Source organism: Henckelia pumila, unplaced genomic scaffold (assembly GCF_033568475.1).
Source record: "Henckelia pumila isolate YLH828 unplaced genomic scaffold, ASM3356847v2 CTG_461:::fragment_3, whole genome shotgun sequence".
NCBI classification, from domain to species: domain Eukaryota; kingdom Viridiplantae; phylum Streptophyta; class Magnoliopsida; order Lamiales; family Gesneriaceae; genus Henckelia; species Henckelia pumila.
The window spans coordinates 2,096,465-2,167,212 of record NW_027331831.1 but is presented as its reverse complement, the minus strand read 5'-3'; the positions used below and the strand labels follow the sequence as shown (position 1 = coordinate 2,167,212).

The 70,748-nt window shown below is 34.1% G+C and overlaps 7 protein-coding genes across 18 annotated transcripts; 2 read left to right on the top strand and 5 right to left on the bottom strand.

Annotated features, from left to right (window-relative positions):
• Positions 1-3,453: 3,453 nt before the first annotated feature.
• Positions 3,454-6,148, top strand: LOC140872166 (protein NETWORKED 4A). 2 transcript variants are annotated; one of them, XM_073274948.1, is made up of 3 exons: positions 3,454-3,544; positions 4,026-4,123; positions 4,429-6,148. In XM_073274948.1, exons 2-3 carry the CDS (start codon positions 4,033-4,035, stop codon positions 5,958-5,960), a joined length of 1,623 nt encoding a protein of 540 aa, XP_073131049.1. In that variant the 5' UTR covers positions 3,454-3,544; positions 4,026-4,032; the 3' UTR covers positions 5,961-6,148. The 2 variants fall into 2 exon arrangements, with proteins under 2 accessions (XP_073131049.1, XP_073131050.1); XM_073274949.1 differs by having other exon boundaries at positions 3,520-3,596.
• A 14,979-nt stretch (positions 6,149-21,127) lies between these two features.
• On the bottom strand, positions 21,128-26,008 carry LOC140871543 (uncharacterized aarF domain-containing protein kinase At5g05200, chloroplastic). Of its 5 annotated transcripts, none has more exons than XR_012147715.1 (12): positions 25,783-26,008; positions 25,560-25,680; positions 25,248-25,390; positions 24,715-24,828; positions 24,313-24,501; positions 24,044-24,199; positions 23,400-23,665; positions 23,216-23,313; positions 22,685-22,863; positions 22,222-22,338; positions 21,972-22,069; positions 21,401-21,860 (listed from the first exon to the last, which is right to left on the bottom strand). XR_012147715.1 is itself a non-coding variant. In XM_073274087.1 (11 exons), exons 1-11 carry the CDS (start codon positions 25,846-25,848, stop codon positions 21,365-21,367), a joined length of 1,623 nt encoding a protein of 540 aa, XP_073130188.1. In that variant the 5' UTR covers positions 25,849-26,008; the 3' UTR covers positions 21,128-21,364. The 5 variants fall into 5 exon arrangements, 3 of the variants coding, with proteins under 3 accessions (XP_073130188.1, XP_073130189.1, XP_073130191.1); XR_012147714.1 differs by having other exon boundaries at positions 21,402-21,538; positions 21,692-22,069; XM_073274087.1 differs by lacking the exon at positions 21,972-22,069 and having other exon boundaries at positions 21,128-21,538.
• A 355-nt stretch (positions 26,009-26,363) lies between these two features.
• LOC140871262 (uncharacterized) lies at positions 26,364-43,902 on the top strand. 5 transcript variants are annotated; one of them, XM_073273694.1, is made up of 21 exons: positions 26,364-26,504; positions 26,778-26,896; positions 27,325-27,582; positions 27,680-27,886; positions 28,856-28,917; positions 29,768-30,260; positions 32,274-32,474; positions 32,908-33,163; positions 33,662-33,902; positions 34,050-34,219; positions 34,312-34,860; positions 35,277-35,437; positions 37,658-37,886; positions 38,175-38,381; positions 39,173-39,289; positions 39,639-39,881; positions 40,798-40,987; positions 41,485-41,678; positions 41,958-42,109; positions 42,815-43,079; positions 43,303-43,902. In XM_073273694.1, the coding sequence occupies exons 2-21, from the start codon at positions 26,841-26,843 to the stop codon at positions 43,552-43,554; spliced, it is 4,503 nt and encodes a 1,500-aa protein (XP_073129795.1). In that variant the 5' UTR covers positions 26,364-26,504; positions 26,778-26,840; the 3' UTR covers positions 43,555-43,902. The 5 variants fall into 5 exon arrangements, with proteins under 5 accessions (XP_073129795.1, XP_073129793.1, XP_073129792.1 ...); XM_073273692.1 differs by having other exon boundaries at positions 26,778-27,582; positions 34,312-34,635; positions 34,735-34,860; XM_073273693.1 differs by having other exon boundaries at positions 26,371-26,504; positions 27,018-27,582.
• Positions 43,903-44,146: 244 nt separating this feature from the next.
• LOC140871714 (transcription elongation factor TFIIS) lies at positions 44,147-47,809 on the bottom strand. 2 transcript variants are annotated; one of them, XM_073274375.1, is made up of 3 exons: positions 47,728-47,809; positions 47,033-47,207; positions 44,147-45,392 (listed from the first exon to the last, which is right to left on the bottom strand). In XM_073274375.1, exons 2-3 carry the CDS (start codon positions 47,180-47,182, stop codon positions 44,406-44,408), a joined length of 1,137 nt encoding a protein of 378 aa, XP_073130476.1. In that variant the 5' UTR covers positions 47,183-47,207; positions 47,728-47,809; the 3' UTR covers positions 44,147-44,405. The 2 variants fall into 2 exon arrangements, with proteins under 2 accessions (XP_073130476.1, XP_073130475.1); XM_073274374.1 differs by having other exon boundaries at positions 44,149-45,392; positions 47,696-47,809.
• A 1,167-nt stretch (positions 47,810-48,976) lies between these two features.
• On the bottom strand, positions 48,977-53,184 carry LOC140872324 (WRKY transcription factor 55-like). Its single transcript, XM_073275143.1, has 3 exons — positions 52,686-53,184; positions 51,370-51,501; positions 48,977-49,610 (listed from the first exon to the last, which is right to left on the bottom strand). The coding sequence occupies exons 1-3, from the start codon at positions 53,138-53,140 to the stop codon at positions 49,154-49,156; spliced, it is 1,044 nt and encodes a 347-aa protein (XP_073131244.1). The 5' UTR covers positions 53,141-53,184; the 3' UTR covers positions 48,977-49,153.
• Positions 53,185-54,806: 1,622 nt separating this feature from the next.
• Positions 54,807-58,175, bottom strand: LOC140872171 (pentatricopeptide repeat-containing protein At2g40720). Its single transcript, XM_073274954.1, has 2 exons — positions 58,128-58,175; positions 54,807-58,002 (listed from the first exon to the last, which is right to left on the bottom strand). Exon 2 carries the CDS (start codon positions 57,743-57,745, stop codon positions 55,169-55,171), a length of 2,577 nt encoding a protein of 858 aa, XP_073131055.1. The 5' UTR covers positions 57,746-58,002; positions 58,128-58,175; the 3' UTR covers positions 54,807-55,168.
• Positions 58,176-58,275: 100 nt separating this feature from the next.
• LOC140872332 (uncharacterized) lies at positions 58,276-61,605 on the bottom strand. 2 transcript variants are annotated; one of them, XM_073275152.1, is made up of 6 exons: positions 61,350-61,605; positions 61,144-61,254; positions 59,682-60,668; positions 59,219-59,496; positions 58,552-58,649; positions 58,276-58,453 (listed from the first exon to the last, which is right to left on the bottom strand). In XM_073275152.1, exons 2-6 carry the CDS (start codon positions 61,220-61,222, stop codon positions 58,354-58,356), a joined length of 1,542 nt encoding a protein of 513 aa, XP_073131253.1. In that variant the 5' UTR covers positions 61,223-61,254; positions 61,350-61,605; the 3' UTR covers positions 58,276-58,353. The 2 variants fall into 2 exon arrangements, with proteins under 2 accessions (XP_073131253.1, XP_073131254.1); XM_073275153.1 differs by having other exon boundaries at positions 61,462-61,605.
• Between the last annotated feature and the right edge of the window lie 9,143 nt (positions 61,606-70,748).

Sequence of the window (70,748 nt, the reverse complement as noted above, 5' to 3'; positions counted from 1 at the left end):
TTTACAATAAATAAAAATTAATTTAAAAAATAAAATGTACACTTAGTTGAATTTATTATTAAAAATAATTGAACTTAAAATCAATTACTAAAGGATAAATTAAACTTTTTAGTTAAATCATGTACCAATTAAATCATTCTCTTATAGTTCGTGTACCAAATTGACATTTTACATATAGTTCGTATATCAAAATAAATTTTAGTCAATTAATTTTTAAATAAATATGATATTTTAAAATTAATAAATATAACATTAATTCCTATTAAGGGTAAAATTAAACTTTTTATTGGATCATGTACCAATTAAGTCATTTTCAATAGTTCGTCTACCAATATGACATTTTATCAATAGTTCGTGTACCAAAATATATTTTACTTATTTTTTAAATCCAAAATTAATCTATTATTTCGAGGCTGATGTCTCTTGGACCTCTAGTCAGATTTGGCTAATGGTGCACATGAGCCAAGTATGAGTTCAAATTCAAAGTTTCACATAAATTATATGTTTGAGTTGTATTATAAAATGTTTGATTTAAATATTAGTACTTATGGTCGGACCAGAAAATGTAAGTAAATCGAGCTAATCGTGAGCAACTCGATAAAAATTTGACTATAAATCAAGTTGACAAAGCTCAAATGTTTGGAGTATTTTTTCGAGACGAATTAAAATTTCAATTATTCATACATGAGCCACAGGAGACCGTTAGGTTGATTAGCTGTCTCAAAAGGGCAGCTACATGTCTGCATCAAATTGATCCAAATTATGTGTTTTTTTTTGGGCGAGATTTATATAATTCATTTCGAATAAATCACTTAAAATACAACAATAAAAGTTTTGAAATCAGTACTTGTTTTGTTTGGGAAAAAAACTTATATTTCTACAAAATAATGTATAGAAATATTGTTAGAACTTTTTTGTATATATATCTCGTAATAAATCTTTTTTTCTCCCGACTGCACCGCAAAATTGTATTTGGAATTACTTCAATGCTCCATTCGATCACATTTGAATTCAATCAGAAATGAAATCCCACTAAAGTCTAAAACCAAATGTTCCAAATTCAAAACGTTTTTTCAAATTTTTTTTTTGAAAAATTAGTTGTGCGGACATGGAATTGTTTTTTATATATAAAAAAATATATATTCATTTGATGAGAAATTTTGAATATATATTTGGTAACGCTCACATCAAGAAGTTTGCCCTAGTTGGAGCACAGGTGGGTCCTGCAAACGTTTGGTTGCTCTGTTGTCCTGAAGCTACTTTAAATTATGGCGGGCTGTCACTTATCTTTTCCTATGCCTAAAGTGCCCCTAATAATTGTGAAACAAAAGTTGACTAGCACATACATTACATACACATAGGCATCGTTTTGTAGTTATTGTTTTTAATCTATGTATAACTTATCTAATTCAATATCACGTTTTTCTCGACATATTATTTATCCATCTATTAATTATTAATTTTACATCAATCAAATCATCAATAATTTATCTTACATCAATCAAATCATTTAATTTAAATTACTATATTACCCCTTATAAATAATATTATTTATATTTTATATATTTTTAAAAGGATAAAATAGTAATTTAATTTTTTAATATAATATTTAATCAATCAAATCAAATATACTATAATCAATCAATCAAATCCAATAATATAATAACCTATCATTTCTTATTTATTTTTTATTACAATACATTACTTATCCATATATTATTTATCTCATCACTTAAACCAAAAAGTACCATAATGAATATGTTCATTGTATATTGAAAAATCAGATTTAATTAAGAAACTATGTTGTTAGGTTAATTTGCTTGTTTTTTTTCCCTTAAAAAGAAAATTGCAGTAATTGTTTAATACGATACAAAAAATTCTCTTTAATACATTTAAGATACTCTAAAGATGAAAACACACGTGTATTATGAATTTGTGATGACTAAAATAGGAGTAACATTATATTAAATAGTTGAGAAAAACCAATTAAGCATTAGTATATAATAATATCAGGAAAAAATATTGGTTTAATCCTAAATAATTTTGATGTTTTCGGTGTAATCCCAAATCAATTTTGAGACTCAATTTATTACAAAATCTTCACAATATTTTTTTTTCACTCGGTCTTTCCGTCAAGTTGGAGTTCAACCTAACGGAATAAGCACAGAACCTTTTGTGAAAGCTCAAAACAAATGCCCTAACTCTAATCAATTTCTCATCTTTAAATCCCATTTCAAGCATAATTTCATATCTTCGAAGCTGCCCGATCGCTCAATTCAGCAATCCTCCTAAAAAAGTTTGTAAATTTTTAATCGTTGAATCTTTACACTTGAAAGAACTTCACCACTCAATATTTATTATCTTTGATAAGATAACTCTCACATAAAATTATCTCAGTTAGTTCGTCATTACAATATTGAATAATTGTATGGTAATAATGTATTGAAAATTTTTAATTTTTGTTGAGTAATATATAATTCAAACACCATTAAAGTACAAAATGGATTCACATAATTTTTAAGGTTTACATGCTATAAGATCTCACACAATCAATCCTTTAAACTAATTGTCCAACATACTAATGCTTGGCTATTTCATCGAATGAAAATTAAATATTTAGAGAGATTCTTCAAGTATAGCTTGTATCATTATATAATCTCATGAGAAAAAAAATTCATCCTTTTGTAATAATCATCACAACTTTTTAATTTGTATACTAACCATTGGAAAAAATGATCACGGAATATTATTCCAATTTTCGAAAGCCTCTTCGAAGTCGTACAATCATTAATTCCAATAACGATAAAGCTTGTATTTCAAGTATTATCCCGATCAATTACGCTGAAAATAATATTAATCTTTAGTTTGCATTTAAAATAAAAAAGTTACAACCAAATTCGATTGATTTTTCATCTTTTATGCTATAATGTTTAACCGTAAAAAAAAGAAAGAAAGAAAAGGAATTGAAAGCCCACAGGGGTATAGGCGAGTTGGTAAGGCCTGAGGTGACGTGAGAAGAAATTTTTCAGCGTTGCGGGTTCGATCCTCGTGTGGAGCATATTCCCTGCTGAAATATTGTGGGGTATGCTCTGGGGATTGGGCCATGTGCTCCCTCCTTCAGGTTTCTGCCGCTGTGCACATCCCTCGATTTATCCTCCGCATGAGCCAATGAGCCTCTGACTCATGTGAAATGGGGTCTCCTTCGGGGTCAATCTTTTTTTTTTTTTTTTAAAAAAAGGAATTGAAAAATATACATGGAAATTGATGCTTTAATAATTTAAAGCATGATAATAGATAACTTAAATTTCACACTATCGAAAGGGCAAAAGTGGCAAAGGACAATTTGAAACCAAAAAGGCGGGAAACACGCTGCCCCAAATATCCACATTGCTTTGAAATGGATTCACTCACTCTCAATTGTCTTCTCTCTCTCATCCTTTTCTTATTGTTTCCTTTCAATTATTATTACACAAATCCCAACTTTCCCTTCTCTTCCAATCTGCATAATTCATTCTCCATTTCAATTTGCAAGCTCTAGATTCAGGTTTTTGCTGCTTTTCTCCTTTCGCTTTAGGTCCATTGTCCTCCAATTTCAAGTAATTTTTTGCAACATTTTGTTGTATATGACTTGGTTTTGTTGGTTGGCTACTGTGATATCATCCCGATTTATGCTCATGGCTTTCGATTCACATTTTCAATCATAGTTCTTTTTTACCCATCCATGTCAGATTCGTTGATGCTAGGATTTTATAATTTTTGTGATTTTTCGTTGCTGCGTAAACTGGATTTTGGTGCTTAGTTGCTGTACTTCTGTTCAGAATTGTTCTCTCTTGCTTTAATTTGCTGGTTGAAATGTGTTCTTACGGATTCGCGTGTGGAGCTTCACCTATGAGTTTGTTGCATATTTACTTAGAAATAATCGCCAGGAGCCTTCCACCTGCACTAAAATTTTATTTGATGTGATTTTGTGCTTAAAGTTTTAAACTTGGTTTGGTTCTTCCATTTACACATCCTGATTCAAACAGGGTAGATATGGCAAATGAGGTGAAGAAGTCAGATTTGCCGAGGTGGAATTGCAATATTTGCCTGGAGAATTCTGTTTGGCTTGCAGAAAATGTCCACGGTACGCTTTCAAGCAAAGCTTTCATCATCTTTTTAAATTTCCTTTTTTTTAATCAAAAAATATTTTTAATTTTCACTCATTCAGAGGTGGATTCTTCAATCTTCCCAAACATCTGAACTGGGGTGGGGCTTAACATGCAATCCTTGGGATATTTAAAGGCCAATCGGCTAATTTGATTAATGATAAAATTTTAAAGTATTATTTTTTTTTTGCCATGCTTAGCAAAAACTTGTTCTAAAGAAATAATGGGAATGCATCGTGATCATAACTCGTAAGGTAGATTCTAAACGCTTTCCTTGTTGCAGTTGTAGATCAGAGGGTTAGCGAAATGCTATCGTTGACAAAACACGATGAAGATCTTTCCCCGGAGATGACTGACAATCAGTTGAAGCAGCCTGAGTTAATTGCTCATATCAAGGAAATCTCCCTCAGGCACCATTTGCTTGCTGACCGCTATGCAAGTTTAACTGAAATATGGCATGATCACGACCAGTCTGGTTCACATCAATGTGTCTCTTTGATTACACCAGTTAAGGATCAGGGAATGCAAAAATTTGAAGGTCAAGGTGTTTATTCTGATTTGTCTTTAAGCTCTGGTGGTGGAATGTCTGATGTATCTCCAAACAACGGCTCTGAATCTTCATTGTTGTCGTCAGATTCTGATTCAGAATCATTTAACTCATCTCCTAATGAGATTTTGAGTTCTCTTCCTTCTGGCAAAATGATGAAACCAAAATCTGTGAACATGGAAGCTGACCTTTCAAAGAGGCAGGAGGAATATGCAGCAAACAGCAAAGAAGCCAGAGAACACGCAGAATATGAAATGCTACTGAAGCAAATCTCGGAGTATGAGCAAGAGGTAAAGGTCTGTAACCACAAACTTCTATCTTTAGAAGAAGAAATTGTCAAATTGAAGAGCGAACTGCTGAAGAACGAATCGGTCACTGCCATAATGGGTAATTTGGAAGCAGAGCTCCTGTCAGCTAAGAATCAGATTAAGTTATACGAGGCTCAAAGTGAAATGGAAAACACAAAGGCTTTGAAACTTCAAAGCGAAATAACTGATTTGGAAGCCAAATTAGAGTCGAAGAAAAGGCAAGTGATGGACTTGCAGGATGAGGTAACAGAGTATACAGAAGAGTTATTGGAACGTGATCTTGAGATTCAAAAACTTAATGCGGAACTGCATAACACATTTGGAAAATTTTCTATTGAGAAATCCAAACTAGAGTCTCGTATTTCTCACTTGTCTGAACTCCTGACCTTCCATGATGCAAAAACCGAAGAGTTGCAGATGCAATGTACATCTCTATTAGAAGAGATAAAGAAATGCGAAGCTGAGGTAATAGAGAAGGAAAAGCTGCAAGAAGAACAGGAATTCAATAGGCTGGTTGATACTGAGCGTGTGAAGGCTGAGCTATTTAAGAAAAATTTATTCATAGACACATTGGAGAAAGATCTTGATGGGTTGAAACTGAAGTACGACATGCTTATGTCCGTTAAAGATGGGGTCAATGCCAAGTTACATGCACTAAATGTGGACCTAAGTTCTCGCAACAACGAAATTCAACTATTGGAGTCCAGTGTGCATCGCCTCCAATCTGAGAAAGCGAGGCTACATGCAGATTCTGAAACAGCAAACAAGCTAAAATCAGAACTTGAATCAAGAATCGACGAGTTGCAGGAAGAGGTGGGACAGCAGAGAATCTTGATCACAAATGGAGCCGACGAGAAAAGGGAGGCCATAAGGCAGCTGTGCTTTGCAATAGAGCACTACAGATGCGGGTATAAAGAACTCGCAACTGTGTTGATCAGGTGCAGGAGGCCTACAGTTTGAGATCCCCCTCATGAAGTTCAAAAGATCTCAGCCTCAGATAAGCTTCATGCCTGAATGTTGTCTGCTTAGTTATTCTTTCATGTTTTTATTTGTGAATTCTTCTGTGTTGCAATTTACTTATGCCCCCTATTTTGAATATTAATGCTGCCATCGCTTATGAGTTGCATATTTTTGTGAATTAAGACATGTATAACGTTGTGGAAATATTTATATATTAATCTTCTTTTCGTTGAGTTCATACATAGTTGATTCTTTAAACGGTTCAATATCGTCTTTGCCTTATTTGGGACCAAGAGGAATTATGCAGCGATCAAGGATTCTTGTTTCTTGTTCAGTTACCTGTTGGTTCCCCAACACTAACAATTTCCTTCTAGAAATATAATATAATTATGGGCAACTTGTAGATAACTCCCTAAATCAAACATAAGTTTTAATTTACTCCCTATATTTGTCTTTCCGAAAATGCTCTTGTCTTTATTTTAATCATTATTATTTCTTGAATTATCAAATGTGGAATCAGATTCAAAATCTGATTCACTTGATTCATCAAGATAATAAATATTTTCATCGTCGGATGAAAATTCAATTGTTTCCACTGGATAGAATCCAATAGTATATATTTCTTCAAGAAGTTTAACTTTATTTTTCTTTTGGTTTCGTTTTGGACATTCATTTGCATAATGACCTTCTTCATTGCACAACCAACAAGTGCAATTCTTTCCTTTACCTTTTGGGCAAGGTGGTTTTTATTATCAAACTTTTTATAAAATTTTATTTTATAAGGTTTTCTGAAGAAATTCCTTCTAAATTTCTTTTTCTTATAGGGAATAAATTTCCTATTAAAAGATTTATAAGGTTCATTTAATTTATTATGTTTTTGTCGTTTTAAATGTTTGTGACATGTTTGTTTTACAACCGTATTCTTTTACTGTGAATTCCATTTTGTCACAACAAAGTTTATTGTTTTGTTTGTAAGATTTGGATATTTTTTTTATTTAATGTTACTTCATGACATTTCTTTGTTATAACGTCTTTAATAAATTTAATAGCTCCTCCTAGTGTTTTGGCATAAGCACTAGTTAAGAATTCATCTTTACTATTTATTGGTATATTAGGTATTTTATTAAAAATACTTAATTTATAATGCTCTTTTTTATCAGCATCTATTAACTGATAATAGTTTGTTTCATAATCACATATAAATTCTTCTAGATAACATAGATTACATAATTTTATATTATCCAGAATAAAAATTGCTCTATTTTGTTCTATATTTTTGGCTACTAAATTAGCGTCATTATTAGAAACTCCTAAAAATTCTTGGTACAAGACATCAACAAATAGTTCGAAATATCGATGTCCTGTCATTCCTTGTGGTAGATTAGTAATTATTAGGTTTTCAGCCCAAGTTCTTACTGCTCCTACCAGTGTCATTTTTATCATCCCATGAGTTAAAACTTGAATATTCTCACTTTTGTCTAATAATGGTGTTAATTGAATTTGTACTGATAGTTCATTTGCCCAATGATCTATCTTTGATTTTCTTTCTTTGGTTGTTGAACAACCTAAATCTAAGATATTCTGTTTCACAAATCCTGATGTTTTTGATTCTCTAAGAATATCTCTAACATCTTTATAAGATCCAGAGTATTGGTCTCTGTTATATTTAAATTCTTCATCATCTCTTCCACCACTACCTTCTACATTCGTTCGTAGATTTAATCGTGGTCTAGAATCATCTTCAGATTCTGATTCTGAAATATCCATATCTTTGTATTGTTCTGAGTCCTGATGTGAATGATATAATTCTTCTGTAGTTACTCCTATTTGTTCAAAATCAGATGAGTCGGTTTCACTAAACATCTTCATACTTATGTTTGCCATAACTAAGGGGATTTCTATACCATGATTCAATTTTGAATGATGGTTCTTCTTTCATTTTCCTTTTTTCTTTATCTATTGGAAGAACTTCTTTAAGATAGTTTAATATTTCATTACTATGTCTTTCCTGTTTAATTATTAATCTAGTCGTTGCTAAATCAATATATTCTTTGAAATTTTTCTCTAATTCTTGTATTGATAGTTGATCTTATTGATATTATTTTCTAAATCTCCTAGATCTTTTTCTAATTTTAGGACGTCATTGCGATGAGGTTGATTCATTAACAATAGCTTGTTTAATTTTAAGAATATTTTGATTCATGGTTCCAATCTTTTCAAGAATATCTTCATCATTTCTAGCAAATGATAATGATCTTCTTGGTACAGACTGTTTTGTGATTTGGAGGTCATCTGAACTCCATCTTTTATAGGGATTTATTTTTTCAATAAATGCTTTTCGAGGGTGTTCAATTCTTGTAATATTTTCAAACATTCTTTCAACAGAAATAGTTGATTTTGTTGAAATTATTCCTGTTTGAGAATTATTACTTATTGCTAAACCGACAACATAGTTTATATTGATCGGATGGTTTCCTGTTAACATAAGATTATTTCTATAAAAGTAATAATCTAATGTTAAAACGTCATTTATGTTTTTATCAAAAAGAGATATATTGTATTGTGGATAAATACAAAATTTCATCTTTTTGTAACATAAGTTTCCTTCAATTTTTCCAAGGATAGAATCCTCAAAATTACGTATCCTTTTGTCACGAACTGTGATTTCAATTGGTGTATCTATTCCTTCTCGGTAGTGAGCTGATACTATTATTTCGATTCCTCCAATGTGAACATACTTTAGTTCAGATCGTTCTTTTTCACTGGCTTTTGCCATGATGGTATCAATATCTTGAGTTGTTAATAACTTCAGAGTATTAGACCTTGATTCGTTATTTATTTTACAAGATCATTCTTTTGTACGAATCGAATAATAAATTAAATTTTTTCTAGATTAATAAAATTTAAAATCTTGCTTAATATTCCTGGTTGGTCTATTAGATTTGTTTTTGAATTAGAAAACCCTATTTTTTGTATCTCAGCAAACTTATTCTGATTAAATATAATATTCAAATTATACTCTTGGTTCTCTTCAGATTCATCAATCTGACTATTTTGATTTGAAATTGTTACTTCTGTCATTTTAACAGATGATAGAACTTCTTAATTTTCTTAAGGCTATTAAAAGCCTTTTTGTTGAATCTATCTGTTCTAATAAATTATGAAAATCTTCGAAACTATCAATTGAATATTGACAATTTTTAAGATGTTTCAAATTGTTTTCACAATTTTCTATATCAAAATTTATATTTTGAGAATATAAATTAAAGATATTCATTTTTGTATTTTCATACATTTTTCATTTAGTAAAAATTGTTACTTGTTGTGAAAAAGTAAAAATTTATGGTAAAAAGTAAAAACTCAAAACTCAAAATATTCTCAAACTCCACACTTTATAATATTTTTCTCTCAACTCAATTGTATTTTTCATCACAAATGAAGACCTATTTATAGATCCAAATTTGAGATTAGTCCAAAAATAAATACATCATCATCGACATCATCACACACTAATTTTTCACATTTTACAACTCAATATTCAACATTCAACATTCAATATTCAACATAATATTAATAATAATAATATTTTTCAGCACTCCCCCTTGTGATGATGATCGTGATATGATGACTGTCTTCATTACGTGTTTTATACTGCCTCGTTAAAAACCTTACTAGGAAAAACCCAGTGGGATAAAAACCATAGTAAGGGAAAAAGAGTGCAGCCACGTAAACTCCCCCTCATGTTAACATGAGTGATTCTTCACATATTTCGCAGATTGCGCATCCCAATGTTGTATATATGCTTTTTGAATATCGTCGTGGGAAGTGCCTTTGTGAAGAGATTTGATGAGTTCTCACTTGATTGAATATAACAGATATCAATATCTTTATTCTTCTCAAGCTCTTGAGTGTAGGCAAAGAACTTTGGGGGTATATGTTTTGTTCTGTCACTTTTGATGTATCCTTCTTTCATTTGAGTAATACATGCAGCATTGTCTTCATACAACGTCACAGGCTTCTTGTCTACTGATAATCCACAAGAAGTTTGGATATGTTGTGTCATTGATTTTAGCCAAACACATTCACGGCTTGCTTCATGTAGCACAATAATCTCAGCGTGATTTGATGAAGTTGTTACGAGTGTTTGTTTCTGTGAACGCCAAGAAATTGCGGTGCCTCCACGAGTAAATACATATCCGGTTTGGGAACGTGCCTTATGTGGATCAGATAAATATCCAGCATCGGCATAATCAAATATATGTTTAATTCCGTTCCAGTGCCTCTTTGTTGGATATGAACTGAATCTTGCCAATAAATTTACAGCAAAAGATTTATCTGGTCTAGTGCAATTTGCAAGATACATAAGGGCACCAATGACACTTAGATATGGTACTTCTGGACCAAGAATAACTTCATCATCTTCACATGGACGGAATGGATCCTTTTCTATGTTTAATGATCTTACAACCATTGGAGTACTTAATGGATTTGATTTATCCATATTAAAACGTTTAAGGATCTTTTCTGTATAATTTGCCTGGTGAACAAAAATTCCACATTCTTTTTGTTCTATTTGCAAACTCAGACATTACTTGGTTTTTCCAAGATCCTTCATTTCGAATTCTTCCTTCAAGTACATCATAACCTCTTGAATTTCTTTATTCGTTCCAATGATGTTTAAATCATCAACATATACAGCAATAATTACACATCGGGATGTTGTTTTCTTGATGAAAACACAAGGGCATATTTGATCATTTACATATCCCTTTTTCATCAAGTGCTCACTTAGCCGATTATACCACATTCGGCCGGATTGCTTCAACCCATATAATGATCTTTGCAATTTTACAGAATAAAATTCTCTAGGTTTTGAACTTTGTGCCTTAGGCATCTTAAATCCTTCAGGGATCTTCATGTATATATCACTATCAAGTGATCCGTATAAGTAAGCCGTAACAACATTCATCAGACACATTTTCAAATTTTCAGACACTGCCAAACTAATCAAATATCAAAACGTAATTGTATCCATAACAGGAGAATATGTTTCTTCATAATCAATTCCAGGCCTTTGAGAAAAATCTTGTGCAACAAGTCTAGCTTTATATCTTACTATTTCATTTTTCTCATTTCGCTTTCGAATAAAAACCCATTTATATCCAACAGGTTTTACATCTTCAGGTGTGGGGACTATAGGTCCAAAAACATTACGTTTATTTAGCGAATCCAATTCAACCTGGATGACATCTTTCCATTTTGCCCAATCATGACGAGTTTTACATTCACCAAAGGTTTTTGGTTCATGATCCTCGTTTTTATTTATGATGTCACATGCCACATTATAAGAAAATATCTCATCAATATCTTCTATATCTTTTCGCTTCCATATTTTTCCAGTATTAATATAATTGATAGAGATTTCACGATTCTCGTCAGTTTGTGGTTCTGACAGAACATTTTCATCATCAGGTGTTTTTTCTGGAACACCATTTTCTATTTTATGATCATCGTGTTTCTCTATGCCTTTTCTTTTACGAGAATTTTTATCCTTGGAACCGACTGGCCTTCCACGCTTCAAGCGTTTTGTGACATCATGAGTGTCTTCAATTTGTTTCTTTGGAATTTCAATTCGAGCAGGGGCATTTACAGCATGTATATATGATTTTGTTACCCCTTTTGTGTCTGAAAATGCATCTGGCATTTGATTTGCAATTTTTTGCAAGTGCACAATTTGCTGTACATCTTTCTCATATTATTTGGTCCTTGGATCCAAATGTAACAATGATGGTACATACCATGTTATTTCTTTTTCGATGTGTTTCTTTTCTCCCCCTAACATTGGGAAGATTTTTTCATTAAATTGACAATCAGCAAAACGTGCTGTAAACACATCGCCTGTCTGAGGCTCAAGATATTGAATGATTGATGGGCTATCATAACCGATATAAATACCGATTTTTCTTTGAGGACCCATTTTTGATCGTTGAGGTGGTGCAATAGGCACATACACCATACATCCAAAAATTTTCAGATGAGAAATATTTGGTTCTTTACCAAATGAAAGCTGCAATGGGGAGAATTTATGATATGCACTTGGTCTGATGCGAATTAATGCCGCAGCATGTAAAATTGCATGTCCCCATATAGAAATAGGGAGTTTTGTTCTCATAATCATTGGTCTAGCAATCAGTTGTAGACGTTTAATCAATGATTCAGCTAATCCATTATGTGTATGAACATGAGTAACAGGATGTTCAACAGTAATTCCCATTGACATACAATAGTCATTGAAAGTTTGGGAAGTAAATTCTTCAGCATTATCAAGTCTTATTTTCTTGATTGTATAATCGGGAAATTGATTCCGCAATTTTATTATTTGAGCCATTAATCTTGCAAATGCCATATTCCGAGTTGACAATAAGCATACATGTGACCATCTGCTAGAGGCATCGATTAATACCATAAAATATCGAAATGGTCCACATGGTGGATGAATTGGCCCACAAATATCACCCTGAATGCGTTCAAGAAATATGGGTGATTCTGTTTGGATTTTAGCTGGCGATGGTTTTATAATAAGTTTTCCAAGAGAACATGCTTTACATTGAAACTTATTATTCTGAAAGATCTTCTCGTCTTTCAATGGATGACCATGCGTATTTTCAATAATTCTTCGCATCATTATTGAACCAGGATGTCCCAATCGATCATGCCAATTGATTAATATTGAAGAACTATTAACCACCATATTTGATTCGATTGGCCTTATATGTGTATAATGCAATCCAGTAGGGAGCATTGATAATTTTTCAACCACATATTTCTTTCCCGATTTATATGTGGTAAGACACATATATTTCTGATTTCCATCAGTTATCGTCTCAGTATCATATCCATGAGAATATATGTCATTAAAACTCAACAAATTTCTTTTCGATTGTGGTGAATATAAAACATCATTTATCAGAAATTTTGTACCATTTGGTAACAAAAATTGTGCTTTACCACAACCTTCAATCAAGTCTACAGGACCTGGTATTGTATTCATAATTGTTTTTGTTGGTTTTATTTCCAAGAAATATCTTTCATCTCGCAGAATAGTGTGCGTTGTACCACTATCCGGTATGCAAATTTCCATGATATTATTTCCATGTTTGCTCATAGCATTTTCCATATCAAACTTCACAAAAATGCAATAAAGAAAAATTAAGTACAATACAAATGCAAAATATAACATGCTTTATAATACAAGAATGCATAAAAATACAAATTTGTTACAATCTAATCCCACCAATCTTTTAATCAATGTCTTCGAAATCATTCAAAAAATCTGCAGCATTGAAACTAGTTGAACCAATTAAATGGTCACTATTTTCAACAAAATTGGTCTCTTTTCCTTTCCCCTTTGTCGATTCTTTATAGAGCTTACATAGGTGCTCAGGGGTTCGACAAATATGTGATCAATGTCCTGGAGTGCCACATCTATAACAAACACTCTCAGATCTTTTTGAGTGATTTTTATTTTCACTCGTATTTTCATGCTGCCTTTTTAGTGGGTGGTTCGTGACGTTCTTTTGAGATGAGTTATTGAAATAACTATCTCGATTATTTTCATATCCACGGCCACGACCACGACCGCGATAATTTTTACGTCCACGTCCACGTCCACGCCCACGCCCACTTCCTCGACCTCGTCCACGACCAAATTCTGGTCTATGTCTTTGATTTTGGTTTTCATTTTTCATTACGACATTTGCTTTAGGAAATGCCGTTGATCCAGTGGGTCGAGATTGATGATTTCTTATTAACAATTCGTTGTTCTTTTCCGCTACAAGAAGACATGCAATGAGTTCAGAATATCTCGTAAAACCACGCACTCTATACTGTTGCTGTAGAGTTATATTTGATGCGTGAAAACTGGAAAACGTTTTCTCAAGCATTTCCATCTCTGTGACTTCAAATCCACAGAATTTTAATTGCGAGACTATTCGATACATCGCAGAATTATAATCACTGACTTTTTTAAAGTCTTGGATTCTCAACGAATTCCATTCATCACGGGCGGTCGGAAGTATCACTTCCCTTATATGCTCAAATCTTTCTTTCAACCCTTTCCATAAAATCATTGGGTCTTTTTCTGTGAGATACTCACATTTCAACCCTTCATCAAGATGTCGGCGTAAGAAAATCATTGCCTTTGCTTTATCTTGTGAGGTTGATATATTAATTTCTTTTATGATATCACTTAGACCCAATCACTCAAGATGCATCTCTACATCGAGAATTCATGGCAAATAATTCTTTCCAGTGATATCGAGCGCAACGAATTCAATCTTTGTCAAATTTGACATGGTGGTACTAGAAAAATAACAATGCATTTTATTAGTTAATTTCTATTAGTATGATAATACAAAATAATGGAAGGACGAAAATTACAAGTGCGTATATAAATAGATAAAAAATCTGTGGTGGAAAATCGCCGGTGAGTACAAAACTCGTGAGCATGATGATCATAGTCGTTATGAAAAATAGCCTTAGAAAGGTCAAAAACTCCATCTTCTTCTTTTTCGAAAAAAAATCGAGGAGTAAATATTTTGAGAGAAAGAGTGAATTTGGTGTGATTGAAAATGAGTTTGAGTGAACATATTTATAGGGCAAAAATTTAGCCGTTTGTGACCGTTGGGGGTAAAGAAAAATCGAGTATGTGTTGAATAAAAATTTGTGATAATGATGCAATGCATATAATGATAATCATAATTAAATAATTATGTATATCATATCACATTATTATAAGGTCAGTGTCGTAGACAGCCTTTTATATAATGTTGTGAAATTATACCAATATAGTTAGTATAAAGTCAGGTATAGTATATCATATCACATTATTATAAGATTGGTGTCGTAGACAATCTTTTATATAATAACATGAGATTATAAAAATATGGTTAGTATATAAATACACAATAATATATATCATATCACGTTATTATAAGGTCAGTGTCATAGACAACCTTTTATATAATAACATGAAATTATATATTAATATAGTTAATATATATACATAATAAATATATATCACGTTATTGTTTAAAAACCTTAGAGGCTTTTATACTTGTCGTATCCCTTACCGGGAGTGTGGGATGTCGTCTTAACATCCTCCCAGGATTTATAACAAGTTTTGAAAAAAAAACTTATTTTTTCATAACATGATATTATATATTAATATATACACAATAAAAATATATAAACAGTAAAATAAAAATTCTTACTTGTTGAATATTTTTGACTTCTTCTTGTATTTTGGAGCGTCGGAAAATATAGAGAACCTTCGAGTGATCGTGCTGATAACGTGTTGTGAAAAAGTAAAAATTTATGGTAAAAAGTAAAAACTCCAAAACTCAAAATATTCTCAAACTCCACACTTTATAATATTTTTCTCTCAACTCAATTGTATTTTTCATCACAAATGAAGACCTATTTATAGATCCACATTTGAGATTAGTTCAAAAATAAATACATCATCATCTACATCATCACACACTAATTTTCCACATTTTACAACTCAATATTCAACATTCAACATTCAATATTCAACATAATATTAATAATAATAATATTTTTCAACATTACTTTTATTATTTTGTTTTTGTTGATCGGATTTCGATAACAAAGTTTGTTTTTATTCATAACATATTGTTATGTCTTCAATTTCATCGTTTTCAGAAATTTGAATTATCATTTTTCAGTTGCTTGAAAAATGCTATTTTTTATGATTTTTGAAATAAAAGGTTTGGAGATCTTTTATTTTATTCCATAATTGATCTATTTGACGTAAATCTTTTAGTAAGATTATTTTATCAAATAAATTTTTAATCTCAATATCTAAAGTTAATCCAGGCATTAATAATCTGCTTTATTTAACCGCTTTGATACCAGGTTGCGGAATTCTTCAAATTCTTATGAATTTTCTCATTCATGGCTTTACAGATCTGATTCATTTATAACAGATAAATGTTTTCAGATTAGTTTGGTTCCATTCATAGGTTATAATTACAAATTTTAGTTGATAAATTGATTCGAATAAGGTTAAATCAGAAGTATTTAAATGATATTTATGAAATGTATCATATTCATGATCATCTTCTATTTCAAACCAGTTTTTTATTATCAATCTTCCATTTTTTATAAAGGATGATGACATGATTAATGTATTTTGACTATTTCTTTAAATTAAGGGCTGCAGGAGATTTAGGAAGGTTACCTTGTTTGAATGAATCTTGGTTTTGAGCAGAGGCCAAATCCTTGCTTTTCCTTAACGATTACTTGATCAACTGGTACTTGCTCTATGGATCTCCAGGTTTACTCTAACCATGAATCTTCAATGGTTGGTTTCCAACGTTATCCTCCTTACGCCCTGCTTGTTTAGTTATTAGCCATAAGACTTATTTTTGTTTCTGATTTTATGTTTCTTAGTTTCTGATAGTTTTCATACGTCTTGTATGAACCAGATTGTAAGAAACTTGAGAAAAGAGAGATACTCAAACTTCACTTATCCATTTACAACACAAACATCTCCTTTTATAGACGTGGAGAAACGCATACAGTAGGAAAAATAAAGGAAGAGGGGGACCATACTACATAATGGAAAACAACTCATTTTACATCTGAGTGGATGCCTTTCACATGTGGTGTGGTCCACGATTTCATTTGTTTTTACATTGTGTCACTTTCTGAATCACTGGTACATTTGGATCATTTCTTTGTTGGTTTGTCTTCTTTGACAGCTGGTTTGTCCTCTTTGACAGATGCTTCTTCTATCTGAATGGGTTGGCAATGTCCACATTTGTGAGTGGAAATCATTGTTCTTAGTCTTTGACATAACATTTGTTGGGTTTCTCGGGTCATGTCAACTCTTGCTTCATAGATTGGAGCTTCGAATTGAGCTAACATGACTTGTTCTTTCTTTTGGATTGTCTCCTTGTGTCCAGTGGTTAATAAAATTTTACTGGTTGCAAAATTTATTTTAACCTTTGAGTTTCCATCAATCTTTCCCGTCTTTGATATCATGTCAATCAATGTCTTTATTCTTATCTCAGAAAGTGTTGAGATATCCATTACTGGTTTCTCTTCATTTGATCCTTCAAATAAAAACTTGTCTTTATTTTTTCGACATTGAATGTATATCATCGGCTGATAGAATTTGTCATTTTTCCAATCTGGAAGGGTTGAATGAATACTTAATGTTAACACTGGTTCGTCCTTGAAGACTGTTTTCTTGAACTGGATAATACTATTTCTCAGTTGATATGGAAATAGTTCTATCTCTTGATTGTTGGGATTGACTTCTAATCCGCTTAATAATCCATTTGAAAAGAATCTTGCGACTTCATGCGCTGGAGCACCTTGTAGTGTTCTTGCTCTTGATATGCTCTGTGTGTCACAAGTTTGTAGCCAAGATCCTGAAGATGGTTTGACTATTCTCAAATAGTTTAGTGTTTCAAAGAATTCAGTTTTGAATTTTTCTGGAAAATTTGTTTTTTTTTCAAAAATTGGTTTTTGTGGTCGCAGATTGACCATCTTTCTTTCTCTTGTTTCAAGGGCGCTTTTAAACGTCCTTTCTTCTTTTTTATTTTTCTCGGTGTTGGCTGTGACCACCGGTTCTTTCTTCTTTTCTTTTTCTTTTTCTTTTCCTTTTTCTTTGTTATCAGTGTTGGCTGTGACCACTGATTGTTTTTCATTCATCTCCATTATTTTGTCAAATGGAGTTGCTAACTTGATTGGTGTTCTTGGTGAGGATGATGATGACGAGGTTGTCATCTTTTCTTTTATCCTCTGAATTTTTCCATTTATATTCTTTTTCCTTTGTTGAAGAATCTGAATTTCTTCATCTATGTCAATCAATTGTTCTTTTAATTGATCTAATTGCTCCATCCTGCACAAGAAACATATATATATATATATATATATATATATATATATAAAATGGTTAGAAATTTAACTCTTTATCGTGAGTAATTCGGATAGTTTTATTATGCGTATCATTGCATTTATGAATTCTTTTGCAAGAATTAAACCAATCTTCATGAGATTGATTATTTTACTCATAGAGTAATTCATGTTTCTGAATATAAATCTCATTTCATCAATTTATATTCCCCATGCTTTCTAAGGCATGTTCGGATGACTTGAAGTCATAAAATAATTCATGTTTTTGAATATAAATCTCATTTCATCAATTTATATTCCCCATGCTTTCTAAGGCATGTTCGGATGACTCTCAGTCATTTTCTGGATCACTTAGGATCTCTTTTGTTATTCTGGTACTACGGATAGTATAATTTGGATGAAGTTCTCTAGTTAATGCGTCGGGTAATGAATTGTCCGTTCCTTTGACATGCTGGATCTCGAACTGATAATGGTTCAATTCCAATTGCCATCTAATTAACCTTGCTGCATTTCTCCCTGCATTTCTTGATATTTTTCTTGTCTTGAAATATGTTAAATTCATATTATCCGTTCTTACTAAAAACGGTTTAGAAATAAGATAAATCTCATAATTTCTAATTGTATATATTAAAGCTAATAATTCTTTTTCATTTGAATGATAATTTAGTTGTGCACCTTGAAAAGTTTCTGATGTATAATTACATAATTTTTCATTATTCCTAGTAGATGTTTTAGTAAGTTCTTCTAAATTTCTTTCTCCTGTATAAGCTTTTAAACATGCTCCCCAGTATTCATCTGAGGCGTCTGTTTCGATTATTATTATGTCTTTATTTGAAGGAAAATATAATTCGGGAAGATTACTAATTATCTTCTTTTTAATAGTGTCAATATAATTAGTATCTTCTTTAGACTATTTCCACTTATAGTCTTGTTTAAGTTTTGTCTGAAGAGGTTTTCTGATTTCTGCAAGTTTCTTAATGTAATTTCCAGAATAAGTTAATAATCCTAAAAATCTTCTTAATTGATCTTTATCCTTGATTTCACTAGGAAAATCGTGAATTTTCTTAAGTATATGCTGTTGTAAACAATATTTTCCATCTTCTATTTGTAATCCTAAATAATTTATTTTTGTTTTAAACAATTGTGCTTTCTTTTTAGAAAGTATAATTCCATCTTTATGACAAATATCTAATACTGTCATAAGGTCTTTATAATGTTGATAATGTTGATCTAGTGTTTTTGAATAAATTAATATGTCATCTATATAAACACAACAAAAATCTACATATGATTTAAAAGATTCATCCATATATCTTTGAAAGATACCTGATGCTTGTTTAAGTCCGAAATGTAATACAATCCATTGATACTGTCCTTTTGGACAACTGAATGATGTAAGTAATTGTGTTTGTGGTTCTAGCTGAATTTGCCAGAATCCTGATTTACAATCTAAACTGGAAAAATATTTCATTCCTCCTATATAAGATAGTAAATCATTCTTGTTTGGGATGTAATATCCATCCATAATTGTTGCATTATTCATTTTTCGATAATCAATTACCATTCTTTTCTTATCAGTGTCTTTCTTACTGACATAAAAGGCTGGTGAAGAGTGTGGACTCTTGCTTGGGATGATTATCTTAAATTTTAGTAATTCTTGAACCTCTTTTTCGAATATTTTTACATCATCCATGTTGTATCTTCTTGGTGCTTCACGGATTGTGATATTAGGGTCTTTAAGTTTTATTGAAGCAATGAATTGTTTTTTTTTCTTAATTTTGTCCTGAGGATTTTCAGAACAAATATCATGAAATTTCTTCATGATTTCTTTTTCATGATTAATTGTTAAAATATTTTCTATTTTTAGTTCTATTGGATTTGTATTTCGTTTATGAAAATTTTTTGTAAATCCTTCATTTCCTACACGAAATGCTGTTCATATTTTAAGAATATAAATCATTGATGATCCTTTGTTTAAAGTTATGTGATTTTCAAATTGTGTAAAAAGAAGATATTCTCTTAAAAAGTTATTTTCTATTATAATGTCCATTCCTGATTCTAATTGGTATATAATGGGTATTACAAATTTTGTTTCCTCAATTTCTATTTTTAATTTTTCTGCTACTGTATCAAGCATGATTATTGATCCATTTCCTATTCGAACTTTTAATCCTTTATCATATTTCTTCCAATAATGATTTGAAAGTATATGTTTGCTTCCTAAACACATACTTGCTCCTGTATCAACATAAGCATGTATATGATATGGTTTATGTTCTTTGATTTTAATTTGAATTTTTATATATATACTATTTGAATTGGTTTTGATTTTATTATTATCCATTCTCTCATTTTTTTTTTTTATGAATTTTAAGAAATAAGAGTATAATTGGTATTTATAAACAAAAGTTTCTCTCTCCAGGGAGTTAAAAGTAAGTTTTATTTATGTAGGGATTTATAAATAAATTAAAAATTGGTTTAGAGAGTGATTGACAATTAACCCTATAATTATATCCGGTTTCCGTGAGATGAGAAAAATATTGATGTTTGGAGATAAGATGATTTTTACCATCTCTGTTATACTCACATCATGATTATATCGGTATACGTAATGTAATCATGTAGTTCACAAGAAGCACGACATTTGCACTGACACCTTATTTAAACACTTTATTTTTCCTCCCTATCAATAAGCAAGAATTAAGGTGCTTAGCACGAGTATTAAACCAAAAATGAAACCACAAAATAACGACGCCACCACGAGACTAACACAAGATTTTACATTTGGGACCGAGCCTGGCCATGATATAATGCAATACAAAATCGAAAACAAACCATTTTTGACAATTTTCTATAGCCCTCAGGATCTTGTAGACGTAGTCCATAGCCTCGAAAGATGAGGAATAGATAGGTCTGCTCGATTCCAACACCAACTTTACAAATAATAACATACCTCGGAGTCGAAATCATAAAGACCTAGAGTGGGTAAATGGCAGGCCAAACGAGAAGGAAGAAATGGGAAAATGTTACACTAGCATAGATCAAGAGTCTACAAATGTAGATTTCTTATTCTCTGATTTAACATGTATCACGTTTATGTTAAACACTTGTCACGTATCTTATGATAATTTTAAAAGCTTGTAGCACAAGTGTTATACACACTGGCCAAACACACCCGACATAACATTACATGTAAGACATGGATAATAATACAAAGGAAAAAAAAGGCCACATATATGATTTTATTATCATCAAGCTTTTCTTTTCCATTTATGTGTACAATCTGCATTTTTTCATCTAAATCTGGTAGGTTCTGCCTATATGCTCCTCAAGAATGAGAGTGTCGAAGGAGTCGAACTGTACTATACAACATCACCGATCATCAACATATCACTTTTTAAAAAGTAAGCCAACAGGCAAATCTTTGTTATTGATGTAGGCCGATAAAATAAGGCTCACTGGTATATGTTTCTACTTTTTTGATTTGAAACAATGGTGATCCTCTGATCACGTAACATGTTCATATTGGGAGCTAGTAGTCGTGTGTACCGATCAAAATAAAGAAGCTGTTTCATGAGAAGTGCGAATTCTCGGGGAAATCTCAGCCCATATGATTCACTAACTCTAACCTGTTGCATAGAGAAGTAAACCGAGTGATAGACATCGAAACTTCATATAATTTCACTAATAATGAGGAATTAATGAGTTGATGTGTGAAATGTATGATGATAAGACTTTTCAACTACTTGGTTACAGTAAAAGAAATAAAAAAATATTTATACCTGTAAAAATCTGAAAACCATAATCCTATTCTTTTCTGTTATAATCCAATTTCAATGAAAAGCAACCAGAGGCTCCGTCTAAGTTTAAACAAACTGGGAGAAAATGAGGAGATGCTTTTCAAATGTTTTGTTACTCATTTTCCGTCCTCGAATAATGACAATGGTTCCACTTGATTTTATGAAAAGAATGGAGAAAATGGGTTAAATAAAGTAATTCAAAATTTAACTATGCACTAAAAATCATTGAAAAATATGGAAAACTTGCAATATAATTACTTGCCTCATTTACTTTTATTTTCTGAGGAACTAAAAAGAGCCTAAATGCCAATGTTACTTCATTCTGTCGAATCAATCTCTTTTTGATTCTAGGGCAAATAGCTGTATAATTGTACATGAAAATATTGGAAAATTAGGACAAACCAATAACCATTGTCCACATGTTGATTTTTGCTATATTTTCTGTGGGATCAATTGGAGCATAAATGTCTAAATTAAGCAAGCAAGCATTCACATAAAAGTAAAAACCTTACCACATCAAGAAACAGCGCATTCATTTGTCTGTCATCAACAAGAAGATTGGCAGAAACAGCTGTCGAATTTCTGTTTGGTTGTCTGGCCGTAGCAACAACAATCTCCGTATCCAAATCCTGAACAAATACTTGGCATGTTGCATGACTTGAAATTATAAGACATAAAAGCACACCACCTTCTTTTTAAGGACTGATTTTTTAATATTTTTTATTTCATTAGTCAACATCGACTAGAAAAAATGAAAACTTACAAGTTGCTTAACATTTTTTTGGGTACAGCCATCGAACTTGTTTGTTAAATTAATAAGGTCAAAAGTCTTCAATTTAACAAATAATTAGGAAATCGGTAGGGAATCAACCATGATGCTCTTTCAAAAAAGAAGAAGAAATAATGATTGAGGGAATATAAAGCAAATTGTAACAGAGTTTACAAAAAAATGCTGTTACAACATAAATTTCTTGCCTGTATAGAGGAAAATATCATTTCCAAATCTCTAGCAAAGGCCTTCGAGTCTACATCTTTGTTTGTAGCACCCATCTCGATCAATGAAGAAGCCATGGCATCATATTCTTCAGTTGCAATAGATGACAGAAATACTTCCATGGCAGCCCATGTTTTTGTGGAAATCCGTCCAACAATTCCTGTATAATTGTAAATATCGCTATTTAAATTGAAAAGCACTGTGTCACTGCGAGTGACATCTCCAAAAGTACCATGGAATGTTGCACTGAAAGTGATGAAGCAGACAAGTAGACAAATTCTTAGTCAATGGAAAATCCAAATTTGATTTCTTAAAAACGGTGGTGCTGCTACAATAGGTTCAAAAAACTATTGACTTTTGTAGTTTCTAGTGAAGTCTACATGCAAGCATAAAGGGTTCCACAAGAGGAAAAATGCTACACAAACTATAAAAGGAAAGCCAAGAATCTTACGACTTGTGTGGGATCATCATGAGAAATATCAAGAAACAGAAAAAGAAGAAACTGATCGTACCGAAGTCTAAAAAGCCAATACGGCCATCGCGCAGTACCCATAAATTGCCTGCATGTACGTCTGCATGAAATGTTTCACAGGCAAGCAAGCTACCAAACCTATGAATTGTGTGCATAAATATATATTTCAGTTACTATGCTGCATAAATTTTTGAGAAAAATTCATGTCATGACATGAATCCTACCACACATTCAAGGCTGTTATCAGACTAATCTCTGGGTCTGACACAAGCGAGCTTATGGAATTCAAATCTGTAAGAGGGACACCATAGAGCCTCTCCATTGTGAGAACCCGTCTACTAGTATACTGCTGGTACACTTTTGGAGCCGTAGCTTGCCTGGTCAGTCCCATAGCTTCTAAATATTTCCTAAAAGACTCTATATTTGCAGCTTCCTTCTTAAAGTCGACTTCATCAAGCATCGACTCCCTTATATCTTTGACAATAGCAACCTATTATTCAAGCTTATGCATCACATGAAAACTTTAGGCAAATTTAAGAAAAAAGTTCGCAGAATAAAAGAATTTCAGGAAAAAGGGAAGAAAATATGATGGCAATTGTATGTTAAAATATTCAGAAGTATCTGTCATCACCACACTTAACTGATCATCCAGAAATACATGCTTGATTCACTGAAAGCCATAAACCCTCAAGTTCAGATGATTGAGTTCAGATCAGATAAGTTAGTAGTACAATGAGAGACCTAGTCAGACTCTATAACAATCAAGGTTGTCCATAGAGTCATTGAAAGATCCATAAGCATAAACTGAAGGTACTCATACTTGAAGAAAATATATAAAACCATCCAACAAGCAAGCACCAAAACATACCAGAGATGCTCGGCTCAGGTCAGGACTCAAGAATTCCAAGATGCGAGCAACAATATACACAAAGTTCAAATCTGCCACAAGGACATCCTCTATTCCTGGCTTTAGCACCTTTATCACTACATCCTCTCCGGTGTTTCTTATCCTAGCACCATGAACCTGAAAATCAAAATATACTGCTCAAGGCATTACTTCGATAGATTTAAGCAAAAAACACCATATTTTCCAACTACTGCAATGAAGACACACAAGTGAAACATAGAGTTAAAAACCTGTGCTATGGAAGCAGATGCAATAGGGGTGGGATCAACATACTCAAAGACAGCATCAATGGGTTTGCCCAACTCCTCACGCAAAATCACTTGAATCTCTTGAAAGGGAACCGGAGGTGCTCTGTCAAAGCAGTATTGAAACTCCTGGACATATTCTGGTGGAAACACCGTAGGTGCAGATGCTATAAACTGATAGTATATTGAAACAGGTGAAAAAACTTACTTCCATGATGCAATGTAAATTCAGGAAAAAAGGGCACAAAAACCTAGCCAGATAAACTGAAAATAGATACAATAGATTATGAAATCTGATTATGAATTCTTAGCTTCGTATCCTATTAGACACACGCACACACACAGGGAGGGAGGAAACACATTATGACAAGGCTACTTTTTCCTTACCTGACCCAGTTTAATATATGTTGCTCCCAAGCGTTCAAATAATTTCCTCAGATAAATGGGAGATAACAATCCAAGCTGCAACTCAGTCTGTAATCCAGTGGAACTGTTTGCTGTCTGAAAAGTAACAAGCCCAACTTATTGCGTTAAAAGTTCATGATAGTAATTGCTAAAAGTCAATTAGATTAGAACAAGGCCACATTACACTCATTACTTTTTCATTGTCACAGCCACACTCAACTAATGGATGCATGGATTATAATAAATTGGATACATCTAGGTAATTGAATCCCAAACAAAACTAGAATTTTCATAACTACCATAATCATTTGTCTAGTAACTTCCAGTACAAATATCATGATAAGGTAAACCCAGGAAGATCCGGATGAAATCACAACGCTTTAGCTAATCCTTGAAATGCTCAAGTATCAATTCGAACATAGATTCACAACCATAGCACGATATGCGTCAGGTAACTTCCAATACTCCCAATGAATATGTGATATATATCACAGAAAAAACAGATGTATCTATACCTTTGATGCATCAGCCAGCCACTCGCTACCCACACCAATCACTGCTTGTATACCTTGAGCCAGCCTCAGAGCTCCACGAGGTCCCGTATTTATGGATGTCTGGACTATATCCTCCACGAGCTTTGGCAACCTTTCAATGCGGTCTGTGGCAAGATGGAACCATACGAGCTCCATTATACTAAAACACTGCAAAAGTATTGTCCGGCGTTCTAAACACACTAGACTCAAGCTGCCAATATCTCTATCATGAAAGTAACTCATTCAACTCAATCTATAAACAAAATCACCCACGTATAACTCATTTGACATTACCTTGAAGACGAGAGGTAAATGCATCCTGCGATTGCGAATATCGAGCAACGAGAACCAATTTCTTCGGGCAATATTTAAGCTTCCTCATCGAATTACCTGATACGAATATAGATACAGGCAACTGTAACCACATACAAAATCTAAATCAGCAAACAATCATTTCCAGATTGACGAAAGATTCCTAGGCATAAAGTTCAAAAACAAAAACAAATGCAAACTTGACCTGAGAATTTTGAAACAGAGGCAAGCTGCCGTGAGCAACGCCTCTGAAAACAGTAACCGCCGCCATTTTCCGCTTCTATTTATTTGCTAGATTCTGCTTCCGGGGAAAATGGAGCGTAGAATTTGGAATCAAAAATTGGGAAAAATGATTACGTAGTACAGTAATAGATTCTGCTTTGGGAACTGAAAACGATGTCGTATGTTTCATGCCTCCCGCTTTGGGGAAAATATCTGGGCCGGTAATGGTGGGGATTCGAGGGGACACGTGTAACATTCAAGTCCTGCAAATATATATATATTTTTTGGGCAATAAAAAAGATATAGAACCAAATGGAATAATAATAAAATTATTATTTTTTATCTTATTACACATTTTTTTATAATTAACAAATTAAATAATTTTAAAACAAGAAATACTTAGATATAAATCAAATCCAATTAAAAATAAATATAAACTAGTTCATTGAAACTAACTTTGAAATTAAAAATTAAAATTAAAAACATTCTAAAAAGTTGAATAAATTAAGATGATCTTTAAAATATTAATATTAAACGAAAAAAAGTTTAATAATATGAGAAAAATTGCGATATTAAAAAAGCACAACGAGAAAAGGTTGTGCATCAATGACCGGTGGCGGCCCTGGCAACTGTAGCACCGCCGGAGGCCACAGGAATCTATCCTAGATTTCAGCTCCTCAGCTTCCATTCTCTGAATATTGCCAGGTTTAATCTCCTACTCCGAGCCGCAGTTTTTCTATTTTATATTGTATATGTATATATGAAGGCGTATCAGCGTGTGTCTGCGTAATCATGCTACAATTACATTCGTGAAAGTGCTAGAGTGATGCAATTTAGTTGTTTCTTTCAGATAAACTGAACCTTGCTCGTTTTGTAGTGTGAAGTATTGTTTTTTTTTTCCTTCTCTGTGTTAAAATTGTGTAATTTAATGTGTTTCTTTTGGCAAAAATTTATGTTGTTTGAAGTATTTTTTTGTAGTGATGGGTCGAAGGAAGCAAATTCGGCCGCATAGAACGGTGGGAGTACTTGAAAGGAGCACCTATGAAGTGGCAGTGGATGACAACGGTCCTAATCTCAAAAAAGATGATCTTGTCGAGGTTAATGAACCATTCTTTGTTGAAATTGATAGGTCTAGTTGGGTTTCCGAGGAGCATTATGATGTTTCAGAAATTGTTATATTAAATTTGAGAGTGAGTGAGGATTTTTATGATTATACAGTTAGCGAAGATATTTATAAAGATTCTAGGCACTTCTTGAGGTTTCGGTTGAGCGATGTGAACGAGCATCTGTGCCGGATAAAATTAGGGCACTGGCCGGTCTTGTCCGCAGCTAGTATAAATTTGGAGTTTGTGATGAAATGCGTTGCCGAGGGTTTGGAGAGGGATGTTGTAATAGTTTCCGGAAATGTTGATGGACCGGATGAGGGAGTTTCAAGTCTTGTTCACTTGGCTAGTTTGAAGCTCTTGACCATAAGGCCGATTTCAGCAACCAGTTTTTTGAAAGATATGATGTCCATTTGTGTCAGGGTTGAAATTTTGGAGCACGTGCTTAATGAGTGCGAGTCGCTACTTGATAATACTAGGCCCCTTTGGAAAAAGAGCATGATGAGTGTTATGGATTGGCTGCGCCCAGAAGTTATGACCTCAGAAGCCAGATATAGATCTGATGCCGTATCTAGCATGGACGTTGAGGTACCTATTGGAATAGAGAATGATTCTTTTGTGGCCACAGAACAAGCAAAATTTGAAGTTTCGGGTTTCTATGAGGCCATTAAACCATCCAAGTGAGTGCTAATGGAAAGTTTAGTCATTAGCTATTATGGTTCACATTTTTTGCATTTGTGATTATACTCTTGACTCACATGAATGACATTTGAGCAGGGAGGCACCAATGCTGGATCACCACCTACCTGAGTTGCTTCCTGAGCTACGACCTTACCAGCGTCGGGCGGCTTACTGGATGGTACAACGAGAAAATGGTGATTGTGGTTGTTTTGGCGGAAATGAGAGAAGGCCGATTGTTACTCCTCTATCTATGCCTCTAAATTTGATAGACACATGTCAAAGAATTTATTATAATCCCTTTAGGTATGTTCTCCTAAACCGTTGCCCCTTAGAAAGACTGTTGATTTATGTACGAGCGTTGAGCTTATTGGATGAAGATATTGTGAAAACTGCTCTCCTGCGTGTTCCTCGTTAAGCCATTTCATTTGCTTGGGGTTCTTGCTGAAGTCTGAATTGTTGCTTTTCCCATTATTTATTTCTCTATGAATATATCAAATTTCTTTTGTTTTTGTTTTTTTTTTTTGCTTTTTGGATGAAAAAAATTAGACATGCCCCCCCTTTCTTTTCTCTCTCGAGTCACCTTCTTTGAACCTCAGTCTGCCCTGATTTGAGAATTGACCAGGTAGTTTAGGACTTTAGGTAAAGTACGGAACAGTTAGGGTTTGCGGTTGGGTTAAAAGAACCTGCTTGTGCTAGTGATAACTCTGACCATTTTTTTTGGGATATAAAAAGTGCGTATCCTAACGTTAAGTTCATGATACACAAGTTTGTCTTTATTGGATTGTGGAATCTGAGTTAGGTATGAGTATTATTCTGAACTAATTTTCTGAAAATTTGCGTGATGTTTGTTTTTCATCTACCAAAGCCGTTATCCATTTCTTAAAATAAAAGCTAATATTGTCGCCTCATTTTCAATCCCTTCCCCAGAAATATGTAGTTCTATAATTTTCCACACTTCTCAACATAATCAATTAATCATTCCATCTAGTTCAACATTTTCACCTATGATATTTTAATCAGATATATTGTGTTTTAATATTTTGAAATATCTCATCCTTAGTTATTACCTCCATTCACACAGATATCAATCAAAGATAACTTAATAATATCTACCGTGCAAATCTTTCATCGGTTGACTGGTACAAGTAAAAACTGTCTCCTTAGAAAATAATTTAAACCATAGCTTTTTATTTTCCAAAATCATTTTTTACAACATTGTGCAGAACGGAGGGAATATATTTTTTGAATTAATGTTGTTTTGTTATGTTTCAGTGGAAATGTTTCTTTGCATCCTTTCTGCTCCTCGTCACATGTTTCTGGTGGAATTCTTGCTGGTAAGTCCGGTTTGCTGCAACTAATGGTATAAGTACAATCACAGATGGTCATTGGCTTCTCTATGATCTTTTTTAAAACGTGATTTTGGAAATTGTATTGGAGAATTTTACGAGTGTCCAATTTTGTTTGTGAAAAAAAAAAGTTTTTATATACTATGATAGATCTAGATTGAGTTTGGATGGAGCAGACAGTTTAAAAGAACACTTTATTAATCGTCTTTTTAAAGCAGAAACAATTAAGGTCAACAGCTTTATTTTGTAAGGAAAAACAATAGCTGAAACTGAGTGAAGCATAGAAAATCCATGTTTTCTGGCTTTGCTAAAAAAGCGTTTTTGATTAAAGAGCTTTTGTATTTTAATGCACTTGGAGTTTCATGTACTAATGTGTTGGGTTAATGATTTCACACACACTCACACACACACGCGCACGCACACGCAAAGACGCCCGCACACTCGCTTGCTCGCTCACACACACTCGTTGTTTGTGGTGTTCTAAACTTTAAAGAATATATTGAGTTAAATAAATCGTAAGAATTATGTTAGGAGGTTGAAATAGATTTAATCTTTTTTGGCTACAAAATGAAAATGAAATGGCAATTTTTGTTTCATTTCCAAGTAGAGAAAACATATCTGGAAGGGAATCCAAACATAGCCTTTGACACTGCACGTGATCAATTCCTTAGCATGGTTGCATATTTTTCTGATTTAAATGAAATTTCAGAAATGTAATTTTACTGTGTAAGTTTCCTCTGGCTTTTGGTGTAATATAAACTTTTATCTTTTGATGGGAGATAGTAGTAATTGATGTGCCTATTGTTGCTTCGAATGCGTTGCTGATGGGTTAACACAGATGAGATGGGCTTGGGGAAAACTGTTGAGTTGCTAGCTTGTGTTTTAGCAAATCGAATGCCATCATTTGAAGTCTCTGATGGTGTTAGCAAGATGATTCAAAATCAACGGTCTCAAGAGAGTAACTCGAAAAGACTGAAGAGGGAGCGTGTAGAGTGTTTATGTGGTGCTGTAACTGAGAGCTATAGATATGAAGGTTTGTGGGTGCAGTGTGACGTCTGTGATGCTTGGCAACATGCCGATTGTGTTGGGTATTCAATGAAACAAAAATCTTCAAAATCTGGGGACACTGCTGAAATGGAAAAAAATAAGGAGAACTCAAAAAGGGGTACGAAAAGAAAAAATAACGCCAAAATAGTAGAGATGGTTGGAGATTTTGTATGTTCGACATGTTCAGCACTGACCCAAGCCGCTGAATCTCCGGTGGAAACGGCTGCAACTCTTATTGTATGTCCAACCCCTATATTGCATCAGTGGCATGCTGAAATTCTTCGGTAATTTGCCTCACTTTGTATTCATCGAGCTTTCTCTTTTTTGTTTGTTCTTTGATGCATATTCTATGCATGTGTCTGTCTACTTATGTAATCTCATGCATGCTTTTTCTGCTGCATTCAAAATGTGCCCACCGTCAAACTTTACAAAATTATTTTGAAAGAGAAATCACGGATAAAAAATGCGTAAATAAGCTACTGGGTGCAAAAATAGAATACTTAGTGTTAATTTTTAGGGTAGTGCTACTGATGGTTTAGTTTTCCTCACCACGTGATATTCTTGAGTGCTGACTTCTGTTGTTAGATCACGTGTCATGCTTTGAAAAGAAACATGCAGTTATTGTTGCACAGTGTCTTGAATATGGAAGGAACTAGCTGATGCTTAATGTCGAAGACTCTGGGGATAGAGTCTTATCAATTTCCTCTTGTTTATTTATCTGCTAACAAGTTGTCGCTTCTGACTGTTTCAACTTCATCCTCCATATGCACTCACTTTATCTTGTTTACCTTATACACTCGGGTTCGGCCTTGACTATTTAATATTTCAATGTGACCTTTCATATAGGTTTCTAAGAGAGTCATTTTTTTCCCTCATATTATTATAATGTATAACCCTGTTTCATTTTGGAATACCTATTCCAGCAAGGGATGCATGGCTTGAGTCGAATATGACCCTTTTCTTAAAATATCCCAAATATGGGCAAGGTCCTGTGATATTCTTTCATTCATTAGTTGTAGTCTTGGCTGCACAAACTCTTGAAGGTTTTCCGAATTAAAAATTATTCTTGAAAAATATGATGTAATCTGTGCAAGTAGAGTAACTATTTAAGGAATTTTGTTTTTTTTCCCCTCCCTGAATCTGTCTACTATTAAAAAGTCCTTGGAGCCTATTCTAGTATTTTAGGCAGAGTTGATAATTGGTGAAGCTGTCGACCGAGAGTGTTGTAATTGTTTTGAAGGTAACTCACTATCTTTTATGTTTAGTAAGTCAGGTCAGCTGATTTTATATATATATTTACTCATCTGTATAAATGTTAACATTTTGGAGTCCTTCATGAATTAAGTCATTTTATACATATTTACCTATCAGAGAAGATGTTACATCTTGGGAGTCATTTTGCGACTTAAGTCATTCATCTTGTTCTCTTTCAGTGGATTTCTAATCAATTAGCTTAAGAGTTACTTGGCCGCGTTGCGATGGTTCCCCTTAGTTGATGGGGTACTAAAACCTACAAATTTAAAGGAGAGACATCTCACTTTACTGATTATGTAGAGAGTTAGAATTGAAGCATGCTTGATTGGTAGCATTGGGGTTCCTGTTGGATTTTTAATCTTTTGGCAATTTCTCTGGATTTTTTTATCATGCCTACAATTCCTGCGATGCCTCTTTTCTGTTTTGACATGCAACACTTCTGTATAATTTTGGAATTAAAACTGAATAATATCCTAAAGATTAATTGAATGTGTATTATGTTAACCCATGCAAACATGAAGAATGTTTTCCAGAATGTTTGGCCGATTCAGTTTGAGTCCTTGGGGTTGATTTATGGAATCAGAAGCAAAGTTGAGGTCAACTTAGCTTGAACCCATATAGGATGCTATGGTGTTAGGTTATATGTAGGAGTATAGTGGATGTTAATGTTCCCAATGCCTCTTGGAGCCGGGGTTTTGAGATGCCAACTGCCACATTCTTTAATCTTAAACTTCAGATATCTAGTGACTCGGTATTGCCCCTATTGAGACAGAGAGGATGTCAAAACAATTCAACCCTGAGACCACTTGAACTGAAGGACAACAAGAACACATAGAAATTGGTTATTGTTCATTTTTTCGTCTTTTGTTCTCCGCTCTCCCTAATTATCTATTATTTTGTTTCATTAACATTAGCTGTCTTACAAATTTCATGAGATGCCCGAAGAACTCTGAAGCTCGTGTTCAATTGCTTCGTTCTTGGCCTCCATTCTGCTTTCTTTATCCTCCGCCTTACTGTCTTATGCTTTATTTGTGTATTGACAGTCATACAAAACCTGGTTCCTTGAAAGTTTGTGTTTATGAAGGCGTCAGATTTACTTCCTTTTCTGATGAACCTGCTATTGATATCAAAGAACTTCTGAGTGCTGACATTGTCCTGACAACCTATGATGTGCTCAAAACGGATTTGCCGCATGATTCTGATAGACATGAAGGGGATCGGCGCTTTATGAGATACGAGAAGAGGTAATTTCTTTAATTCTTGCAAGCAGCCTGTTTTGGGCAACAATGAATTCCAAAAGGACAAGTTTATCTTGCAAATTCATGTTTCTAAAATGTGGTCTGAGCAAGAGCCACACAAATGGAGAGAATCTGAGTATCACTTTGTAAAAGTTTTTTCTTTAAGTTGGAGAGGCCTTTTGTGCACTTGGAAAAAGAATTTTGTCTTGCCTTTTTAATTTAATAATAATAATAATTAATAATAATAATAATAATAATAATCATTTTGCGTCTTGGATCTTTTGATTATGATTATATAGCACACTTTATAAATTGTCTTGTTCACTGCGGCATCCATATAGAGTAACTAAATTGAACAGAAAGCAATTGATCATAATACGATCAACTTTGTAAGCCGGCTTGGGTCGTGAGTATTTACTTAGACTGTTATAATTTGCAGATACCCTGTTGTTCCAACTCATTTAACAAGGGTATTGTGGTGGAGGATATGTTTGGATGAAGCTCAAATGGTGGAAGGTAATGCTGCTGCTGCAACCGAATTGGCACTACGGCTACATGCAAAGCATAGATGGTGCATAACTGGAACTCCCATTCAACGCAAACTTGATGACCTTTATGGCCTTTTGAGGTTTCTTCAAGCAAATCCTTTCGATACCTACAGGTGGTGGGCTGATGTTATTTGCAAGCCATATGAGGTATGAATTACATGCCTTTAATTTGATTTTATTAATATAATATTTATTGTTGTTATTCATTAATTATAAGATATTCATTAGACATGAAATAAACTTTGCAATAATTGTCAAATAAATTCACATAATTCGAACAAGCTTTACAGTAATTACCTAATGAAGTTTCAGAAGTAATGGTACATTCGTTGTTGCCAAAGTTGGCTTTGACTAGGACAATCCATGTTGACATTAAACATAACAATCAGGACCAAACTTGGGATTTTTTTCATTTATATTTTTTAGCAAACAAAACTTGGGAATTTTAAGGCAGCAGATGTTTTTAAGGTGGTTTTATCTTTCCTAGAATTGAAATGACTAAAATACATCTTCATGTTATCATAGCTTTTCCTTTTTCATGGTCTCTTTTCTGTTTATGTTTGTGGGTAATTTTTTCAATTAGATGGTCTTATGCTGTGATTTTTTTTCTCTACCTTTTCTCTCTTTCCCCTCCACAATTGGCAGAGGGGAGATGCAGAAGCAATGGTGTTTACTCACAACTTCTTTAAACAACTTTTGTGGCGCTCCTCAAAAATACTTGTTTGGGATGAGCTAGAGCTTCCACCTCAGGAGGAATGCGTCTCTTGGCTTTCACTCTCTCCAATTGAACAACACTTTTATCAAAGGCAGCATGAAACCTGTGTGGATGATGCCAAAGAGGTCATCGAAAGCTTTAAGGATCATGTTAGAAAGGGAAAAGAAGCAGGTGCTTCATAATGTTTGCCGTGTCTTATGATTGATCATGTCAATTATGTCGTAGAATGATCTTCAGAAGTTCAGTTATTTGCATGCTTTTTTATTTCTTTTCCAGTTTCGAGTCAATCATCTTATTTCTTCGGAATATTCTTGTCAGATTCCCTGGCATATGATGCCCCATCAGAGCCTTTTATCACCAATATAGAGGCTGCAAAGCTGTTCAACTCTCTCCTGAAGCTTCGTCAAGCTTGTTGCCATCCTCAAGTGGGAAGTTCTGGTTTACGTTCTTTACAAAAGTCTCCGATGACGATGGAGGAAATATTGTCGGTGGGTTTTGTGATGGATGACAACATTGTCATTTTCGTCAAAGGCTTTACCCAGTTAATCATTACTGTACAGAAGAATTTTCTTTGCTGCAGGTTCTGATTGGAAAGACCAAGGTAGAAGGTGAGGATGCCCTAAGGAAATTAGTTGTTGCGTTGAATGGACTTGCAGGTATAGCTATGATCAAGCAAGATTATAAAGAAGCTGTATCTTTGTATAAAGAGGCGGTGTTTATAGTTGAGGAGCACTCTGACGATTTTCGCTTGGATCCTCTGTTGAACATCCACATTCACCATAATCTTTCTGAAGTATTACCACTTTCTGTGGACAGCTTACCAGAAAACTGTGTCTCAGGAAGTTTGGAAGACTTAACCGGGACTTGTGATATTGACAAACAAGAAAATAATGCTGTAAAAGAAGTAAGATTGATCAGAGATGATCCCATCCTAATCTCTGATAATGCACCTCAGATTTCCTCTTGCTTATTGATGAATGGTGAAAATTGTTATGATGCTCAGACTCATTTATCAACAAACGTTCAGCGCTTGAAAACAGCATGTGAAGATCTGAAACAGAAATACTTATCTGTATTTTATGTGAAGTTATCTGCAGCTCAACAGGAGTTTAGGAAATCACATGAACAGGTATGATGGTTTCAAGATCTCTAACGTCATGCTTAATCATAGGAAATTATTTGATCCTTTGACATTAATTAGGTTGCATGTTGTCTTTTTGGTAAGACCACATACTTTAAATTTATGTTGCATCTTTTAGGAGTAGATGAGTTTCCGTTCTGGACTTGTGTGGGCATCTTTGTTTGTGCTATATATGTAATAAACTCATTAAAGACCACAACATATCTGCTTTTTGTAACTAATTGATATTTTATATATAATATAATCTTGTTTCCTATCCAAAAAAAATAAAAATGCATGCTCATATATGGCAGTGCAATACATTAGTTTCCTTTGAGGTTTTTCCACGTTACATCCTGTATTCTTCTGATTTTAAAGATGATGAGTTTTTCTTTAAATAATAATTTTTTCTCTTTTGTTTGAAGTTATGTGATGCTTTTAGGGATAGGAAAAATCAGGATACAACTTGGTGGTTGGAAGCCCTACATCACATTGAGCAAAATAAGGATTTAGCTAGTGAGCTTATTAGAAAAATAGGAGAGTCTCTCTCAACGGATGCTTCCAAGAAATCAAGAAGTTCTGCCTGGTTAGTGATTTCAGTTCCTGGCTTTAAAATACTTGCATCAATAGCTAACATGTCAGTGCAATTTCAGGCCATAGCTGGCCATCACGGTAGTTTCTTATATATATGCACTTAGTTTTGTTTTGACTTATTTTTGAGCTATTTATAAAATATTTGTATGTCATCATTACCCAGAAGCAATTTTGCTGTTGTACTGGGGCTTGGGGATATTCTATACACTTTTTTCGTTTGTGTTATGGGACTTAAGTTAAAGTAATTTTACATTCTCCGTTAAATGAGTAATTACATATCCAATGAAACGTGCAACTCAGGCTTTATTCTAATGATCAAATGTATTATATAAAGACAAATTTAGGTTATAAATCTTCAAAGTGATTTACACAAAAGTCTTTTGGATGTAAAATTTTGAGCCATGAAAATATCTGGAATGGCAAGATGTTGAAGAGTTCTGTCATGATGATGGCTTGGTCAATCTGGTCTATGCGAAACAGAAGAATTTATCTGGAATGAATACCTCTAATCATTATGGGGAAGGGCGGTTGGCCTAATTTACGTGCATCATGTGCTTCGTCCTTCTCTCTTTACTTGTTATATGTATGGGGGCATGGTCCTTCGTATTTATATATTTTTCCCTTGTTTGCTATTTATAACTCACTATCGGCTGTATGAATTAATATAATGTTGATATGTCTTGAGTTTTAGGGGCTCTGTGTGCGGATATCTTATCCGCTTTTTGTATTACATGATTATATATATATATATATATATATATATATATATATATATATATATATAGTAATTTTCAGCTGTCCAACCATTCCTGCCCAACTCGTCCCCGACCACTAAAACCCACTACCGGGTTTTAGTTGTTTTTTTTTAAAAAAAATTCGTATCACTAAAAGCCACTACCGGGTTTTAGTTGTCGGGGACGAGTTGGGCATCATTGGTTGGGGAGCTGAAAATTTGTATATATATATATATAAATTTTGATCGTGCAGAGAATCTATGAGCGACCACTAAAACCTGGTTGTGGGTTTTAGTGGTGCAAAAAAAAAAAAACCACTAAAACCCGGTCGCTCACAAATTTCCTGCATCCTAGGGTGCAAGGGATCATTTTTGATATATATATATATATATATATGTATGTATATATATATATGGGGTTTCGTTTCTTAAAAAAAAAAGAAAAGAAAAGGGGCAATTAATAGAAGGTACCTGACACCAAATTAATACAGTAACTAGTATATACTTCTTGGCCTTCTTTTTCATTGTTGGATCTTTTTTTTTTAAAAAAAAGGGTTGACCCTGAAGGGGACCCTATTCCACATGACCCAGAGACCCATTGACTCATATGGAGGTTAAATCGAGGGATGTGCACGAGCGGCAGAGACCTGAATGAAGGAGCAACATGGCCAACCCCCAGAGCATACCCACAATATTTCAGCAGGGAATATGCTCCACACGAGGATCGAACCCGCAACGTTGGGGAAACTCTTCCCACATCACCTCAGGCCTTACCAACTCGCCTATGCCCCTGTGGGCTTCATTCTTGAATCTTTTGTTTTGATACTTGGTGGTTAAAACGAAAATTAAGATCATTAGACCGGCCCCAAAATCAACCAATCAAAAAAAAAAAAAACACACACACACACACACAGGACAAAGAATCAAAGAAAAACTGACTGCCAGGAAAGATCACTCCTAGAAAGGGGAAGCAATAATTACTTCTTTGTGTGGCCTAGAAGTTGTAGTAATGTCAAACAGCTGAAAATCTCTAAAGAGGTATCCAGATTTATTACGCTGATCAGGAATATATCATAAGTTGGTGATCCATTCAATAGCTCTATCATCTTTGATAATGACTAGATCTCACTTGGTTCCCATTCATAGACTATCTAATCTTTTCCTTTCACTTTGGAGAAGATAGTGTTAAATTTGATCTTTCAGTTGTTCAGGTTTAATTAATGCATGATAGATATGCCATGAATCAACAAGCTTTCAAGTCCAAGTGACATAGATCTGAAGAACAAATGTGTTTTTACTATCTCAGGTTCTGGACACGTATTTTCTCACCTTTTACTTATATACGTAATTACTTGCATGAGTAAAAACCGACACTAAATGTCTCGAGATTGGGGCTGTGTTGAATTACGTGTTTCTATTAGCATAAATGTAGATTAAATGAACTTGCCCACTGACTGATTTATTATTTGGGGCTAACAGGTTGCGCAGCATAACTACCATTCAATACCATATTCAAACTGGTTTGGATGCTCTAGAAGAGTCGAGGAAAACTTTGTTGAATAAACTCTTGGAAATTGATGAAACAATGGAAAATCCCAGAGAGGAGGATATTATTCGTGTGAGATACTGTGCTTTATGCTACGCTGATTTTGATGGTCCTGCCTGCAGCCATTGCGAGTTGGATGAAATATTTCAGGTTTCCAATTATGTACTAACCTTTCTTCTATCCAATCCAAAGACCATTAGGACTGGGCTTTGAGGATTTCGATTGTTGGTCATGACATATGAATTAATTTTACGAATGCAAAATATTCCCCAAAAGTTAAAATTTAATTGCTTAACGGAATCTTCTAATTAACAATACAAACAAATTGAATCTAGACCGGTCATTCTGTTTACATATTTTATTTTATATAGTTACTTATAAAGCCATCCTTACATTACGCGATGTAGATTGTTGCCTAAAATATATTTCAATGCCATCTCTATTGACCAGGTTTACGAAGCGAGGCTATTTCGCCTTAACAAAAGCAATAATGGGGAGTCAATTATATCCGTAGAAGAGGCTATTAACCTTCAAAAGAAGAAGTCTGCTCTGAATCACTTTTACTGGACTTTGTCACGACCTAACAAGACCTCAAGTTTGTCTGCTTCTGGCTCTGAAGATAACGGAAAGAAGAGGGATGTTGGGGAGAAAGTGATGGTCTGTACTATAATGCCTTTTCAAATCTTAATTGCATTTTTCTTCGCATCTTCAAAATTTAGCGACCGTTATATCAGAACTTGAAGAATAGTTGGGTATATGTTTCCTTAGTATATATTATGTAATGCTTTGTTAAACTTACGATCAATTTTTTTTTTTGTGGTGAGCAAATTCATTCATGGTGCTAGTTCCTAGTGGTAATCTGCATCACTATTTAATAATCAATTATCACAGGATGCAACTTGTTCTTGTTTTGTGGTTACGGAGGCCAATTGTGCTCGTAGGGATGGTAGGTGATGTTTAAATTTGGTTTGTTCCATTTTGTTTTCAAGCTTTCTCATCTAGAATATTTATGTGAATTTTTATTCACGTCAAATATCAATATGTACCATTGAATGAACTCTAGCCAGTTGCTTTGCTCATATTATTCAAGCTTTAACTTCTTTTTTTTTTTATCTATGTGATTGAGTGAAGCCATGGATGGGTTTAGAGGGTCTGTGTGAAGAATTTTGGCAGTCAATCTTTTAGTTTCTTATCTAAATGAGAAAATATTTGGAAATTGTTAGTTATTTACATTAACACAATAGCGTCCATTCAAATATCTGATACTTCATCAGTTCATCGTGGAGTGGTCCTAGAAATTGCTGACAATCTTTATCCACTTCCAATTTTCAAAAGTTTGGTTCCTTATCGAATATTAGAATTGTATGCATCAAATGCAGTAACTATCTTCAACATGCTAAGAATGTAAACTTTGCCATTATATCGCCTTGATGAAATTGATCTTGCAGGTCTCAAAGTCACCTTCTGATTTGGAGGTTGTGATGACTACTATCAGAAACAACTCCAGGGGATTCTTAGGAAGAGAGAGAATTTCAGCAGCCAGAAAGCAGCTTAATCTTCTTGAAGTATGGTTGAATCAATTGGTTTTGTGCTAGGACAGTTGCAAACTTGTTTTTTTAATTTATTTTTTTTAACAATATTTGCTTTTGTATTATAGTTTGTGATGGAACTTTTATTTCATTGCTCATTATGTATCAAGATACAAGCATTTTAGCCACTGAAAAAGTATGAAGTGTACATTTCTATGTGAGGACAGTCAATTTTCTTCTAAATGTGTTTTTATGGTTTAACAAAATGATATGCAAACGACATTGTCGATAATACCTATCTATGATGAACATGAATGCACTCCTTCCATTTAATTTTGGTCGGAAACTCGTACTGTTTTTTAATTTGTTTATTTATGAAATTCAGGGTATGCGCAAGGAGTATGCTTTAGCAAGGTCCTTGGCAATCTCTCAAGCACAAGTATTGCGAGCTCATGATGAAATAAAGATGGCGACCTCACGTCTACGTGTTAGAGAAAATGAGGATGATAAATCTATCGATGCTTTAAGCCTGGAAGAGTTAGATATTGCAAGTGTTGAAAATTCTAGTGAAAAATTTCTAGCATTGGCTTCATTGTCACGCATAAAAGGGCAACTTCGCTTTTTGAAGGTAGCTACATCTATCCTCATGGCAGGATGTTTACTATTCTTTCTTTCCCAATTGTAACTTTCATGGTCCCTGCCTGCAAAGAAAAACAAAGAGAAAAGAAAGAATGACAGTAGTAAAAGAGGTCCCCTGGTGTCGTAGTGTTTGCACTCGAACCCGGCTGATCCATCTAGTTACCATCAGATACATTCATGTTACTCTCCAGTTTAAAGAATCCCATTTTAATGGATATGCATATTGAATTACGAGTGTATCAAGGTGAAAATACTAATTTTACTTGAAATCCTTGCTCAATCGTCATGGAAACATCGAGTTATGGTATTAAACAATATTACATTTGAATTTCTTCTTCCATTGGTTTAATTAGGATGACAGTTTGAAATTATCCTTTCTTGCTTTTATTATGGGTGCCTCTTTTCTACTATTCACGATCCTTTTGATAATCCCGAAGAAGATCCAGAAACTCACTTGCTGATTCGTAAAACTGCATTTTAAGAGGGTTAAATTCCTCTGTAGAGCTGGATGGAAGAGGTGTGGAACCTGCTTGGAGAATGAACAGACTAGGGACAAAAGTAACGAAATTTTGATGTCTTAAGTGCTATATTTGACACAACAATGGTAGTTGTCTAGTTGATGTATTTATTCTAAAGAAAAGGGTGATGGGAAGAGGGTATTAACCCTATTAGTATAGGATTAGCTCATATATAAATCGGAAAAATCTATAAAATTGATGTCGGGGTCATTGATATAAACTGACAGAAGTTAAAGCCAATTTTTGCTTCTGATTCTGAACACTTTTGAGTGGTACCCTAGCTTGAGAAAATTAAGTACTGTGGTCTTGTAAAGTTGTGGTAATTGAGGTTTTGACTGTTCTTTGGATTACATAAACTTCTAAAGACTGATGTTTGTACTTTGCCAGGGTTTAGTGCAATCTAAACGAAGTACGTGCTCGGAAAGCTTGGGTACTTTAACTGTAACTGAAACTGCTGTAATCTCGGAGAATGGCTTCCTAGCTAAAGCAGATGATGAAGCATCGTGTCCGGTTTGTCAAGAGAAACTTGGAAACCAGAAAATGGTTTTTCAATGTGGTCATATGACGTGTTGTAAATGTATGCTTTTATCAATTCATACTTCCTTTTAAGTGGCACAATCTTTACATGCATCATGGTGCGCTGAGCTATTTCTCTTTTTATCTTTCCCTATCTCTTACTAATTAATAAAGCAAGAGGAGGTCATAGAAACCATATTTGGTATTTTTGTGTGATTTGCCTAATATATCCTTCATATCAATATAAAAAATAATAATTTCTTTGGATTATTGTGTAAATTTGAAGATCCCTCAACCTCCAATACACACGTTCTCTCTCCTCAACTTCTCAACCAAATTATCCCTCACTCCCTGTACGTGCATTTCATTATATGATGATAGAACACAATTATGTTACACACGCAACGCGTGTGCGTGGCCGCTAGTACATTTAAAATTCCCAGCATGTTAAGTACCTCATGACCTATATATACTGATAGCATTTTATCCCTTGTCATCATTTGCATTTCCAAGAAAAATGCTTGTGTGTGAATGTTCACTGCATTAATTTTGGTATAGGTTTATTTGCAATGACTGACCAGAGACTGAGTCAAGCTGGAAAAGTTTATAACAATAGGGTAAGATGCCCAACATGTAGACAACCCACTGATTTTGGAAATATTGCTTATGCTGATGATCGGCAAAATGTAAAGAGTGGTGATTGTGACAAATCTGAGGTTTTTATGACTGTCCAAGGTTCATATAGTACAAAGGTAAGTGTATGTTTTAATACATGACATGACTAGTTCCTCTTCTATTCATTAGAAGCATAGCACAAGATAATCAATTTTCTTTCTCTTGTTTTTCCCCTCCTGCTTGTGTTTGGCACAATTAAAAAAAAAATTTGTCGGGAAATGTGGTGATCCATTAAAATGGCACAGTAGTGTGGACTGATTTGATCACACTTGTTTCGGTCATATATTTATCAGGAGTTGTACACATTATTTGATTCATGAAATTTTTTACCACTTTGCATGGGTTGTTTTTGGAAGATCGAAGCAGTGACAAGGAGGATTTTATGGATTATTTCTACTGATCCCACAGCAAAGATTCTTGTTTTCTCGAGCTGGAATGATGTCCTTGATGTGTTACAACATGCCTTTGCTACCAACAACATAAGCTATGTCAGGATGAAAGGAGGAAGGTCTGTGCCTATTTATCCATACATCTATTTTAATGTATTAAACCAGCATATGATTTCAGCCAAGGTATCACTTGAGTATATGCAAATTACCTGAAAATCCTATAATATTTTACTTGAGTTGAGAAAATATATGCATATTTTATCAACTTGCTTGAGTTTTGAAAAATCGCATGCCATTCTAACTGTTTCTGTTTGTCGTCAGACAACTGAAGTTGTGTTAAGAGTAAATCATGCTACATTTAATCTCCGATTTGTAGATTGTCAAGAAATTAGGCAATAGAGAGTTTGTTTCCCATAAAACACTGTATCAGATAATTCGAATAATTAAATGGCTTATATAGTCTTCTCTGATTTGTAATTTTAAGGTCAACATTCCTTTCATATGAACCCATAGTTTGGAAAAAGCCCAAAGCCCTCCTGAACTTTTTCAAAAGATTAAATTTGATATGGTGCTGGTAGAGCTTCATGTGAACTTACTTTCAAAGATTATGCTCAATGTTTTGGACCTACATGGATTTATCGATTGCTAACTTTAAAATGGTCTCGTTTGTGTCTTCTTCCCAACACATGACATAAAATTGTAAAAACCAGTAACAGTTAATTTTTTATAGCTAAATTTATTCTGAACTGAAGTCGTGCTATAAATTACAAGATCTTGTTTCTCAGTGATACGATTATATCTGATCTCAAGGCGACACGCTGCAGGAAATCACAAATCGCCATCAATGAGTTCAAGGGACAGAGAAGCCATGCAAAAGAAAATAATAAAAAGATTGACGAGGAAACAAATACGAAGTCTGCCCAAGTTCTACTTCTCCTAATTCAGCATGGGGCTAATGGGCTAAATCTTTTGGAAGCACAGCATGTCATTCTAGCTGAGCCACTGTTGAATCCAGCAGCTGAAGCGCAGGCAGTTGGTAGGGTGCACCGAATTGGACAAAAGAATAAAACACAAGTTCATCGCTTTATCGTACGTTATTCTGTCTAAGATTTGTATAGCGCAACTCTTTCTAAGATTTGTATAGCCATATGCGTCGAAACAAAATACATGTGAAATCTGAAGATTTTAATTTAAAATGTTTGTTAGTTGGCGACACCACTAGCCTCGATTGGTGATCTTGGTAAAACTTTATACGTATATAGGTCTCTTGATATATCACATAATTTCTCTCTTTTTTTTTTGGCCCGGCTAGGTGAAAGACACTGTTGAAGAAAGCATATATAAACTGAATCAGAGTAGAAACACAAGTTCGTTTATAAGTGGGAACAGAAAGAATCTTGATCAGCCATGTCTGACGCTTAGAGATGTTGAGTCCTTGTTCAGAGTATCAGCACCTGCTGCGGCCGCAGAAGATCAAATGCCTGCCAGAAGCTTGAGGGATTTGCCACCTTCTGTAGCTGCTGCTATTGCTGCTGAACAAAGATTAATGGATGGCGCTACATAACAGTAGTTTGTGATGCAGCAGGACACTAACACTTTACAACTGACTAATTTCATGCTGTCTTTTTCTGCGTGAAGGGATCGACACTGAAGCTGTTCTTCAATAATATGGATGATGTGATAGTTCTTCAATTAGGAAGTTTGTCATGTAAATATCATGTTCTTTGCATTATTTGCTATACCTGTAGGAGACCACACTACTTTTTAGTCTTTTAGTGTACACAAATGGAGTAGTGTAACATGAGGAGAACACATTTGAGTCTAGAAATTTAATAATCTCTGTTGTTTTGTATTATTTTTTTTATTCATTAAATCGATCAGCTGCAATTTGCCTGTTATTTTATTTATTTTAGCATGAATTTGCCGGTTATTTCTGTAGTCATGTTTGGATTTTATTTTAATTTTTTGTTGGCTTAACTCTAGCAATTAAACATTGGCCAGTGACACGATTCGTGAGAAAATTTTGATTTGAGAGCTCATATTTTCATGAAAATTTTATGCATTTTTTTTAAAATCATTTCACCATTTGTCGAAGAATGTTAATATTACAAACGTAATTAATGTGCTGACCGTTAAGCTACAGCTACCATCTCGGAAGAACTTCTACAAAACAAATACAGATTTCAAAACCCACATGGCTGGCAATGAGTTGCTAAAAACTAAACAAGATCCAAAGTTTCGGACATTAATGACTTGGCCGTCTTCTACAGAATATCAGTTCTAAACATTCTATTATACCCCCTATAAGATAAAGAACATGTAAAAAAAATAAACCAATCAAGACCAGAATGAATTATGCAAATAAGCTCTCCCTATTGCGTTCACTATCTGGCATACATTACAAGAGAGGTTGGATCAAAACTTCCAGCGCTTATTGCAGTTTACGCACGTTACGAATGTGGTCATGGGCTCATCAGCACTCCGAGTCTGCAACTGGTAGTAAGTAGTCTCCTTCTTCTTGCACCTACTGCAGGTGAACTCATTCGTGCTCGCCTTTGGAGGCCCTCCAAGCTCACTGTTAAACAGTGCCTTCTCTTTTATTTTTTCATTCTGAATCTGCCTTGCATCACTAGCCATATCCTCCGGCGTTAATTCAGTCATGGCCTCAGGTTCGATATCACCGAGCAAGACTTTTCTACGAAAATCTGGGTTCTGTGGATCCTTAATGTTGAAAATAACGGAACGGTATTTGAACTTCTGGGCACCAGTGGATTTGCCCCATTTCTGGAACATTGCAGTCTCCACTAGAACAGCAACTCGGTAAGGGTCACATGCAACTGCCTTTTCTCTTAATTCATCATCAACTTCACCAGAAACTTTGCATAAAGCTTCTGCAAGAATTTCTCGGAGTTTGTCCCTTGTTGAATCTTTGCAATAAACTAGAGAAGAGAGCTTTGGCGGACCAACCGAGTCTGACGTCTGTTTCCGTATTTCAGAACTTGTTTTCTCTTTAACTTTCACGCTAACATGTATGTGTTCTCCAGCTGCATTCTTTGTAGTCTGGACAAGTTCACTTTTTTCACTTTTAAGGCTAGTTGTAGTTTCTGACTTCACCGCTTTGTCAGAATTTGGTGTCCCAGAGTAACTCTCAACCATCACATGTTTGTTCGTGGATTTTTGCTCGATTTTAGTGGAGTTTGTTCTCTGAATCTTCTTGTGCTCGTTAGATGCTGCACCAGCGGAAGGTTCAGCTTTCACAGATTTGTCGTTGCTAATACTCCCATTCTTGGTTTTCATTGTTTCCTTGACAATTATACCCTTCCAAATTTCAACCACTTCAGAAGCCAAAGACTTGATCTTGTCGCTTTTATGTTTTGTCAGTTGGCGGAGACGTTTACCCACCTGAAAAAAAAATTACAGAAAGAAAAGAAAAATAAATAATTGGATTCATCTTACAAAACTAATATTCATCTGTAACATAAATGGCGTGACACGAGAACAGTATTTACAAAAGATAATCCAGACCCCTTTTGAATAATCATCAGCACAAAAATGGTGCAAAAACAAGGACAATACTTGCAAAAGCGAAACCAATTCCCTTTTCAAGAGATAAAAAATAATAAGTTATCTAAAATTATAGTTTATTTACAAAACCATCCTTCCACCAAAAAATTTAAAAATTAAGCCCTTAATTCCAACAGTCTTGGGCACAACCATAACAATCATACTTGAAATATATCATTGGCATCTCAATCTTCAATTCAAGATTCCCCTCATTGTTTCTCTACCGCCCTCAGCAGCCCATCATTGTCCCTTGCTACCTGATGGTTCCACTCCACTAAACTGATCCTTTTCCACCTCCGTTAAATTCAACATTTTTTTGAGGAATTAAATTCAACATTTGCCATTTCAGTACTTTATGTCAAAGTTCTGGATCTAGAGAAAATACAGTACTTCGGAGAATTTTCTTTTTATCTTATATAAATACACAGGGATCTTGGTTTTAAGACAAATATTTGTTCATGATGGACTTTCTTCTTCTTTTACTTCTACTTCTAGTTTGACATCTTTTCTGACAAAAGAAGATCAATCCAGAGAAGGAGGGGCAAGGAGTGGTGGTAACTGAATCGTGGTTCGCCAAAGCAGGTAGGAAGGCAGTCGTAGAAGCTACTATTTCAGTTCCATTGACATTTTACATAACGGTCGCAATGATCATCACGGATGTTTAAGAAAAAAAAAAACTAACTCAGGAAATTTTGGAAAAAATATTTAATGAATTTTTTTAAAAAAAACTTGGAAAATTTGAAAATAAATTCAAAAACCGTTCGGCAATAAGCGGCGGCCATTACCGTTCCGTATCAATGAAAAATTGGTGATTTCTATTCTAAATACACAATTACAATACTTCACCCTTTACAACCTAGAACTTTGTATTAATAGCCACCAAGTCCGTTCCGGAACGGCCAAAACGCAGCTGCAACGGCAAACCATGAATTGGATGCACAGCACTATAGGGTCTGAGATAACAGGTGAAGAGCACGAGATCTAACTTCCCTCACAACTTACACCATGAGACACAACCCATGAAAAAATTGCACATACGAAGAAAAGAGAGGAGGGGGATTATACGAACAAAGCAAGCCAAACAGCATCTAACTTTTTTGTCCTGAGCCTTATAAGATGACTAAGTAGTTCTAACTCTTCAAATACCGACACGGGGTGAAAAGGAGATTTATTCGTAACCTGCTGAGACACATAACGGTACTAGAAAAAGATTACGTCCGCATTTGGAAACGAACTTCCCATTCCTAATTACCTAAAGAAACTTAAATTATTTGAATATATATTTCTTAAAATCCGTACAACGGATTGATCAAGATGATTACACAGTATTCCCCCTTGAATACAACTAATACACATTCCAAATTTATAGATTGAGACAGTAGAACGATTATCCTGAAACTTTGATGCTCCAGCAATTAATCTACAAGAACAAAGAGATAAAAAGGTAATAAACCAATAGCAAGGGGAAGGAAAAATACCTGTGTTGATACAAGTACTTGATAATTGACAGGGAACTTCTTCAGCCGTTTTATCGCATCAACACACCGATCCACTTCTCCCGGTGAATTATCTGCCAAATCAGCGGCTATCTTTGCTGACTCAAAGAGCTCAATCAGCTCATTCTCCATTATTCCTCAATCTCTGTCTACAGTTCTACATGCAAAACATAACAGATATGATGAAGTCTTTCCTCCAAATATATGTAAGAAAAAGAATCTTTACTCAACAATAGCTGAAAAATTCAAATTTTTTCCTAGAAATATCAAATCACATAAGAAAAAGAAAAAAAAAACGGATCTTGAAGAAAGATAATGCAACTTCTGAAGGCTATGAACAAAGTTTAATATGCATGAGGATATAGGTATCAGTTTCATATATTTCACACAATTCCTGTAAACTGAAGCACAAAAAATATAATTTAACATCAAACATAAAACCAAAATTTGACCAAATTAAAGATCCAGCGTCATAATTCTACACGAATTATCATTCAAAACAGAAAAAAGGAAACGAAAACTGGAAATTTCCATGAGAAATCAAATCTAGAGTCATAAAATAAGGTAGAAAACATAAATTCTCAAAATTTGATCGGAAATAAAACAGATCTTCAAAAGAATTGCATGTAAAAACAAACGTCACACCTGAAAACAACAATGGGCAACTGAAATCGAACCTCAAAAAAAAATTAACCACACGCAGCATCAGCTTCGCCTCCAAACCCTAGTTTCCGTGTGAAGACTGCAGTCTGTTTTATTTCTATGTTTCTGTGTGTTATCTTATATTATATATATATATTTCTGCATATTCTCGGGAGATATGCAAAAGCAAGAGGTTGTTGTGGCACGTGTGTTGTTCAGCCAACGGTACAGATTGGTTGATGAATATCCTTCATCGACGGCTGAAAAAGCACGCGCGTGTGAGTGAATATCCTTCGTGGTTTTAGATTATCTATGGGACATTAATAACATTATTATGTTAAAAATAAGAAAATTTTTTGATTTTTTGCGAATATTTATACGATTATCTCATATAATTAACATTATGATTTTACGCGGTTGTTTTTAACTTACAAAACAACTTGTAGGTCTATACTTATCCACTTTTTTTAAAAAAAATTAAATTTGTAAAAGTTTTTATATATTCATCTTTCTATATTAATTATTAAAAAATTTTAGATATCATTCCTAATAAAAACTATATAAAATATTTTTTAAAAAAATTATACATACAAAAATCAATGATAATTATTTTAACTATATCGCATAGATCGAAACACCATTTTTAGAATCGATTTCATCAATAACCTAAACATTGATTGATGCCTACCCTACACAAACACTGTTACCTTCATCGATCAATAGCTAAAATATAGAATTATCAATTAATTTCCTAGGTTAATAAAATTTATAGTAAACTTATTCCGATCGAGATTGAGTTACAATTTTGTATAATCGTTTCTTTTCCCATGGCATGCACTCAAGAAGCTAGTTGAAAAAATAATCCATGTATAACTTATATTATCCAATCTCACGTTCTTTTTGTCATATTATTTATTCATCTACTAATTATTTATCATACATCAATCAAATAATTAATTAATTATTTTACATCAATGAAATCATTGAATTTAAATTACTATATTACCTTTTATAAATAATTTTATTCATATTTTTTAATTATTAAAAGGACAAAATTGTATTTTTATCATTTTATCTAAAATTTAATCAATCAAATCAAACAAATTATAATTTATCAATCAAATCAAATAATAATTTAATTATCATTTTTTATTTATTTTTTATTACATTATATTACTTATCTATATATTACTTATTTTATATATCAAACCAAACGGTATCTTAATATTCAAAATTTATAAGGGGACAATATGAAATATGGATATTATTTAAGTACATAATTCGACAATTTGTTTGAATAACTCACCAATCCTATCTATATATATATATCTATAGCTAAATCATCACTACTAGCTTGTTCTTTTCGTAGAGCGATAAATTAAATTTTAATGAAATAATTAACCTTTCTTGTTAAAAATTGCGATTAAACAAATTAATGGGCTGGCTTAATGAATCTACTAATTAATCCTTCTTTTCTTCCATAGAGTCCCACGTATGATCATCCATGGAGGAGAAGATAAGATCCATGCTATCGCTGCTTCTGCTACCAGAATTAAACATCGCATCGGCCATATCCGCCACCGGCTGAAACTCGTTGAACTCCACGCGGCCGCCGCCGCTTCCGGCCTCCAATCCGCCGGAGCTAGCCGCTGGAACACCTCCAAGGTCGTGGAAGATATTCATGGAGAGCCACGGGGTCGGGGCGAGTGGCGTAGGGAAAAGCGGCAGTGGCGGAGGCGGTGCGGTGGTGGAGGGTGGGACCAGCACCGGCGTGGGAGCGGAGGATGCCGCCGCCGCGCGGCAGGTGTGGTTGTTTCGGTATGTGACCTCGAGTACGAAGGGATCGTGGTCGAGTCGTTGAACTTGCTTCTTGGCGGGGCAATTGTGTAGTTTTTGTTGTGTGCATATGTAGTAACTCCTGCAATAAAAATAATTAATTTGTTTAAGTAATAAAAAAAATGGAGACAGAAGAAACAAATTCTTTAATCGATAATGTTATCAAATATAAACTGAAATATGAATACATATCACACATTAATTGCATGATTTTTATATGAAAACTTAGTTGGTGCATGCAAGTGTTTCATGCAGAACCGTTTTTGATTTCGTTATTTTTTTTACTACATATATAGGAATGTTGTTTTTTGGTAATTTTTTTAATTATGCCGATAAATAAGTGAGTTATTTGGCGATCGATTCTTCATGTATTAATATAATGGCCGAAGGTTGGGGAATTAATATATATCTATCTATTTAGAAAAGCATTTGAATGATGCATTTATTTAATTATACGGGTCATGCATGTATATTTATTTTTCTGAAATTTTGTTCTTTTATTTATATTATTAAATTGTAATATGACTTTCATGTATTGATCTATCGATATCAATTTCTCGCAATTTAAGTCAAAATATCAATATATTTCATTAAGCTTAGTTGGTGTTCAAGTGCAGCTAGCGTTGCCTTACAAAACATGACGTTCGTGGACCTTGACTTTTTCAACATTAATTCATTCAAAAATGGTCATAGACAGACCTCGTGAAATTCAAAGTTTTCCACGATTCACACAAACAAATAAACCAAAAAAAATAAAGGGAAAATAAACACGCGACTTTTACGTTGAAAAACGAAAAAAAATCGAGCTTGACGTTTTCAAAATGCAATGTAATTTCTTAGTAATTGGCCATATATATATATATATATATATAATATATATATATATATATATATATATATATATATATATATATATATATATATATATATCTTATTTTGTATTATAATTGTGGTGGATGCTAGCTATATAGGGTAAATTAAAAAACACACACATAATTATATTGGTGAACCAAGATATCAAGATTCAAGATCACGGAACGGGTCGGTCGGTGGAATTTTATACGCGAAATATTTTTGAAACATATATATAAAATTATACGTACCATTTAAAATGCATTAATGATCTAATTTGATTTTATTCCTAGTAGATCAAGGTTAAATGAAATCCAACCCTTTTTTATTTCTAATAATAAAAATATAATATCCATCATGCATCATGCATGTATATAATTAGTTTTATAATATTGTCACCGGCAAACCGGACTATGTATTATTCTCTTTTAGATTAAAATAACTACAATTGGGGTCCAAGTCGATTCTGATCAATTAATATCACTGTGGAAAACTGCAGTGTTCACTGATTTACATGAATACTATTTATGTAAGCACCGACTGATGTGATATTTATCTATTGGATGTAAATGATCACGTCAGCAATGCTCACATATAAGTGCTCATGATAGTTGCTAACCATATCAAAAATCTATATATATATATAGAGTTTTGATCTTTGGGCAACCACCGTGGACAATTGCATGAGTATCGGTTGACGTGACATTCATTTATTGGTTATACAAGGTTGATCACTATACCATATATATATATATATATATATATATATAGAAATTTCAGTTGTCCAACCAATGATGCTCAACTCGTCCTCGACCACTAAAATCCGGTACCGTGTTTTAGTTATGCGAAAAATTAAAAAAAAAACAACTAAAACCCGGTATGGTCGGAGAAGAGGTAAAAAAATATTGTTGGGCAGCTGAAAAATCTTTTATATATATATATATATATATATATATATATATATATTTCTATTGAAGATGGAAAAATACCTTGGAAATGCGCGTCCCAAGATTTCTTTTTGACCGTATTTCTTCCAAGTAAAACCATCTTCAGGAGGAATATCGGGGTTACCCATTTGAGGAGCAGCTACCCTTTTCACTACTTTGTCCATTTCATTCTTCCTGTGCATGCAATATGGTTTCATTTCATTTAATCTAACATTAATTTCCTTAATTAGAGTTTTATTTGATCATCAAACATTAAATATTGTTTTTTTACAGTTTGTGCATGATTGCATGTTTGCTACTTTTAATATATATTTCGTGACAAAGTTACATGCACATATGGAACTGTAAGGGTTTTAGTTTGTATGCAAAGGAGCTATGGGAAAAGGGAGATCAGGGGAAATATATATCAAACATAATAAAGGTGGTTTTTGTTAATTTAATTTGAAAATGATGGCTAAGAAATTAAAATTACTTCGAGTGAAGAATAAGAATAACCTTTTTATTCGCACGTAATCCATGAATACAATATTTCATGGTTTCTCAGTCGTTGAGTGACATTTTCGTTTTTTGGATGTTTAGTAAATTTCATATCTTTGAACTTGGAATGACCATATCATATTGATCAGTTTGTAAAACGTGAAAGCGATGAGAAAAGTATGTGTTAATTCGGTTAAAATTTTTGTAAAATATTTTTAAAAAAATGTTCTCCAAGCATAGTTTTTAAAAAACATTTGAGCTATGTTTTTAGATGTTTTTAGAATTGAACTATAGAAGGCAAAGATGAAAAACGTTAGTTTTGAAATGTTAAAATATTTTTTATAAAATAGTTGTCCAAATACATATTATTCTTAAAACAACTTTTAAAACATTTTATAAAAAGTTTTTTAAAAATAATTTTATAAAAACATTTTATAAATACATATTCCAACGGAGCTGATATTATAATTAAAGTTCTAGTATTTTATGGAATTCCAAAATACAATATTTGGTATTTTGCGTGAAACAATTTGCATGATAGTTTCATGCAAAAACAAGCAAGAAATAAAGAAAATTCAATAAATAAGCCATAAGGAATCCATCTTATAAAAAATCGAGACATTAAAAACCAAACGTACGTACCATTTGATCTTAATTTCCTCATTAATGCCAAGCCATTAGCACATTTAAATAATTTCCCGATGTTTTTATGGCCATATTTTTTCGATAAATACTTCATGAAAATAATTATAATCCAGTTATATATTGAAAACATAAAAATACTATGATTATTATAGTTTTAATTACTTATATAGATAAATAAATGAAGGATGAAATGAAAACATGTAAATTCATATTTTGGGAAAATCAAGGTTTCTCACCTCCTCCCCTGTCTCTGTGAATAGGAAGCTGCGGCGAAATCCAGTGAAGTCTCGCCGCCAAATCCTCCGCTCGAACCACCCATTATATCTCCTCCGACGCCTCCCATTTCACCGAACATCAAATCGAAGCCCAGCTGCTGCGGCCGCCGCCGCCGATCATGAAGCAGCTGCATTCCTTTCATTTCATCGCTCTCCGGCACGCCATCGACGCGTCTAACGTACGCGCCTCCAGCTCCCGCGATTGCTCGAGCATCAACCGAAGCCATTGCATGCTCTAAAACACCCATTTGCCCACCTGAAACCACTCTCTCTCTCACGTTTCTGAACACAGAAACTATTTCGTCGCATGATTTCACCAGAATATCCGGTTGGTTCGCAAGAATCGGCAAGTTCTGTTCAAGAATTTGAGCCAAATTAGACCCATGCAAAATCATCGATTCCAAGCTTTCCTCCATCTCCAGTACTTAATTTGGATCAATCTATAATTTTTTTTCTCTTGTTTTATTTACTTTCTCTTTTTCTGTGTTGGGATTGAAAAGCATGCATGTTTGCGATGGGATATAAATAATATGAGAGGGAAAAAGGGTTCATAATCATGCAGTATGCTTCTGGGTTACTGCTACGGAAATTAATTAAACAAACTAAAATTAAGATTCAAAGTATTTACATGTATTCAATACGCAAGAAGGTTTAAGAAATAATGACTGGGTCTTTGGTCATTATTTCTTGGGCCCATTTTCATCGTTCTTTCAAGCGGTCCACGAGAAGACTCGGCTTCAACTCTGTATCCAAATAAATTGTAATTGATTCTACAGATTTTTTTCTAAAAAAAAATAATTAAAATAATAATAATAACAAGTGGAGGTTTATTCGATGCTACCTCCATTTGAGGTATTGGATAGATTAACTTACTAAAAATGACATACAAGAATTTACGTTAGATTGTTTCATATGTCAATTTTTAATTTTGTGGGACAAATATTTTATTTGTAAATATGGGTCACATAAAAGTGGTAAGGTCGTCTCACATTACTCAAATATTAGTAGGTAATATATATATATATATACTTCCTACATTTAACCCCTGTTAGAAAAGAGTAACACTCATGTGAGACGTTCTCATCCGTGAGATGGGTCCTACCCATATTTATAATAATAAGTAATATTTTTGGTATAAAATGTTATATTTTTTAATGGATAACTCATATAAGAGATTCGTCTAAAAAATGACTCTTGCGACCGTCTTATATAAGTTTTTGCCGTTAGAAAATTTCAAACACATTTACCTTATTTGAAACAGGTTTCATATTTGTTTTTTTAAAAACATAAAATTTTAAATATGGTTACTTTTACTCACCATGAAACTGAAGTTCCCAAAAAATTAAAATAATCATTTGGATTGAAAAATCCAAAAGCATTTTTAAGGTGGTTAGTGGTTACTCATAATCATTTTATTTCATTTTTCCTTCTTATTCATAAATCCATGTCTGTGCTATTTATAAATGTCCTCTAAACAAAGTCAATCTGACTGCGAATAAACCACTCATAATTTAGAATATTTCGAGTTGATTAATATATAAAATTAAATACATTTATTGTCAATACAACTGTGAAGTATAAACTTTTTTCTGTATTGGTCATTTTCATCACTTCAATGTATAGTTGTATACTACTAATGGAGATGAAGTCGCTCTCGATGGTTGGTGTGAGATGTTCAGTTCAAGTACCTTCGTACTAAATTTAACGATTTTATTCACTTTTTATTTTTTATGAACTCTAAAATATATATATTTTTTCGATGGGTAACGTGTGAGATCATTGTAAGGGCTGATTTAGCTACATACGAAGCATTGATTATGTAATTCAATGAAACTTTAGGCATAAACCCTCGTGGATATACTTTGGGATCGATTTTATTTAAAAAGTCTCGTACCAATTGACATATCTTTCCATCTTATTGATCCTCGATCTTTTTTCCATGTACACATGAGCAACTGTTTATAAGTCAATTACAAAGTTACAACAGTTTGAGCTCAAGCTAATGAACTTTCACAATCTCAACTATTACATCGGTTTTAAGTACATGGAATTCATCGCTTTTTTTATTACAAAAATAGCACAATAAACAAGGACTCAACCGGATGGAAGTTGCTGCTTGAATGTTTCCATCAGCAACAGCTGCCATTGAAAGGGCATCTAGAAGATGCTCATTTTCAAATGTAGACATGCTGAATGTTTATACGGGGTTCGTTCTACTGTTGTCGATGGCAAGACCACGATTTTCAAATCACGTAACAATTCAAGTATCATGTTTCGATGACTCTGAGACATTTGTAACCATACAGCACCGCAAGACAAATGATAATCGTACAGATCCAACAATCTGATTCGGAAACTGCTCCAACAAGCCAAGAACCAAAACCGCGAGCAAGTGCTTGGTCCAAGACTGATCACCATCATGAAACGTCTCGAGATTACACACCTCATCCTGGCTCAAATAATATTTCACCTGCTTCCATACTAAAGTCCTTTTTGTTCATGCAGTTCTTAAGATTATCAATCGTCTCATAAATCATAACTGTACTAGGAGAAGATGAATCCCCTGAGTAGAAAACATCAACCATATTTTTCACTTCAATCCAACTGCATCCAGGGACCTTTGTCAACCCTTTCTCCCTCATCAATGCTCTCAAATTTGCAGCTTTTCCCTGTAGTCCAGAATTTATATACAAGTTTAACAGTTGAACATAATTGCTTCCTTGGTTCGGATCCATTTTGATGAGGTTTCTGGCTGCAAATTCGCCGAGTGCAATATTGCAATGAACTCTACAAGAAGACAACAAAGATAGCCAAACACCTCGGCCAGGAGTTATTGTCATATTCTTTATCAAATTATAAGCATCATATAAGCGTCCAGCACGTCCTAGGAGGTCTACCATATTCACATAGTGCTCCATTCTAATCTCAAATTTGTGTTCTTTCATGTATCGAAATATTTTCAGACCTTCTTCAACAAATCCAGAGTGATTGCAAGATGAAATCAAGGAGAGGAACGTTATTTCATCAGGTTCAATTCCCGAATTTATCATCTTGTGGAAAAAATCGATGGCCTTATGACATTCACTGTGTGATCCAAAACCAGCAATAATTGAATTCCACGACACAAGATTTCTATCCAACATGTTATTGAACATGTTTTGTGCGTATTTCAAGCATCCACACTTGACATACATGTCCATTAATGCATTCTCAACTTGAATATCTTCAGGAATCTGGAGTCGTATATAGTAGCCATGTATGGTCTTTCCTTTAAGCAATCCTGCCATTGATGAAACCGCATGAAGAACAGAAGTGATTGATACAGCATCTGGGAAAAAGCCATGCTGCAGAATTTGAGAAAGAAGGCTGATGGAGATATCTGGAAGGCCATTCTGGTAATAGCATGATATTAAAGAATTCCAAACCACCAAATTCTTCAGCGAGACGTTTGAAAATGCCCTTTTAGCCATATCTGGTAGTCCACAATGAGAATAAAAATCAATCAGAGAGCTACCTGCAAAAGGATTCAAGTTTAATCCTTTCTTTATTGATAATCCATGAACACAGAAACCAAGTCTTTCATCATTGAGTCCTGTGCAAGCAATAATTACAGTTGCTATTATGTTAGGATCTGGCTTCACACCATCAGATTCCATTGCTTTATATAAATCCACTACCTCCAGGAATTTCCTATCTTCACATGTCCCTGACATTAAAGAGCCCCAAGCTACTAAGTCCTTTTCCTTCATTCCACTGAAAACTTTGTGTGCGTCCTTTGGACAACCAAGTTTCGAGTACATTGTCAGTAAAGCACTTTCTACGGTCAGACTCTCCATCATTGGTTTTTTTATCAATTCGCCATGAATCATCCTGCCCAAATAAAACTTTCCAATCATATTGCATGCCACCAAAGCGTTTGATATGGTGAAAGAATTGGTCCCGACCAGTCTAAATCGCATCTTATTGTAGATACATAAAGCATCATTCGTACGGCCATCATTAACATATGCCGAGATCATGCTATTCCATATTTCCACCTCTTTATCATCTACCATATAAAACACCCTCTCTGCATCTTTAAGGAATCCACACTTGGAGTAAAAGGTTATGAGAGAAGTGCTAACAAACGGATCATTCTCAAAACCTGCCTTAACCACATCACAGTGTATCTGACAACCATTTCCTATATCATCACCTTGTGAGCAAGCTGTCAGCACACTGGAAAACGTTGTGGATCCAAGCTCGTGTCTCTCACTCTTTGCTAGCGAGTACAATTTCAAGCCATTTCTCCAAAATCCATTTTCACAAAATCCATTGATCATTGCATTCCAAGCTGCTATGTTACAATTATTTTCCAACTTCTCAAACACATACCAAGCATCCATTGGCATGTTAAAATTTGAATACATATGGATCATGGCAGTAACTATGAAAGGGTCATCATCAAAAGCGTTTCTCATCACATAGGCATGAATTTCTGTCCCATAACCAACATCCACGACATGGTTACACGATCCGAGAAGAATGCACAAAGTGTAACCATCAGGCTTCACATTTAACGCCTGCATCCTACGAAAATGAAGCAAACCCACATCACAGATCCCATTTTTAAGAAGCCCGTCAATGATAGAATTCCAAAGAACCACATCCTGAACTAAAACTTCACATTGAGACACAATTTCAAACAGGTGTACTGCACTACTGAGCCACCCGCATTTCACATACATCCCGAGAAGTGAAGTGGTGATGAAAGGATCGTATTGAAGACCCATTTTGATAATCATGGAATGGAGAGATTCACCGTAAAGTACGTGTGAAAGATACGCACATGCCTTGAGAAGAGAAGGGAATGCGAATCTTGAAGTATTGATAGGAAAATTGGGTTCTTTAGAGAATAAATGAAGGGCTTCAAGATATAGGCCTTGCTGAACCAAGCTTTTGACTTTTCCGTTGCCATGAAGTGATGCGAAACGGATTGGCCTCAGAAGTGAAATGCTTCGAGAAATTAGCATGATATTCATATAATTTCCAAGTGCAGGTGTTGCCTAGACTTCATTGTTAAGGTCTCATTCATATTAAACCTATGAACATGGTTCACACTGAATTTCCAAATAATCTTGCTCTCCGTGAACTTTTGCTCCCTCTTTAATTTTCTGTACCGGATTTCGTTATCGAAGATGTGCATTGAAATTTCTTGTAAAAAGTAGATTCTTGAATGTTGCTTAGAAGTAATGGGGCATTCTTGTAAAAAGTAGAATCTTTTGTAGGAGACAAGGGCCTGTCAAAGCACTGGCAATGTTTGTTAAAAAAGATAAAAGCTTGATTCGAAAAACAAAATTTAGACGTTAGATTTGTGAAATTGGGTTTCATCTTTACTTAACTAACTTACTTAACAAAATTTACCTTTGCTGGATTGAAAGGGAGGCTCTCAAATTGGTGATTGGTCTTGACCAAATTCCTCTACTGTTGTTGCTTCCGGCAGATTTTATTCGATTTTTTTTTTATTTCGATCGTTACTGAAAAGGAAAAACTGTTTGTACAATAAATTTCCGACACGAATATCTATCTCCTAGTTGAGATACCAAAAAAAACAATGACCAAATCCCAGTTAGAATAATTAGCAACAATGTCAGTTTTCCTTGGACATCAGGTAGTTGCAAGTTGAATAAATGGAAGCAGCAGCAGCCCCAATGACTAAATCTTTCTCAGAATTATCAGCTCCGGCGAATCTGCATTTCAAATTATTGAGACATAAATAAACTAAACTAAAAGAAAATCATGTGCATCCAACTTTACTAATCAATCTAAATTGTCTCGTAAAATTTACCTGCTGTCACTTCCTAAAGGATCCATCAGTTGAGAAGTACCAAGCAAACCACTTTCACAATGAAACTGCATTGCCTTCACTTCATTTAACCAACTCTCCTGATAAAATTCATGAATAAAATTTTTATAGATATCGCTTCGCCAGTTGTAAATAGTAATAGAAAGTAAAATATACCACCCCATTAAGTCATAATCGTGAATAATTTGATAGAATGGTTTCAAGAAAAGTGCGAATTTTAGATGATTGATATGCACCTGTGGCAAAAAAAATGAAATCATAATTGCTGGTATGTGGGCTGTGGCCTAGCTGAGTAATCAATTAGCAGGCAAGTTTGTTAAACTATAAATAACACTGGATGTTTTAAAATAGTTTTTCAAAATTGAGCATTATTAGAGGTAAAGGTGAGAAACTGGTGGGAGATGCTAGATAGCATATTCAAAAAGAAAGATCAAGGTAGCTATAATGAACTTTACTTGAAGGTACTAAAACATGATTAAAGTGATTTGAGAATCACTGAAAGTTCAAATAAAACATAATAGATTTCGTGATAACTGTAACGCAACAAAAACGGAGAAAGCCTGCAGTGTATGAAACCAAGCTTGAGATGAATAACTCAGTCGTGAATTCAAACAAATCTTTCTACCTTTAAACACCACAACAAACTCACCAGATGACCTTGTTCTTCAGAAAGAGCTTTATCCATCACTTCGAAATGTTTGAACCATCTATCACGGTGTGCTTCAGCAGTTTCTTTGTTGCAAATGGTAGATTCTCTTGTTGCATATGATTCTTTCTCATTGTTAGCCGTAAATTCTCGTGACAATAGATGAGGCAAAACAGTTTGAATTACATTCCGAACTCGTTCCTTACTTTGACTTAGTGCTGCGAGGCGCCCTATGATGTCTTGATTGAGAAGCTCCAGCCATTGAGAGGCTACATTAGCAGCTGAAATCATACATGTGGTTATTCAGCTACAGAATTTATTTTTTGTTGGTACTATCTGTTACCATGATATAAAGGTTTAATATAGAAAATTCACATTTCTTCATATTTTAAATCTTTTACACCAATTATACACTACCAAAAACTGAAAAGGAATCAAGTGCAGAGGAAAAGGACAATGTAACAACCTTTGACGGAGAGGGAAGCTACACTGGTAGAGTTTGCTGACTCCACATTAGACAGTGAGGTATTTTTCTCTGACTCAATGGATGCCGATGACGATAACTTAAGAACAAGTGCATCGTCCTCATTCTTATGGCTAAATTCTGAGGGCAACCTTCCAAAAATTCTTGTTTTTCCCAGGTTTGAATTCCCACTACCTCTTTTGACCTCAGAACACAAAGAAATTGATTTGGGACGCATATGAATGTCTCGAATTTGCTTACTTCCTGACAAAATTTCGCCTTTTTTGAGAACAGATCGACCCACTTTTGAACTATTAGCATCTTTTGTACTAGTACAAGCTTTGTTTCTATCATCTTGCTGACTTCCAAATTGTTGATTTTCTGTTCTAGCAAATTTCGCCACGGCTTCTATGATAGAATGAACCTGTTTAGAGTTTCTCACATGATTAATGATACCTGGATTCAGCCCATTAAGCAAACCACTAGGAGCAGCAGCCTGTGCAAACCTATCAATCTGTTCTTTTTTCGCAATTTCTAACTTCCTTTTATGCACATCATTTTTGCCCTTCCTCCCACGTGGTTTTGGCACCCGAAATGGCATTTGTGTATCCCCATATGACGCAAGCACATAATTGTTTTGTTTGATCTTTTTTCGCTGTCTAATCGAATCATTCTCCTCCAGTGGACCTACAGAACTTCCACTCTCAAAATCTTCCCTTTGTTTCATAAGTTCGTAATTTTTATAGGGATAGAAAGGGTCATTGTTATTTGAACTTGACATTTCATCAGCATTTAGATCTAAATCGAACCCTTTGGCCTTGGAAAAACCATCTTTACACACCATTTCTTCTTTGTCAGAGGCAGGAAGTTCGCAGAATTCTCGGATACATGATGTTGCATCATCATTGGTCAAACTTTTAGCGGCACCAACAGTTGTACTAAGATCAATTGCCCTTGAATCAGGATTGGCATCCAGATGTGCTGCTTCAGCTACAAAAATTCGTTTTTCAGCTTCTCTCAAGTGACTGGATCTCATTGTTTTAAATATTTATCAAGAATTTTCCGGCAAAACATGATAGAAAAGAAAAAACAGCCTCATAACAATACACAGAACAGGGGATGATTTTGTTTTCATTTCAATGCATGGTCAGGAAAGGTGCCATAACAGGATAAAAGTCAGAATGTCCGACTAATGAGACTAGAATTCTGAGTAGTGCAGAGTTAAAGGTTTTTTAACTGCTATTCTAACTACTAGCTTTCTAAAAGCACGAAATAATTTTGTATTTGGAGATGATAGTAAATAAAACTTTACGTTAGCTTTAAAAAATAAAGCGAGTTCTTGGTTCCGACTTCTCTATCCAACCTTTGAATTTTCGTATTCACCATACAAAGCTAGAAGTGATGAGCTTCAAACTCGAGAGTGAAAAGCATAAAATAAATAACTTAGATAAGGAAAAGCAAATACCTTGAGAGCATAAGACCGATTCAAGATCTTTCATTTTCGATATCTTGCGGGAGTTTTCAGATGCTTCTAGGGTTTCCATGGTATCCTTTGTGTGCCCTCTCCAAAAACTACCTAATCAAAACAAGAAATTCGCGACTTCAGCCTCAACAAACAAAAAACATAAGGCAGCATTTCGCAAAATCCGATGTTAATTCTGAATGTGCAACCTTTGATTTCGAAGTGTTCACCTCGCCCTAAAAACGATGAAATCGATCCAATTGAACTACCAAGGTTCCAAGTGTTTCGAGAAAACCCGGAAATAAAAATACAAGATTGCACCTTTATCCAGTGTGGCTAGAACTGATCGCCGAACAAAACAAGGGATCTCCTAAATCCGATGAATGGATTCAAGATTCTTGATCAAAGTGTGTTAACTGCGTCGTTTGAGAGAACTTGATAATGGTTAGCACATATATGCATAAAGAAGTGCAGTGTTGGTTTGATGTAGTGTGGGGATTTGAATTTTGAAGCAGCGGGCAAAGAGGTAAACGAGGCGTGCTGAATACTGAATTGCAATATATTATTTATAATTTTAAAAAAAAATCCGAAAAGAATTTTATTTATCTTTACTATCCGTATAATAAATTAATAATAGATAATATTTACTTTATAATATTAGATAAACCAAATAAAAAAACTGTTTTTGGTATTTTTAATAAGTTTTTAAATATATTTTTGATATATCTTTATAAAAATAGTCAATCATTTTTTTATTTTACAATTTATAATTGATTTTTAAATCATTAATTAATCGTTCGCCTTACCCATCATCTCTTTCACATTTTTTAGAGAAAAAACCTACGTCAATTTACTACTTCACTGGACACTAACTCTGATCATCCTCACAATTTTTCAATTTTTACCATATTTTTCATTTAGTTTCTATTTTTTTATTTTTTGTATGATTTTTTATTTTTTTGCAATAAAATGTTGATCTAAAAAAAATAAAAAAAATAAAAAAAAGAAAGTAATCGTAACTGAAAATATTTCATGACACACGCCGTTTGCTAGTTTAGAATAAAGGTGCAATCCTAAGAGCACTTGGCCAGTGGTCAAGCCTTGTACGTTGTGGATTACCTGAGTGACGTGATTTGCGGTTATTAAGTTAGTGCGAAGGTTTACCCGTGCACATCGAAACATAGCGGCTGTGGGTTCCCACATCTTTAAAATATTTAATATTTTTGATATAAAAAATAATATTTTTTTCAAAAATAAGATAATAAAATCCGTCTTACAAACATAACCATCTCAAAAAAGTTTATATACGATCCAGTTTCAAAAAATTGTATATCTACTATTTATTAAGTGGTTGGTCTAATAGAGTCAATAATGGTGTCTTGATATGCTATTTTGTTTTTTCCCCATTTTTTTTGTTATTTCATTGATTTAAACCACAGTTTAGCTCCTCATTAATTTTTACAATTACAATATGATCTCTATATAAATATAATCGATTCAAATTGTAGCAGGGCTATTCATTGTAAAAAATTATGATATCAGTTCTATTTGAATACAAATCAAATTATTGATCATTAAAAAATATTGTATAATCACGCAACGCATGCAGCGTGACACTAATAATTTACACGTGTGTACAAATAGTACAGTAATTGGTAAAAATATCTAAAATAAATTATTCGAATAACCTGCAATTTTTCCTTCAACAACGAATCAACTGTCTCACGAGTAGGTGCAAATGAGCCAAATAACATTTAAAAATATTCAAGGCTAGAGTTCGGTTCGAATTAAATATATTCAAGTTCGATAACTAAAAAATTCAAATACTTTGGTTCGAGTTTGACTCGAAATGTTCGAAATTATTCGAGAACTGCTCGAAACATTGTTTGGATATTAGTGTTCGAGAACTTCGTTCGAAATGCCCGAAAGGTTTGAAATATATATTTAGTATATCATTACATTATATTCATAAAATATTATGCTCGCGAACTATCAACAAAATAATTTTATCTCGAGTTCGACTGAAAAAAAAAAGTTCAAACGTATTCGGGTTCAACTCGAATTTAAAGTTTGAATATGAATAAAATAAGTTTGAGTACGAACCAAATATTAACATCTGTTTGCACAAGCGTGTTCAGAGCGTGTTCAACAATATATGAAAGTTGGTGTATGTTGAAATTGATAACTTTAGATGTCAGCGTTGATAACTTCGATTATGTTTCTACAGCGATGTGGTGATTTTGTAAATACGGTGTTGAAATATTATTTTTTATTATATTTATAATAAATAATGTTTAAACATAATAAAATTGCACATAAATATAACAAATTTAAAATACACATGAGTGAAATTTAAAACTTACTAGAAATACAACAATACACTGGGTAAAAAAATAAACAAAATAATAAAATACATATAGTTTTTTGAATTCAAGTGAAATAAATTGTGCATTTTTTGAAGTGTATCCAAACCAATTTATAAAAGAATGTTTGAATATTGAAAATATGATCGTTTGTACTTTTTAGAATTTTTTTAAAAAAAAATCGATTTTTTCTTCTTTTTTTTTTAGATTTTTAAAATATTTTCAGGTTGAAAAAATCGATTTTTTTCTTCTTTTTTTCGATTTTTAAAATATTTTCAGGTTGGAGATCAATGGCCAGGTCATCACAACTTTCTATCTTTTTTTTCACATTTTTCGTTTTCTAAAAAAATGAAAAGGCCAAATTTTTATGGACGTTTGATCTTCAAATGTCCAGATAAATCTAGTTGTTTAATAAAAATTAAAAAACAAATTTAAACTTGTGGAGTTGTGGTGGGTCTCGCTGCACAGAGAGTCTCACCACGGGGTCTACCATATTCTCGCACGCAAAAGACTTTCGAGTGCGAGATCTTCGCCCTTTGGAGGGGCGAAGATGACCGCTCCTCTTCCTCCCTTCTTGGGAGTTATAATTGAATAATTAGCTAAATACAATAAATTATGTTTTCAAATTAATGATTTTTTTCCTGTTTTTTATTGAAACTGATACAATATTCTAAATGATTAAAAAAAACTATATAAAAATGTGATTGAATAAAAATATGGAAAAATTGCAAATTTAGTCAGGTATGTTTGTCACTTTGTGATTTTGGTCCTTTATGTTTTCACATTTCAATTTTAGTCCTGCATGTTTTGATTTTTGGCAATTTCGGTCATTTTTATTCGAAAATGCTTACGTGGCACTGTACACGTCAGGTTCACATCAGCACTGAATTGGTGTCACGTCAGCGCCACGTCGAAAAAAGGACTAATGCCAAAAAAATAAAGATAGCGGACTAAAACTGAAATCTGAAAATATAAAGGACTGAAATCGCAAAATGACAAACATACAGGACCAAAAAAGCAATTTTTCCTAAAAATATATATATATATATATATACACATAAAGAAACGATTTAAAATTTAGGATGAAACACTACATAAGAATAATAATATAGTTTTTCCAATAAAATTTATAATAGGGATATAATTGTAGTTTTGAATAAGAGTTTGTTGGGCTTTGGCCCAACTCATTTTTTTTTTCCCAGCCCACTACCAAAAGTCTCTTCTAGTTTTTTCCCCAACCACCCTAATGACTATTGTGCGTACTCTTTTCTTCTTCTATGGCTGAGAAGTCTTCTTTTTGCGTGAGACAAGGGGCTGCCGACAGCACCCATTTTCTCCATGATTTTGGGCGACTGAAATCTTGGTAAGTAGCTCTTCTTCTATATATATGGTAGAGCGGTCGATTGCTAGAGTAAGGGAGACAGAAAGAGATTGAGCTTCTGCGTGTCTTACCTCTTCCGGTGACTGAGTGTCATCTCTTTGCTTTGTGCTTTGTGTGGTTCTGTGTGAACCTATCTCGAGCATGGGATTGAGCTTCTACTGCGAAATTTGTGTGAGATTAGGAGGGCAGTGAGATTAGGAGGGCAGTGAGCATCAGGAGTGGGAATCCTTTGGTCTTCGTTGTAGATTGCTGGAGAATAGGAGAAGGCGTAGCGTCTGAGCCCCGAGTGCTTCTAAGTTATTGTTCTTGCTTGTTTGTTTGTGTTTCTGTTTTTGTGTAGGTACGAAACAGAAAAAAAAAAAAAAGAAGAAGAAGAAGAAGAAGAAGAAGAAGAAGAAGAAGAAGCACGACGGATCAAACGATGAAGACGACGGATTCCTAACAGTGGTATCAGAGCCATTGGTCGTCGCTGGGTGAAAATTTGTGTTGTGAGTTTACTGTTTTCTGTGTGAAAACTTGTTGGTTTTGCTTTTGTGTTTTTCTGTGTGAAAAAATGGCTTTGACTGGTTATAATCTCCAACCGTTTAATTGAAAAACGGATTTTTCAATTTGGCAGCAGAAAATAAAAGGAATCTTGATTCAACAAAAAGTTTTTAAAGCAATAAATTTGTCATATTCTGCTGATGAAAAGGCTGAGAAAAAGGCTGAAATAGATGAGTTTGCTTATTCGTCCATTATCTTGAACTTGTCTGACTCGGTGTTAAGAAAAGTTGGTAAACTAAAATCTGCTAAAGAACTTTGGAAAAAATTAGAAGAACTTTATACTGAAAATTCGTTGCCCAGTAAATTGTTTTTGCTTAAGAAATTTTTTCGATTCAAACTTGATTTAGAAAAAGGCATTGATGAGAACATTGACCTGTTTACCAAACTAGTTCAAGATATTAAGCAAACTGGAGATAAACATATTGATGAATACACTCCTATTGTTCTTTTAAATGCTATTCCAGATTCTTACAGTGATGTTAAATCTGCTATTAAATATGGTAGAGATCAGATAAATTTAGATACTGTTGTAAATAGCTTGAAAAACAAAGAAATATATTTAAAGGCTAATAAGGGTGATAATAATTCTGGAGAAGCTATGTTTGTCAGAGGAAAGTCTAAAAACAGATTCCAGTCGAGACCCAAGAATAGAAAATGCTATCATTGTGGTGAAATTGGTCATTACATGAAAGATTGTTCTAGGCCTAAGCAAAACCAAGACCAAAACAAAGATTTCCAAAAACAACATGATGAGCATGCTAATATGGCTTCCTGTAGTAAAACATGGGTGATGTTTTTATGGTGACTGAGATATGTGATGTGTCTATGGTAAATTCTATGCATTCAAGTTCTTTATCTGAAAATGAATGGTTAGTTGATTCTGCGAGTACTTTTCATATGTCCCCATTTAAAAATATGTTTTTTAGTTATGAAGAAGTGAAGCATATTTATGTTTCTGTGGCAAATAAAAGATTGTGTCAAGTTGCTGGTGTTGGTGATGTCTCATTAAAGTTTGATTCTGGTTATGTGTTAACTTTGAAGAATGTGGACATGTTCCTGACTTGTATGTTTAATGTGCATCTTTGGAAGATGTTGGTTTACAAGGTAGATAGGGTAATGTGGTCATAAAAATTATGAAAGGGTCAGTAGTAATTTTCAACGCTGTGAAAATGAAAAACTTGTATGTTTGCAATACTGAATTTGAACTTTGTGTTCTTGGTAGAGTTAAGTTTTCAAACTCCCCTATTACTGCTCCAAACAAGGTGGAGCATTTACCTGTTGAAATGTTTAGATGTTGTCTGAAAATTCTAAACTTTGATGTTTTTGACAGATTTTTTCTGTTTGTGTGTTGTGTTGTAGCTTACTTTTTGTTTGCTACGTATTGGTTGTTACATTAACTTTGTGTTATGTTGTTGGGGCGCTGATGATGACTATAGGTAACTCTCGTAACCAGTGAACAGACGTTGGGCCAAAAGGTGGAGATTTGTTGGGCTTTGGCCCAACTCATCTTTTTGTTTCCCAGCCCACTACCAAAATTCCCTTCTAGTTTTTTCCCCAACCACGTGAAAGGGCCCGTGTCCTGATTTAATTTTTAATGATCAAACAACCAGGATTAATTAATGTAAACAACGAAAACGAGTTAAAAATTTGCGTTTTGGGTCTATAGAAAATTCGGCATGACCTATTCGTAAATAGGACATCCCAAAAACCTGTACAACACAACCAGCAGTATATATTCGAAAATAGAGTCACAACTCCAATTCACAAACCTATAGCCGCACTGGCCAGGACTAAACACATGCAGAGCCGGCAAGGCTCGATCACACAAATACCAATTCAAAACAAAGTCCAAAACTATCGATACAGATACACAGGACATCACCCCGGGAAATATAAAACTCGCTAAACTGATATATACATATATCTGGGAACTCGACTCCACGCTCGACTCACTGGGTACCACTAGATGACGCTCCACCAGATGCGTCAAATCCCCCTGGATAACCTGCTATGAAATCACAAACAACCACAACATAAAAAGAAAACAGGGGTCGGACCCCAGTACGACGAACTAGAAAAATTACGACAAATATAACTCACATGAATAAAATCAAGTACAATGCAAGTACAATGCAATGACATTCAATGTAATGCGTGACAGGTATCAATGGAATAAGGGATACCAAATGGAGTCCAAATAATCGTATAACAATAACCTCAGTGGCCACCCGTGCCAGGAACGCAGCAGACCTCGAATCATCACTGCTATTCCACACACGTAGCATCGAGGGCGACAGGAGCTACCCGTCCGGCCTCATGCTATCATCAGGAGTGTCGTACGTAGCATCGAGAGCACGGTTGCTACCCGCTCGATCTCGTGCTAACTCAGGAGTGCACTAAATAATGTCACTCGCTCCATCGATGACTCAATACATCTCAAGAGATCAATATCAATAGCAATCAAAGGAGTCAAGGCTCAACGTGCTATGAAAAATTGTAAATGAGTGAATGCAATCATATAATCCACATAAGCACATAAAGCACGTTATCACTCATTACAAAATACTAAATATCATTATGCCATTTTAGGTGTCGTAATATAAGCAGCTTATACGTACCTTAACCAACACTTAATTTACCACAGAAGTATCTCAAGTATTATTCGAATACTCCAATCCTGTGAAAAACCATTTATGCATATTAATTCCTAATCCCCAGTACAAATCTGAGAATTATTGAAACTAAATCTAAACATCAAACTAACATTTCCAAAATTTCATATTTCATATCAAAGCATCCTATCAATGTCCAAATATCGAATATACGACTTTTAAACGTTGAAATACCGAAATTAGAACAATCTGAATTTTTCCGAAAATTCCTACAACTTTCGACAATTCGCATTAATATTTTTTAGAGCATCTAAACACTTCATTAATGAATAATCAACACTTAAATTCAAAAATTCCCAATATTAAAAATTTGGAAAATCGAAATTAATCCCAAATAAATTCTGAAAAATAGTCAATACATTCAATCAACTTCGATATAATACCTACAACCAATAATAAATCAAATATCAATTATCGAAAGTCAATTGAATCAAAATTTTCAAAATTTGAAACTCTAATCTCGAAATCTACCTCAAAGCTAAGAAATAAAGCTCCAACTAGCCTGAATAACCTTCCTCCTGCAGCAAGTGGCGATCGGCGGTGAAGCAGGCGGCGAACGGCGGCGGCTGTCGAAATTCGAGCTTCGAGCGACGCGATAAAACCTTACAATATTGGTACCAAAAGAAAGCTTACGTCGCGAGGATTCCAAAACTATATTTATTTTTGAAAATCGATTACCGACGGCAAAGATACGGCGATTTGAAGCAACGAGAAAAGTTTGAAATGAAAAGGAAGAAGAAGACGCAGAAGCCGGTGGAAAAGATGAGGAGAGAGAGAGTCGTATATATGTATATCCATATTTAGTTTAATAGATATGTATTAGTTTAATGTGTATCTTGTTTTATTCATTCGGGGTTAGAATTTGACCCGGTTCGAGTTATTTCAACTCTTGTGTGCTCTATAAATAAAATATGCATTTTAATATCGTCTATAAACCGATATTTAATAATACATATTTGTAACACACAAATTAATTAACATATTAAAATCGGGTCCTTACATGTAGTGACCCTTACCCGGATCACCTACTAACAAAACTTAAACATGCAATTAACTTAATAAAACATAAATCAGAATAAACTGGCGGAAACCATAAATAAATACAATCCCAAGGAAAGGAATCTGTAATTTATCCAAATATTATACAACCAAATCGAATAGTTGTATCAACCCAAAACAACAGAAATAAAACCTAGACGAAGCTCCAGCTGGCCAACCACTGCCTAGCCCCTCTTGGATCCACCCGCCTCGTCCAATCGCAAACCTGCCCCATGGAATAGGGTGTCCAGAAACACAGAGTACGAGACGTGAGCATAAAACGCTCAGTACGAGAGTATGAGTATACATGCATGCAAAGTGAACTCCCTATAAACTCGAGGTCAAGGATCAGATAACAGAGACAGACCGGGCCCTGGTATGTAGCATGTTGTGCCGTCGCTTCAGGAGGTGGCTCCCATACCATAATACCAGTGGATATGCCGGACCCAAATCGATGGAAGTCCAACCACTAACAGGATAGGGAAAAACCCTACTAACAGACATCTCGAAGGAGATAGCTCAGTATGCAAATGAATGCAGCATAAATCAATGACATATAAATTATGCAGTTACATAATACATGCATACTCAGTCAGGATATCTCGAACAGTACTTTTGTACCTCAAATACTAGGCAAGTGCTATCAGCCCTAGATCCACGCCTATAATCTGCTCTACACTGCCAAATGATACTACTATCATTATAGTGCTCTAAAAGCCTTAACTAAGCTAAAACATACTCCTAAATATTTTTAGGAAGCAAAAAATATACCTTCATCCGTCGTTAGCCCTTTGCTGTCGAGTGCCTCAAAACTAGGCCACAGCTCCGCTACGACGCCTGGATCGCTATGACACTACCGGATTCCCAATGGGACGCCTAGAATTCCCTAGATCGGAGTTAGAAGGCTAAGGAATCGAGAGAGAAGAGGTGATTGGTGCGTCTAAATCTGAATCTCGGCCCTCCTATTTATAGACGGAGTTCGGATCGTCCGAACTGGACTTCGGGTCGTCCGAACATGTTTGGGTCGTCCGAATTGAGATTCGGGTCGTCCGAACCCGATATTACGTCATTGCTTACGTAAGCATGATGACATCATCCATGACAACTGTCGGCAGCACGTTCGGAGCGTCCGTACCACTCTTCGGATCGTCCGAACCCTGACTTCGGACCGTCCGAACCTTGACTTCGGAGCCTCCGAACTCGATGACCCTCAAACCATTTTCAAGTGTTCTGAATCCAATTCCGGACTCCGTTAACCCATTAAGAGTTCCCTTAATCACGTTTACTCTTAATTAGTAGGATTAATGAATTGATTAATACTTAATCACTAATTTTGGGTACGGGCTACTACATTCTCCCCCACTTAAGATGTTTCGTCCTCGAAAACAGATCTTAAGTACTGAATGTAAAACAAAAATCAGAAACATTCTTTATTCAAATCAAACGTTTACAGAGTTTGCAACTGAATACAACTAAAAGAATGAAATCAAAACAACTCAGGATGGTCATCTTGTCTTTGTAGTGACCCTGCATGTATCACCTACTAACTGGCAACTAATAGCATGCATTAAACTTAATACAGCAAAATAACTTAACAGAGTAAAATATGCG

Coding starts and splice junctions, on each gene's coding strand:
- LOC140872166 (XM_073274948.1), top strand. CDS start 4,033: ATGGCAAATGAGGTGAAGAAGTCAGATTTGCCGAGGTGGAATTGCAAT. Junction 4,124..4,428: donor GCTTGCAGAAAATGTCCACG/GTACGCTTTCAA, acceptor TCCTTGTTGCAG/TTGTAGATCAGAGGGTTAGC.
- LOC140871543 (XM_073274087.1), bottom strand. CDS start 25,848: ATGGCGGCGGTTACTGTTTTCAGAGGCGTTGCTCACGGCAGCTTGCCT. Junction 24,829..25,247: donor GGCTGGCTGATGCATCAAAG/GTATAGATACAT, acceptor GTTACTTTTCAG/ACAGCAAACAGTTCCACTGG. Junction 21,539..22,221: donor ATGCGCTGTTTCTTGATGTG/GTAAGGTTTTTA, acceptor TCTATGCAACAG/GTTAGAGTTAGTGAATCATA.
- LOC140871262 (XM_073273690.1), top strand. CDS start 26,780: ATGGGTCGAAGGAAGCAAATTCGGCCGCATAGAACGGTGGGAGTACTT. Junction 34,861..35,276: donor TTAGGAAATCACATGAACAG/GTATGATGGTTT, acceptor TTTTGTTTGAAG/TTATGTGATGCTTTTAGGGA. Junction 35,438..37,657: donor AAATCAAGAAGTTCTGCCTG/GTTAGTGATTTC, acceptor TGGGGCTAACAG/GTTGCGCAGCATAACTACCA.
- LOC140871714 (XM_073274375.1), bottom strand. CDS start 47,182: ATGGAGAATGAGCTGATTGAGCTCTTTGAGTCAGCAAAGATAGCCGCT. Junction 45,393..47,032: donor AAGTACTTGTATCAACACAG/GTATTTTTCCTT, acceptor TTTTTTTTTCAG/GTGGGTAAACGTCTCCGCCA.
- LOC140872324 (XM_073275143.1), bottom strand. CDS start 53,140: ATGGAGGAAAGCTTGGAATCGATGATTTTGCATGGGTCTAATTTGGCT. Junction 51,502..52,685: donor TCACAGAGACAGGGGAGGAG/GTGAGAAACCTT, acceptor TTGCATGCACAG/GAAGAATGAAATGGACAAAG. Junction 49,611..51,369: donor TTGGGACGCGCATTTCCAAG/GTATTTTTCCAT, acceptor TTTTTATTGCAG/GAGTTACTACATATGCACAC.
- LOC140872171 (XM_073274954.1), bottom strand. CDS start 57,745: ATGAATATCATGCTAATTTCTCGAAGCATTTCACTTCTGAGGCCAATC.
- LOC140872332 (XM_073275152.1), bottom strand. CDS start 61,222: ATGGAAACCCTAGAAGCATCTGAAAACTCCCGCAAGATATCGAAAATG. Junction 59,497..59,681: donor AGCTTCCCTCTCCGTCAAAG/GTTGTTACATTG, acceptor GTATGATTTCAG/CTGCTAATGTAGCCTCTCAA. Junction 58,650..59,218: donor CTGAAGAACAAGGTCATCTG/GTGAGTTTGTTG, acceptor GAATTTTATCAG/GAGAGTTGGTTAAATGAAGT.